Genomic DNA, 72,089 nt, shown 5'->3' with positions numbered 1-72,089 from the left:
CAAACGAGTGTTTGAGATAATACCATCCACAACAGGGACAAGGCACTGCAGCGTGTTCAAAAACCTCAGCCAAGGCTTGGATCCAGAAGCTATTCTTGTAGGGTCAATATGTTTGTTACATCTGCAGGTTGGTGTAGGGGTAAAGAGAATAACACAGTACTAGATGGGGAAAACCAGGAGACTGTTTGGGTCAGTTTGAAATAGTTTATTGCCAGGATATTGAAAAAGGAAGAATAAATTAGCTTCAGGGAGAGCTAAGGCCAACATTACAAAAAAAAACCCAGCTGCGACTTAAAACAAAAACCCTTCAGCTGACTAACTTACTCAAAAGAAAAGTTATAATTTTACACATCAACTCACAAACCACGGAAAACAAGTGGAGGAAAAAAATGGCAGCTCATCTACAAGCTTCCTCTCGAAATGTAATAGGTGATTAAAACTATGGTGTAGGCACGCAAACACCTACATCATAACCTGATACGCGCGTCCCTGCAGCTGTAACTGCACATAGCATCGACTGTTGTGATCGACCTGTTCAGTGCGGTCGATTTCTCCGGCGTATTTTAAGCTTCTTTTTCGCTGTAGTTTTTTCATTTATCGGTAAGAGAATAGTAACTATAGTAACCATTACAACAAAGTTAGGAATAATAATCTTAGTCTCAGTATAAAGACTCACAAATGTCAGGGAATTCTTGGAATTCTTGTGAGATTGCCGAAGCTACCAAGTGTTATTTTAATTATTCTAGTCATACCTGAGAAGATAATTTATTAAATAAATGTATTTTTGTGCCTCTTAGTTTATTTTTACATAAATTATCAGACTCTTCCTGGCTTCAAATGGTAGGTAGGTAGGGTAGGCCTTGAAAATGAAAATTTTTTTAACAAGATGACTGCTTCATTTCCATCTGAAAAATCCAGATTTTTTTCCAGAAATCTCCTGTTATTTATGTTTTTGTAGTGTTGTCAAATTAGCTCTATTCAGCATGAAAGCTAAACTTTTGCAACTAAGAGTTTTAGGTTAAAAGGATTCTACATGCTTTATTTTACAGTTTTACAGCAGTTCACCTACATGCTATCCAAAAATCATCACTAGTTGTCTTTGGCAGTTTGCCGTTTTGGTTAATATGCGCTCAAAATTTTCAGGAGCATTGGACTATTATTTATATTTTTTAACCAGCCAATACTTAATGAATGCGTCCCAAATTACAGACACTGAATCATTTTGATGGTAAAAAAGATCAGTTTAACTTTCAAACTTTTATCTTTGATAGTTTCTGAGATACAGTATTGAAATATTGCCAGATTTTAAAAAAAGAAAAAAGAAAAAGACCTGAAAGTGGGTCACTGGTCCATTTTTCAAAAACATATCTTGAAAAGTATTTGATATGTGAAGTAGGGCTGCCACAAACGATTATTTTGATAGTCGACTAGTCACCGATTATTTTTGCGATTAGTCGACTAATCAGATCATCATCCATTGGAGGTACAGCGTACAGCTTATTGCACCTGCAGCATCTGGTCTTATATAACTATCATTAGCTTACAGCTTGAAGTGTTTGTGCTAACTAAAAATAAAGACAAGATGGTAGTTTATAAATTTTTAATGAAATTTGCAGATTGTTTCGGTGAAGTTTAATAAACTCCTTGCTTTCTAAAATATAACAGGACACCGGAGTATATTCTCCAGCGTCTCACACTTCTGATAATCAGCTGTCTGCTTGACAGTTTTAGCTGTGCAAAAACTATAACTTTAATCTCAGCCAAACCGATTTACTCAGGAACAAATAAAATACTAAAGAAAGCCAAACAATAACATTTTTAAGTTATCTAAGTGACTTATATATATGTTTAACCTGACTAGCGAAAGACGGCGGTGGGTTTGAAAACGATTTGCCGGGAGTCCGGTGTTCTCACGGCTCTAGTTAGCCTTGCCCCCGCCTAGCTATCGAGCTAGTGGGTAACAGACGTCTCCGAAAACGTCGGAGCGCTTTTGAAAATATGTGGTGTCTTGATAAACTGAGCAGATATTTGAGGTTTACACAGCTACATTCTCACCTGAAAATATGTTAAATGTTTATTTTGTGACCCAGAAAGAATAATAAGAGTAAAGTTAAAACTAACTAGCTGCCGCCATTGTTGACAACTGCGCTGGGCTGCGCTATGAATTCTGGGACACAGCTTCTTCTTCTTCGGGGTTTAACGGCAGCTGGCATCCTTGTACATGCAGTGCTGCCATCTTCTGTTTCAGTCCGTTATTACACTCTTAAATCCTACTACTCATTCCTGCGTCCTTTGTGATCTTACAAAGCTTCAAACGATGCGTCGACTATTAAATTAGTCGTCGACGATTTTAATAGTCGACATAATCGTGACTAGTCGACTAATCGTGGCAGCCCTAATGTGAAGCAAAAGTAATCATTTTGGATGTTCACATTTTTTGCGGTCGAGGAGAACGCTTGGTTGATTTGAGACTGCAAGGTGAATATTAACTCTTTATATACAGTTTACAGTCTTTTACAGGATTGTAAGTCTTATATTTTGACAAGCACATGATAACATAATCTTAGTTTTAGCATATTTGCATGTTGATTAGCACTACAAAGATGATTGGACAAGATGATTGGTCATAAGTCCGCTGAGCAAATTAAAAGTAGGCTTCTTGTAGAGAGTTAATAAACCACCAAAGACATTAGAATTCATCCTGCAAGGAAGAACAACAGTAAATGTTATGCCTATATGTCCAAAATTTGTGGAGACATTTCTCTATAAACCAAAAAAATGTCAGTGAAGGAAAATCCTGTGATAGCACAAATCAAATTTATTGTCCAGGGACAATGAATGTGTACAAAATGTCATGGCAATTCACCCAATAGTTGTATTCAGATTTTTTTGACCTGGACCAAAATAATGGACCAACCAGCCAATATTGCCTCTCAGTGGAGCCACTCTGCTAAACACAACATTAAATTGAAGAGATAAGATGTTCCAAAGCAGCTCATCTACTGGCACTGGTACGTGGAGTAGTTTAAGGCAAGCAAGGCAAGGCAAGTTTATTTATATAGCACAATTCAACAACAAGGTGATTCAAAGTGCTTTACAGAGACATTAAAAAACAAAAAACAAATAAAAAGCATGATTTAAAATTGATAAAAAATAAATAAATAAAAAACAGTAGATAAAATCAGTAGTTAAAATATAAGTTTGGAAATTTAAGCTTAAAAGTGTGGATTTGGTGTTTTATTCAAATGCAGCTGAAAACAGGTGAGTCTTCAACCTGGATTTTAAATAAATCAGAATCAGAATCAGAATGGGTTTATTGCCAGATGTTGAGGTTTACAACATTAGGAAATTGCTGCGGTGCTTCAGTGCAGACAATAAGAATTAAAGTGCTATGTAGAAAGAAAGATATGTGCATGAGATATACATGAGATATATACATGAGAATAAGAATTATGAGTGCTACGTAGAAAGATATATACATGAGTGCAGGTGGTGATCAGTGCCAGACATGAAATGATGCAGTGACACAGCGTAGGGTCATGTGTTAGTGGCGGAGACAGTCATGTGGTTATTGTTCATGTGTCCAACAGCAGAGGGGAAGAAACTGTTCTTGTGGCGAGAGGTTCTGGTGCGAATGGACCGGAGCCTCCTGCCTGAGGGGAGCAGGTCAAACAGACTGTGTCCAGGGTGAGAAGGGTCAGCTGAGATCCGGGCTGCACGCCGCAGTGTCCTGGAGGTGTACAGGTCCTGCAGAGATGGGAGTCTGCAGCCAATCACCTTCTCAGCAGAGCGCACAACACGCTGCAGTCTCTGTTTGTCCCTGATAGTGGCTCCAGCGTACCACACGGTGATGGAGGAGGTGAGGATGGACTCGATGATTGCAGTGTAGAATTGCATCATCGTCCGTGTTGGCAGGTTGAATTTCTTCAGCTGCCTCAGGAAGTACATCCTCTGCTGGGCTTTCTTAATGACGGAGGTGATGGTGGGCTCCCACTTCAGGTCCTGGGTGATGGTGGTACCCAGGAAGCGGAATGAGTCCACAGAGGTGATGGGGGTGTCAGTCAGGATGATGGGGGGGAGTGGGGCTGTGTGCTTCCTGAAGTCCACAATAATCTCCACTGTCTTCTGGGCATTCAGCACCAGGTTGTTGTGGCTGCACCAAGACACCAGACGTTCAACCTCCCTCCTGTAGGCAGACTCGTCCCCGTCCGAGATGAGCCCAATGACGGTGGTGTCATCTGCGAACTTGATTAGCTTGACAGACTGGTGGGTGGAGGTGCAGCAGTTGGTGTACAGGGAGAAGAGCAGAGGAGAAAGAACACAGCCCTGAGGGGAGCCGGTGCTGATGGTCCGGGAGTCCGAGACATTCTTTCCCAGCCTCACGTGCTGCTTCCTGTCCGTCAGGAAGTCAGTGATCCACCGGCAGATGGGATCAGGCACATTCATCTGGGAAAGCTTGCCTCGGAGATGGTCTGGAAGGATGGTGTTGAAGGCAGAGCTGAAGTCCACAAACAGGATCCTGGCGTAGGTTCCTGGGGAGTCCAGATGCTGCAGGATGAAGTGTAGGGCCATGTTGATGGCGTCGTCTACAGACCTGTTGGCTCTATATGCAAACTGCAGGGGGTCCAGGAGGGGGGCCGTGAGGGTCTTGAGATGGGAGAGAACTAGGCGCTCAAATGACTTCATGACCACAGATGTCAGAGCCACGGGTCTGTAGTCATTTAGTCCAGTGATCCTAGGTTTCTTGGGGACAGGGATTATGGTAGAGGACTTGAAGCAGGCAGGCACATGACATGCCTGCAGTGAGGAGTTGAAGATGCCAGAAAACACTGGGGCCAGCTCGTTTGCACAGTGTCTGAGGGTGGCAGGAGACACACCGTCTGGGCCGGGAGCTTTCTGAGCATTCAGACTCCTAAACTCCTAACTCCTAAACTGAGTGTTTCAGCTGATCTGAGGCTTTCTGGGAGTTTGTTCCAGATATAAGGAGCATAAAAGCTGAATGCAGCTTCTCCGTGTCTGGTTCTGACTCTGGGAACTGATAAAAGACCAGATCCAGATGACCTGAGGGATCTGGAAGGTTCATACTGGGTCAGGAGGTCACTGATGTATTTTGGTCCTAAACCATTCAGAGCTTTATAGATCAGCATCAGAACTTTAAAGTCTATCCTCTGACGGACAGGCAGCCAGTGTAAGGACCTCAGAGCTGGACTGATGTGGTCCACTTTTTTGGTCTTAGTGAGGACTCGAGCAGCAGAGTTCTGAATGAGCTGTAGTTGTCTGACTTAACCAAAAGAGTTCATGCTGGGGAGGAGACACACACACACAGTATAAACAGTTGTTTGATTTATTGTTCTATTATATTGACATTAAAATCGAAGCTAATAGCATTTTGCACAAAGCAATGGTGAAAAGACTGCACGACCCTGTAAAAACAAAACCAGCTGACAATCATCTGTGACTTGGCCCATTTTTATTCGTTATTTTATTTATATTTAGTCGTTGCTGCTGTGTGTAGTAACGAAACAACTTACATGCTTTCTCTACATGTTTTATGAATCAGTGCTCTTTTTTAACACAAATACAATAGAAGGGAAAAAAAGAGGGTTTACGCTGTGATTTAGGCATTGCAACACCTACTGTAGGATTGCAATGCAACGTTCACACTGAACAGAACCAGAAAAGGCCGCCCACATCTGCTAAAAAAGCTTCCTTTGTAATTGTTTAAAGGAGCAGCAAACAAGGACTCGTGTATTTACTCATTTTGATTGCAGAGGGACCCACGCTGAAGCCAGTAAACTATACAGGAAGTTAGCTGGAACATTTTTAGAGGTACAAAATGCAACAAAGGCCCATAGAATGACAATCCACTGATAATTCAAATGTTTAATGCTGGAAAAATGTAGTTTTGGGAACAATTTTCAATTATTAGGTGAAATAATGAGGTCAAGTAACTTGTGCAACCATGAATGATGCACATGCAAATTCCCAGAAAACTCCCCACTTGCCTCATCTGTCTTGACAAACACACACACACTTTCACACAAAATAAATTGAGCACTAGAGTGTTTTAATGAGCATAATCCTCCATGTTTGAATCTAACAGCCTAGTAAAAGGTTTGGCCACCCAGTTTCTCTGTTTTCCAGCTGATTCCAATTAGATGCTCCCATTAAATAATATTGTAATGCAGTGGTTTACTGAAAAGAGACCAGGAGCGAGAGGAACAGAGCGCATTAAGAAAGCTTCTCATCTCCAGAGGTTAATCTTCCATTTTCAGCCTAATTTACAGAGCACCGGGAAACATGCATGCAGCGAGAATGCGAAAGAGGGGGAGAAAAACCTAGAGGTAGTGCGATCTCAGAGGGGAAAGCAACAATACAGCAAAAGAGAAGACGAAGAGCAAGAAACTATACAGATATTCGCTGTATTTACAGAGGAAAATAAGGGAAGGGCCTCTGTGCCTACTGGATCCTAACCATGCACAGCACTGCATGTAGCAGAGACATTTCATTTGCTCTCTATTTGAGTGGAAAATGATTGGTTGTGATCCAATCAGACTGCCTGTCACTGCAACGTCTGAGTGAGCGAGGGAATATGAGAAAACATACACGGACCAGCCTACCCTGCTGCAAGCATCAATCTCCACTCTCAGATTAAACACACTGAAATGAATCCAGACCAACTGGTCGATATGCAGATCACACTGCTGTATGTAAATGATGGAGCGGCTGCCTCAAAGGTGGATGGGAAATCTGGCATTTGCTTATGACCTAAACGGCTATCGATAACTGGTACCGTTTGGATATATATGCCTCGGTTGTTATGTCACGGGATCAGATGTTTATTTCTTGTAAGACAAAGAGGATTTGCAGGGTGAAGGCATCATAGAAATGTAAAACGAGTCAACAGTAACATTGTGAATATGCTGAAATGGGTCAAGCTGAATGCGGCTGATCTGAGGTCTTCACGCAGCGTGTTGAATCGCAGCCATGAGGAGACATCGTCTGCTTCAGACACACCAACCAGGATGAGGCTTTGTTTCTGGATACACAGCACCCCCTAGAGGATAATCCAACCAAGGCCCACCCCTTCCCAATCCTCCAACCCCCCTTTTGTGTATGCAAGCGTGTGTGAGACAGATTGAAAAAGGGAAAGCAAGAGTGAGGAGATTTGTGTGTCTGTGTGTGGACGCTAAGCGTTAGACTAGGCTGAGCTGAGAGGGAGACTCGGTGACTTTATACTCCTGATAATCTGGATTAAAACCCTCTGGGACAGCATTAAACACTGCCGGCTGGGCATTACATGCACACAGACACACAGTTACACACACATGCTATATCCCTGTGTGTGTTTTAAGTCCACACTATTTCTCTCCTGCATTTATGTGAATTAAAATGAAACATATTGTGACTCTACATATGCCGTTTGATCTGAGTCTTGTAGTATTGAACCTTCACTCCCATTTCATCCAAACACCTCAAATAAAAAGATGTTATTTTACAGAGCAAAACATTTCCTCAAAAGCTTTTTGACATGGGCGCTACACCCTCCAGTGCCAAACACGTAAATCCTTTCATACACTTACACCGCTTTGACGAGGAGATTCCACCTCTCAGAAGTGCCGAGCGATGTTGGTGTTTGATGAAGCTGATGGGGGGGATGGCGGGTGGGTGGCTCTTGCTTGGCCCAGTGGGAGTATTAGGTTTGATTGGATTGGGGTTGGGGATTTGTGTATTAGACTGAGATTACCATGTGATCCAGTATTTCGCAGGGAAATTCACACAACAGCGGGAGACAGAGCTTGCGGCGGGAGTCGGCTGACCTCCTCTAGGCCGCCTGATTCCATTTCTTCTGCCCTGCCCTGCCGGGCTCTGGCTTTGTATAGTGTTTACTTATTCTTAACATTTATTTATTCTGTCCTTGGCTTTCTGTTTTCTTCTGTGGCATCCCTGTTTGTATATTTCAGTCCATTTCGCTTTGCTCCGTTTTAATCCGCTGTATGGCGATCTGTTCTGCTCGACAACATACTGTTTTGGTCCTTCCCTTTTGATTCTGCTCTCCTGCCTCTATCCACTCCAGTCTGTTCCATTTCATTATGCTCAGTTTAGTTCAGTTCTGGTCACTTCTCTTCTGTTATATTACATTTTCATTCCATTAATCAGAAAACCAAACGCAATTCAGCCTGATCCAGTTGGTTCGGAAAGTCATGGCCTTTAAAGCCTTCAAAATGATTACAAATCAGCGCTGCAGAAAAAGAGGGAAATGCATTTATTTGCTTTGTGGCAGTGAGTTATTTGATAAGAATGATACCCTCCCGCTCACTTAACTTAGCACAAAGACTGGAAAGTGGCATGTAAGCCCTGCAAAGATGGCAAACAGCAGTCCAGACCTTTATGCTCAGATATGAAAGCGTATAATGAGTTTCTCATGTGACGCCTTACAAGAATGCCAAAATCCATGGGTTTTTTTTTTGGTTTTTTTTTTTTAAATAGCTCGGACATGTCCTTTGAGGTTTAGTGAGAGCATCATAGTTACAGGAAAAACTTCAGGGAGGAAAAATCCAACAAGCATCACAATCTCCGATGTCAGTGCGACATTTGTTCACCCGTCCGGCCACCATGAAGTGTTTCTCTGTGAACTGTCTTGGCTCTGCAACAAAGCCACTACTCTGCCTGTCCTTACTGCAGATAAGCCTTATCATTTCAGGCTTTGTGAACTGCATGTAAAAATGTGATAATTTTAAGAGGCCTTTCTTAAAACAAGTAACGATGTTTCGACCAGTTTCAAACACAGCAGGGAATTCTTATTACAGCTGAGATTCAGAGACATTTCATCTCACATATGCATACTGTATTCAGCACATATTAGCAATGCGATGTACACTCACTAGCCACTTCATTACCAGTACCTGGCTGGACTTCCTTTTGCCTTCTGAACTGCTTCAGCTGGGGAGAGTGCCACCTGCTATGGTCTTCTGCTGCTATAACCCATCTGCTTCAGAGTACTTGTATTAAGAGATGCACTTCTGCATACTTTATTTGTAATGATTGGTCAGCTGGGTTACCAATGCCTTCTTGAGCTCAAAGCAGTTTGGCTATTCTCCTCAGAAACTGTCATCAACACAGCTTTCTCACTCAGAGAACTGTCGTTTGGATCTGGATATTTTCTCTTTTTCAGTCCGTCCCCTAAAAGTGTAGAGATGGTTGTGTGAGAAAGCCACAGCAGGTTCTGAAGTACTCACACCAGCAGCAACAACCATGCCACATTCAAAGTCACATAACTCATCTTTCTTCCCCATGCTGATGCTCTGTTTGAGCTTGTTTTGTCTCCATACCTAAATGCATTGTGTTGCTGCTGTGATTGACTGATTAGATATTTAATAAAGTGTCCAGTGATTGTGAGTCAATACATGTACAGAGGCTCTCCCCACTCGGGTTAAGATATCCCCTATTGTGTGTTTTTTTTCCTTTTCCCCTTTGTTCTGTATAGCCAATTTTGCTGTCGAATCATATTACTTTTGCTGCTGTACCCAACTAATTCCCCCATAGGGATCATTAAAATTTCATTTTATCTTATCTTAAAATTCTAATTTAACTTTGAGTCCTCACACCTTCACTGCAGATTTTCACACAGCTCCCACGTGCCTTGTCTCAGACTCGGCAAGAACCACAGTTGACTGCCAGAATGCAGACAAGACAGTACACAATCTGCACTTTTACTGTTTAACTCCGTGGAACTCTTCTTTCCATTTTCTTTTATTGTTTCTCATCTGTTCTGTTGCCCAAGAAGCGTCTTTAATGACTAAAGTTGTGGGTAATCTGATTAACCTGACCCCAGTGGGGGAACGTTAGACTGCAAGTCTCTAGCTTAATGCTTTTTTAGTAGTGCAAATGGTGTTGTGCATCTGGTGTACTAATTTGTGTGCTCTCAAGGTTGCGTGCAAGCATGAAAGCCCAGGAAGATTAGAGTCCACAATGGAAATCAAGATTCAGAGACAGGAGATGTGTGACAACTCTGTCATAAGCCCTGGACATGAATCCATAGTGTTTACTGTGGGTCAACCTCGCTCTCTCCTCCTCTCTCTCTCACTACATAGAGGTGGAAGTATTGGGCCTACAGAGTGGGTCATTGATTTTCTGTCAGCAACGTGTGGGCTGAGCCCCTATTAGGCCAGGACCAGACAGACGGACAGATGTGCGCACACACGCTCGCACACATTTGATGTGCCACCGCATGCATCCCAATCACGTCTGGGATACAGTTTAAGATTTTCCACCATGCATTTCTCGTGTTGCAGACTTCTGAAGTTTAAAGACTGCCACACCAATTTATTGTAACAGCTTGAGTTCAGGTTGGGTACTTGAAAAGTAACTTCATATCAGACTATATTTCTCATTACGATCTCAAGCTGCAGTTGTTTTTCACCCGGTAAAACACAGATAATGTGCACCTGTAATCTCACCAAACAGTGACCTCACTGGCACTGACACTGTGAGGTGGGCTACTTTTACTCCACACTTCAGATTTGTAACATGGTTTGAGCTAAAATGAAGACTTTTATTGAGGACCAATCTAGGTCACCCATGGGTTGACCCTTAAATCATTTTCTTAGACCTGAAAAAGCCCAATTCAGGATCACAAAAGACCTTTTTGATAGGATGTCTGCAACTAGTAATTTTATGTCACCGGTTGCTAAGTGATAGCATATGAACCCTGCTTATGGGTCCAAACTACTCTGCATTCATTAACTCTGTTGTCTTGTGTTAGTGTTTTAATGCTTTATATCTTGATATATTAAAGCTGAACAAGCCCCTACAAAATACTCAGTGATCACTGTTGGCTTCTCTGGGTTTTTAGTAGCACAATTCATCTGTAGCATGTTTTAAAGTTCAGTTTTTAAAACCTTACGATGTAACTACTGCCTAACAGCTCATGGTTTGATGGTTTGCCTGACACCAAATACTTGATCACATCAGGAAAGAATCACTCTGAGGCTAAAAGAGATTTCAGGAATTTTTCATAATGAGTAATCCAAACCATGCAGCAGTATAATAATGACTAACCTCATATTGTGGATAGATTATCTCAGTTGATCTCCTAACTGAAGTCTGGTCTGTTTAAAGCATCTTTTTCCTGTAATGCGATTGCATTTGTCTCTCTAACCATCGAGAACCCTCATGTTACCTTTTATTGAATGGAAAATAGTAAGCTAACCATGTATCATACGCTAGCTGCTGCAACTTCAGTAACCCTACAAACATCACTGATATTTCGTTTTCTGTCTTCATTTATGTCCGAAGTGATAGCAGAGCTGTACGTTTTTATTTTTTAGAAATCCCTCAGTCAGAACATGGTATATCATCTTTGGATGGGAACTAGCGAGCTAACTTCCTGCTAACTTCTAACTCTGTTCATCTTCACAAGTCCTGTTTTCATGGATGCTTGGATGTTAAATATTATTGTTACACCTGGAAGAGCAGCCAGATCATTTTATTAAAGATGAAAGAATTTAGACAGTTTTTAACTCTCAGTGATGCCACACTGTTTGTTTGACATTGGGAACAGAGGAGTTTGGATCTGATAACAGCGGGCAGACTTAAAGAGCAGATTGATGGAGAGCCCTTTGAAAATGATTGTAAATATGAGCAAAACCCCCCAAAAAGTTGCATGTATTTCCATCCTCAAATGTTTGACACAGTAATGCCATTTGATACATTGAGTTTTTGCGATTTCTAAATCGCCACTGTGATTCAAATATAAATGCAAATTACATATATTATGATCTAATTTATTGTTAAAACATTTTCAGAATGTTAAAAACACTTGTTTTTTTTAAATAGAATTTTGTGGCATTTATTTCATGGTTTAGGCTTTAAAAGGTTAAATTGATAGTCCTGCACTGCATCACGTCATTCTTAATCTCTAAACTTCAAACACTTTCAGTCTCTCTCTCTCTCTCTCTGAAGGACATTTGGTTGATTGATGGTGGTCCAGGCGTTTGTTAAGAGGCTCCAGGTGGAAAGCTGTTATCAGCTGTAGGCCACAAGATTACCTCCAGCAGCTTTCTGCTCAAACTTCTCCCCTTTAAATCCTCCCATTCACAAGCTGCTCCCAAGATGGCACACAAACATGCGCACGCACACGGCCACAAGGCTCGGCGGACTTTCACTAACTCATACACATAGAGACGCAGATGGCGACATACACCCACAGAACAGATTTTGTCTTTGATATTTTTCCATTATATTTAATACTCTTTTTTTCCCATCATCTTTTTCTGTTCTCCTCCATTACTTTTCCATCCCTTAAGTCAACAGCTTTAAGTCAACACTGCAATGTCGAATGTTGACTTAAAAAAAAAGAAAAGAAAGAAATCCTGAGAGTAGACTACTTTGGCTCAGCTCTCTTCTATGTATTGACCATTGGATTCAATCTGCTTTACCTGTTCCTGTCACTCTGTCTGATCTCTAACCATTAGGGCCGTTAAAATATTAACAAAGGGTATTTTCTATCTTGCTCTTTGAGCACCGCTCTGTGACAGGTCTGACACTAGAATATGAGAAGAGGCTTACGCCTTTAAAGAATTTGGCAGCAGCCGCAGCGAGACCCAGCGTAGTCGCACCTTTCACCTCCAGCCTGCTTTTGGCAGGATTATTCAATGCAGTGGAGGAGAAGGGAAGACTGAATGGCATTTTATAATCTATCTATAAAAGCAAAACTGGCATCTTTTTGTCAATTAAGGTCAGATTTCTATTGTCAAATAAGAGCAAGGTTCATTTTTTAAATGTTGTCACTTTGCTTGGGTTGTTGGCGTCACTCAGATTCGTTATTGTCTTGTCTGTGTGCAGGCAGGCAGGGAAAAGGACCCAAAATGCGGACTCACGGAGGCAAGGGTGAAACTGAAAACAAACAGCTTTATTGCCAGTTGCAGATTAAACAGGAGACAACTATACTGGGAAAACATAAACTAACGGGCAGGCAAACAGGTTAACGGATCACATGATGAAGGTTGATTTTACGACGCGACAACGAGCAGGGAAAGACGCGAATACAAGAGGTGAACAGAGCTAAGAGGAAACAGCTGGGAGACACGGCTGACACTGATTACACTGACGAGACAGGGAGAGCACAAACAGAACACACTGACAAAAGACACAGACCTTCAAAATAAAACAGGAAATGCACAGACTGGACTCTGAGATGCGGTACAGACAGAACAGAGGGAACACATGAGCAGACACAAAACAGAGGGAGCGCAAAACCAAACCTCTTAAGAACCAAAGGGTGTAAACCCAAACACATAAACAAATCAACATAAACTAGAACAAAGGATCATAATAACAACAACAAAATAATTTAAAAAATAAATAAACACAAAACACTGGGTCAAATGACCCATGACCATGACAGTTATAAGTATGTCTTATTTGGGACTTATTCTAAGCTCTTCACATAATGTCACTTCCAGCATTGAGGAGTTTCTGTTAGTCAACGCAGTCTGCAAGAGCTGAGTCTGAGAAAGTGAGTCTGACAGCCTGGCGGAGACACAGAGAGACCTTGCAGGCTGCTAAAGGGCAAAATAGAGGGGGCTGCAGAGATTGGCAGCAAGATGGATACACGAGCTATTATGCAGGCAAGGGAGATAAAAGCAGCCAGGTTGAAAGACAAAAGTGCTATGAAGTCAGAGGTACAACTGTATGAAGGTGACTGGCAGGTTATAGACAAAAAAAGACATAAGACGTGTGAATAGCCAAAAAAAAAAAAAAAGAAAGAAAGAAAAGAAAGGGCTATTTGTTCAGTGTGAAATGGTATTTTTATGAGTATGGGGTTTGGGATTCAAAAAGATTAAAAAAAGATTAGGAACAAAGAGGGCAGAGGAGATGAGAAAGTGAGCATTAAATGGCTTCATGCACCTGTTTTGGAAAATGGAAAAAGTTTGACAGGCATGCATTGTATTTCATATTGAAAAGATGTCAATAGGTAAAGTGCAAAGATCTCAAGGACACAGCTAACCCATTCTTAGTCCACGGTCTGCCGATATCCTTTTAGATAATCACCAGTTTTCTTGTTGTTTTGCACCTCTAAACAGCAGCGCTTGGACAAAATAGTTCCAGGGGACTGTCTCAGAGTAAGTACCCACTAGCGAGGGTTCCTCTGGGAACAATATACTGTCTTTTTTTTCTCTTTCTTTTCCATTTCCATTTGCATTGCTAATAGGGACTCAGGAGTTATGTAATAGCCAGCCAGCAGCTGTTAATGCAAGATCACCCCTTGTTGTGGTCTTTTGCGTTCTTGTAATCCTGTTTCAGCATATAGTGTGCACTGGATGCTTATAGTAGTATTTACATTTTGCTCTGAGAGAGTCAAAATCAAGGTCAGTCTCTGAAAGAGATGCACTTTTCCAGTATAAAACACAGTCGCTTCAGTGGTCAACCATAGAAGTCACAAGGACATTTTTCCCAACCAGTTTTCCCTAGCGACAAGTAGTTGCCAAGGGGGTCACTGGCCAGTCTGGGCCTCTGATTGATGCTTTAGAGCTCATTTACCCAGCAATTGCCATAAACCTCTAACAACTACTCGCAACGAGTTTGGAGTACTGATTTTTCCCTCATGCCTGAAAGTTGTCTAAATTGTTGGAGACTGCTCTCTAGGCCTGTGTCACTGAGGCCTTATTCATTTGATCCTTCATCATCACCATGATTATCACTCGTTCCAAATAGCGGACGAGTCAGTGCTGTTAGGTGGTAAGTGGTCACTCGTCTGTGAAACGTCAGTAGTGCAAATTATCTTTGTACAGAGTTGACCTTTTTCTTTATCATGTGCTCATTGAATCAGCCTCAACCCCAGCTGTTAGCTATCCTAGTGGCGTGTCTGTAACAGGAAATGTAGGATGGACTGTCATCCTAAATAGGTATTTGTGGTCAGGTAGGCTACCAGCAAGAGTATTTCTAATAACTGCGACAAAACCTGCAAAAGTCTTTGCAGCAGAAACTCACAATGATTCTATTTTAAATCTTCTACAGCCAGACTTATTTTAGGACGCTAGACCTCAGTAGGCCACATCTCTCAAAGGAGGTGATCCCTAAAATTGGACACAGCATCTGCGTCCGTCCTGCTCTCTCTAATTTGCATGCTCTTCACTGCTCTAACCTTGATTCGGCTTCAGCAGTGACTCAAACCTGGAGGAAGGTTGAGCACGAGTAGGTAACAGACAGGAACAAGAGGGGGAAAAAAACAAAAGGCGAGAAAAGGGAGACAGAGAGAGGGGGAACTGATGACGAGAGGAGAGGAGACATACGGACAGACACAGTCCAACAGATGGAGAGCTATGGGGATATTTGGAGGATACATGAGGCAGTTATCAACCTATTTGGTTTCTTCTACAGGAGCGCCCAAGTGTCACTAATGGCAAAGTAGGGGCTGGTAAACACATTTCTGTGACAGCACGACACTGCCGAAAAACAAATCAAACTCTCTTCTCGCATTTCACACCCTCTCAACCCTTTTCTCTCTATCTCCCTCAATTACTCATTTCTTGCCGCTCTGCCTTTCTTCCTCTCTCTTTCTCTTTTTCTTCCAGTCTGTCTTTGTCTGGTCATCTCTATCTCCTTCCTTTCTGTTGCTTTCTCCTCTTTACTAGCTTCACCATCTCCTCTCCGCTGTGTACACCCAAAAAAATGAAAAACAAGGCCATATGTGTGGGGACAGCAAGCAGAACTGCACTCCTGATGTTCCTGTGGAGGCAGTAAAGCGTCTCTCTGCAGGCCGCGCCCACTTCAGCCGTGCTCAGGACATGTGGACGGTTGGCAGGCTCGGCAGCGCCGACCGGCACGGTGGCTGCTTTCTGGCTGGGTGTACTGTGATGAGACTGGGAGTATAATGAAGCTGCTGGGTCCTTGTGTAGACTCGCTACCCCGTGTACAATGGCTGTCTGAGCTGCTGGTGCAGAACAGGATGGAAAGTTTGTACGGTTTCACTTGCAAGAGACTAGGATAATTTGAAATTCTAATTGTCAGAGAGTTTTTATGAAGGCCAAATTAAAATGGCCTGACTCGCGACTGATTATTACATGCACAATATGTAGTAATAACATTGTGCTTTTAAGCAGCCCAAAGGTAGCTCTAACTTAGCCCTCAGTAGCCTCAAATATTTTTTAATACCCTATATGTCCGATGGCCTCAAAGTAGTATATCAACATCAGTTGGAAGCATCAAAGCCAGTGTTAGCCGCTCCTGAGACTTCTCCTTTCCTCAAAGCCTTAGCTTGGGTTAAAATCATTTAAAAACAGGGCTCACCTCTTTCTGACCTCTCCTTCAGGAGATCTTTACACACGTGTGTGTACGTGTCACTTCTTTTCACACTCATTCCCTGTTGTCCTTCAACTTATCGATCTAGGAGCTACATTTTCTTTCTTTTTTTTTCTTTGTGAGGGGTCAGAGCACAAGGGCTAACTTACTCGACGGTCTAAAGAGAGCACTGGTATTAGATTAGGAGGACTTTAGATTAGGTATTAGAGACTTATTAAGGGTGTCACATGACATTGCTTGCATTTTAGATTTCTGTTTTCACAGAGCAGACTGTTTTAGTAGACTGTGCCCTAGTGGCAACACATACAAACAATATTTTTCTATAAAGAAACCACTGGAGCAGCAGATTAATTGGATTCATTCATTAACTGGCCAGAGGTATGTGATATGACTGTATATACAAATTCTGGAACATTCTCAGAATAATGTTGGTTAACGTAAAATTATGAAGACTTCCCACATAATAAATAATATCATCAAAATGTTTAGAGAATCTGGAGAAATCTTCACGCTCAAGGGAGAAGGTAGAAAATCAGTAGTGGATGCCTGAGATCTTCAGGCCCTCAGATGGCACTGCATTAAAAACCGGTATTAATATCTCATGAAATCACTGCATCGGTTCAGGAATCAGTGGGAACACAGTTCACCATGCTATCCACAAATCCACATTAAAGTCCCATCGTGCAAAGAAGGAGTCATATGTGAACATGATCCAGAAACACTGCTATCCAAAGTTTTAAAATAGACTGATGGTGTGGGGCACATTAGTGCCTATGGACTGGCAGCTTCCAGATTTGGAATCACTACATCAGTGCTGAAAGGTATAGGACAACATATGCTCCCATGCAGGCAGCGTCTTTTTCATCGAAGGCCTTGCATATTTCAGCAAGATAATGATATCGTGCATACTGCATCCAGTAGAAAAGCACGGCTCCATAGTGGAAGGTGCTGAACTGGCTTGCCCGCAGGTCAGACCTTTCACCAGATGAAAACATTTGGCACATTATTAAATAAAACATGACAAAGAAGACCCAGCTAGAATTTTATATCAGGCCAGAATGGGACAATATTCGTCTCCCAAAAGTTGAACAGCTGGTCTCCTCAGTTCCCAGATGTTTGCAGACTATTGTTAAAGAAGAGGGCTGCTACACATGGCCCTGTCCCAACTGTCAGACACATTGCTATTCAAAATGAGCAAATATTTTTCTTAAAATTGTGCACTGGAAATAATTGATGGGATTCTGAGATTTGAAAAGCGTTCTTTTCTGAACATTTTTTGGGAATTCAGGTTGCATGTGTAATCTATTTAGTTTTATTCACATGGTGCTGCAGACATGACTTTACTGTCAGTTCAAGGTTTTTACTTTTGAATGTAGTCACATTAATAGTATTAGTAGCAGTCCTGGTAATTTGTGCAATTATTACTGGGTTGCCAACAAGGCAAAGAAAGAAACTGCCCGTGGTTCCATCTGGGATCCATGCAGTTTATTCTGTCAGTTCAATATCTTCATATATATTGCACATTTGAAATCATGTTGTTCAGATCCATGAGGTGTGCTAGGGTGTCTCAGCATTCACTGCAGTCTGTGGGAATTTGTATGCGATAGGGCACATCCACATAGAACAAAGGTTGGGAGGTCACAGGTGTGTCAGGTATGGTTTCTCTTTATGATTGGGTGCCTCTAAGTAAGTTATTTTTGCTGTGAGCACCACAGGAGACAAAGTGGTCTCTATTTAGTTGAGTTCTGATGTTTAGTTATGACATTAAAAACATCTTAGAAATTCATCCGCTGTCTCCATCTTCTTTCTTTCTTCTTTAACAATTATCTTTATCTCATACAAACTTTGATGCTGAACTATATTTGTCAAACACCTTCAGTCAAACACACTTTGGGATTTAAGCCCAGAACTGAGCAGTGAACAGAAGGAAGACTCTCAGGCTGGACGTTTCACTAAATATTCAAATCTAATGTACAATTTTGATGCCGTGCTTACCAGAAGAGGCTTAAAAACAGTTGTGAGTTTCATAAAGTATTTAGTCACAGAAAATCTATATTATTGCAGTGGAAATGGAGTTCCAAAGCCACAAGAATGCCAATTTATGGCACACGTTAAAACACAGCTCAAATGCTCAGCTGAGGCCTTGTGCTGGCACTACTTTACTCTAATTCTGACGGCGAGGCACAGTTGCTATTAGCTCCAATCTCTCACATCACACCCTGCATGCATTCTGTTATCAGGAAAGGTGTCAGAGGAATGCGCTTAACACTTCCACCGAGCGGTGTGTATATATGTGCGTGCCCATATTTAGCGAGGTGACACTTTGGATCGACCGTGCGTTACTACTGGGACCGACGCCGGTGTGTGAGGGGTTACATGGGTCACTAAGTCACTAAATACTGCCGAGGGAAAGTCGGTAGGTGGTTGCTGATGTTTACAGGGGCCCTCGGTAACACCTACTCAGCTGACAGCGCGATTGTGCGTATATGAGCTAGTGTGATTGTCCTAACCTCTTCCTGGACTTCCATTCTTCCGAGGAACATTAGTAACAGACCAAAACACTCCCATCTGCCACTGCGCAGTCCTCGGATCTGCCTCCCATCCTTTCTTCTCCCCTTGTTTAATCATCTCAGCTTCTCCTTCTTGTATCGCTTTCCAGTCATCGACTCTTGTTTTCATTTCGCTTTCAAGGTTTCTTTTCTGTCTTTTGAAAAAGGTCCAGTCATGCTTTTTGTTTCTTTTTAATGTCCCCTTTTTACATTTCCTGCTCTCCTCATTCTGTCACTGGCACCACCTGTTCTTGTTGAGTTGTCCCTTTGTAGGCTACTGCCATCCACTCTTGCCTCTCTCATGCACACACTGCTGGCGCTTTCATTTCCTCGCACATTTTAAACTTCCATATCGGATTATAAAACGCCGCCACTTGTGAGTGCTCCCCTCGCTTCTGCCTCTGTCTTCACGTCTGAACATCTGTCTCTCTCCCTGTTTCTTTCCCTCTCACCCTCTCGTTCGCATACACAGCAGCGCTGCCAGCGTGGGGAATGGCAAAACCGAAAACAATAAACGTTATCACAACAGCCAATGAATTCAGAGAGATAAGAAATTCATTAGGCGCCAGCTTGCTAATGACGTGCAAAGGGATGAAATTATGGCAAGGACAAAAAGGGTGTAAGGGATGGGGGCTGGAGGAGGAAGGAGGAGAGGAGGTGAAATGAGGAGGAGCGCGGGGTAGAAAATGTTCCTGAGGATGGTACACCATATCGTAATGCGCCAGCTCGATTGGCTTGTGACCTCTGCGAGTCAAACAATGAAACAAGGCTTCACTTGTATGACAACAAGCTTTCTCTTTGTGTTAGTCTCCGTCCATCTTCTTCCCTGCCTCACTGTGCTCATGCTCACATTTACTTACTCTGCTTATGCCTGCTACTCAAGGTCGAGCTAATTGAAGGCCTTCGTTTACCAATAAGAGAAGTTCACAACCCTTTGCCTTGGTTCAGCACGGACAGGGAGACAATGAAAGAGAATCTGGGTGTTTCATTTGAGCACTACTATCCACCTGCGTTTTGTGCTGAGGACAATAAAGTAGAGGTCCATCTGTGGCACATCAAACACAGAAAACCATAATCCCAATGTCAGAACCTCAGCTTGCTTAACATTCCCTCTAAAATGCACACACACACACACACATCATGCACACACATCCACCATCTGGTGCCAGTCCTGCCCCATGTTCAGACCCCCCTCTGTCCTGTGCTGGATTACCCTCCCAGTATTTACATCTTCCAAATCCAGCCAGCAGCCTCTGATAGGGGCCATCTGTAATCTGAAGGTTGTATTTGCTGCATGTGTGTGTGTGTGTGCGCGTGCGTGTGCGTGTGTGTGTGTGTGTGTGTGTGTGTGTGTGTGTGTGTGTGTGTGTGTGTGTGTGTGTCGGCCTGTAATTTGTTCCTGCTCAGCATGGGGACAGTATCAGCGTCCGTGACATCTGTTCAACACAGGGCCTACACGGCAGAACTGAGCATATCATCTATACTGTGCAGCACAGGGATAATGCAGTCTCACACACACACACTTACCCAACATGTGCAGAACTCAACAAAAACTGGAGTGTTTCACAGGTGTTGCATGACCTTTTTAACGTTTTTCCCCCTCTTTGCTTTGCTCGATTCTCCTTGTGTGAATTAGTGTCTACTAGGATATTTACTGGAACTTGATCTGTCCTCTCTTTTCTTCCTTATTCCAATTAAGGATGAAAAAGAAAAGCCAAAATAGATAAAAAGGGATTATTATACTTGTGATTCTAGGAAACATCAAGAAGAAAACTGAATAAATGTGATTTGGTTATGGAAAGATAATTAGACTGCCATTTGCTCTCCTCTTTAAAAAATATATATACATATATATTTTTTGTTGGTTGGTTGGTTTTTGGGGTTTTTTAAAACTCAAGACCCTTCTGGCTAAATGAAGGTCAAATGACATTACACAGATTAGATTTGAGCATAAATTTAGTCATCCATCCGCTTATCCTTCTCAGGGTCGCGGGGAGCAATGGAGCCCGGAGGGAACCCACACGAACACAGGAAGAACATGAAAACCACACAGAAAGCCCCCGGCTTAATGGTGGAATTGAACTCAGGACCTTCTTGCTGTGCAGCAACATTTAATTTACTATTACACTTACAGATGTCTACAGACTAGAAGAGATTCAAAAGAGAATGTTGATGTGCAAAAGATACTTCAGTAAAAGGCTCAAAATAAAATCAGCAGAGGCCAGACTTTTATTTTTTAAACCTACTGAATCCTATATTTCCCAAAATACAGCTAAAAAACATCCTTCATCCTAACCTTTCTGCCTGCATGAAGCTACTTTCGGCTGCAGGTATCTTTCTGACTCAACCCCCAAAGGGATCTATATCTCCTCCCAGAATCAAACCGGGGATCTTTCACTTGTTTGGCAACCATTAAAGTCCCTAATCTTTAAAACTCCATGCCTAAACAAGATATTATACCTCTGCACCATTTTTAGCCTCTACCTATTTGGTAAATTATAATACAGTAGCTTCATATATGCATCTGCCTTGAAAGGCAGGGATTGCAAAAAGATAAGCAAAGGCAGGATAGTCAGGAGTTAAAACGGTGAGGACAAACATGCAAAAATTGTTTTTAAAAATGAATCAGATTTTCTAAATAAAGCTGAAAGAAAAAGCGTTTGAAGAAGTGATTTTTAAAAGAAATCACTTTTTGGACTTCTGCCTGATGGGGGCCCTTTAAAACAGCCAGAAGGGCCTTGTCTGAAGATCAAAGTTCATCATTTCATTTTTCATATTTAACCCCCCCAGAAGTACTTTAAAAGTAATCATCCATCTATCCATCCTGATGCTTGTCTAATTCAGGATCACAGGTGAGCTGGAGCCTATTTCACCTGTCACAGGGTAAGAGGCGGGGTAAACCTTGGACAAAGCCAAAAACTGATCAGTAAATTATTCAAATCAATTCTTAAACAATCAGGAAGCCATGGAAAGTGGTCAGACTGAGGTGATGTTGCTGTCTGCTAAAACCAGCAAGAAGCCTGTCTGAAGCAGGGGGAGACGAGAGAGTGACTTCACCTGTTTTACATCTTTTATTTTCCTGTTAAAGCTCGAGCTGACAGTACTTGCTAACATAAAGAGCTCCTCTGCACCTGCAGAAAACATTTCTTTAGGCATAAAAATAGTGAACTGCTTAAATTACATGTTTACTTGAAATCGTTTTCTTTTTCCTTTTTTAAATATTATTATATTTGCAAGAATGTTTGCAGATCATTCATGTTGCATCCATGTGTATGCAGATGAGTGTGTTTGCATGATAGCCCTGCCACTGTGCACATCTGTGTGTGCTCTGACGGTAAACTCCGTTCAGAGAGAAGCTGCAACAGGCAGGGGAAAGGTTCCGAGACTAAATATTCACGTTTGAAAGTCCGCCGCTCCTCGCTGATGTTGACAACAACTTGAGCAGAATCCATGCAGAGAAGGAGAACAAAAAAACTGGAATAAATTTACAGCTCAGCCATCGGATGTTTCGGAGATGAAGTGATGTTCTCTGCTGAGATGAAATATGACGGTGAGGGTGCCTAGTTGCATTTCCTGCCTGGCACAGGAAGAGCCCCTCTGGAGTTGAGCGCTAGATGTACTCTGTTGTTGTGTTGCATGTTGCTGTAATGGCTCTTCTCACTTCTGCTGGTGTTTTTAATACTGTTTATTATTATTATTAATGAAGCAACATGCAGGCCAGCTTACAAAGACACGTGAGAGGATATCGTTCTCATGATTTAAGATGCTCTGCCAAAGATTAGATGGAGAAATGGAGAAAAGGTAGGGTGTTTATCATGTGTACCGGGGGGCTGAAGAGCAGTGAGATGCTGGCTGGCAGCTGCCCCATATGACTGTCACATCCCACCCACCACCCGCCAGAAAAGCAGAAGGAAGCAACTCGTCATCACTGTGACAACCAACGCGTGACGAGAGGAGGGAGGAAACTTATCCATCAAAGAATGATGCAGGGATGAGTGCACTGATCGAGCTTTCTGCGCGTACACGCACACATGAACACACACATAATGCTTTCATATTTCATTTGGGTCATCAAGAGCAACTGTCTCCGAGAGGAAATCTCTGACTGAATCTCGTGCTTTCTCCACTCAACAATACAGTAATGTATTTCCCTCCTAATAAAGTGACTGTAACCCCCCCATCGGGCAAATGTTCAGAACACAAAGACAAGCGGGGGGAAGCATTAATTCAAGTGCAAGCTAAAAACACCCAAAGCCAGAGACAATTTGAAGGCAAGCGCATGAATTCATCTGAAGAAAATTAACCTAGAAGCTTAAAAACAGCTGTTTTATACATTTGGATTTTTTTTTACTGATAAAACTGCATGGTTACAATTTGATTACTGCCACACTGCCATACAAAAAGATTCTTGTGTTGTTGCAGTCTTCTTCATAGTTGGAAAACCTGCCTGCCAGTATGTAAAAGATAAAAAAAATCAAATGAGGAGGTTTTTTGCTGAGGCTTTAATACATGTAAAAACAAGGTGTATAAACCCTGAGCATTGAGCACCATCCAGTGGAAGCATGTGTGTTTAGCACTCACTGAGAGACTTGAGCTGCACAAGGAAACTGGAAAACATAATGCATGAAGGCACTTAATTATAAAAGGGTCTCAAGGGTTTAGTGTTTTGTAGCCGTAAACTCTGCTTTACTCTTAAAGCTGCTCTAATCCATTATTTTGTAGCACGCAAAACTGTATTTACATAGCACATTTCATTCCACAGAGTGCAGCATAACATATAATGCACGGCTAAATCCACTAACAGACAAGTCGGTGAATTAACAGAACAATTAAGAAACAGTAATCTCTCATAAAAAGCAAACAAAAAAACAAAATAAAGAAATAACACAATTTTTAATCCATCCAATACAAGTTTAACCCATAAAAGAAGTGCGAATTAAATAAGACTCATTAACCTCCTAGGACCTGGCGTCCACATATGTGGACATCACATTTTGGCTTATTTAGACCAAAATACTGAATTTTGCTCAACAAGGGCCTGATATCCACTTACGAGGATGTTATCCTGCTACTGTTCTATCAAAAGTTTAAACGAATATCCTCATATTTGGCTCTTATTTTTCTTAAAAACAAAAATAAGGTTAAAAAAAATCTGGTAATTCTTTGTTTTTACATTCATCGGGCCCCAATATGACCAAATATCAAAGAGAAATTAAAAATGCAGGCCGTGGAAGAGTTCGGGTCTTAGGAGGTTATAACCAACAAAATCTTTTACAAATAAAAATGAAGAAAATTATAATTTTATATCTCTCGGCTGGCCTGGGAACGCCTTGGTGTTTCCCCGGATAAGCTGGAGGAGGTGGCGGGGGAGAGGGAGGTCTGGGCTTCTCTGCTTGGGCTGCGGCCCCGGATAAGAAAATGGATGGATGGATAATTTAAACTAATTAAAAGACCTGTAACATAAACATAAATAAGGTGAAATAATAATAGGTGAGAAATTCATCACTTTAATTTTGTTACTACTCGACTCTGCCGGCGCCAAGTGGCCAAAGATTATTATACCCACATGTTACAGGTATAAGTTCAGACTGTGTGACGTCTGCCATTAATCTGAATATGAAAAAGTGAAAATCAGTTTACTTATATAGCGCCAAATCACAACAACAGTCTCCTCAAGGTGATTTATACTGTATGGTAAAAACTCCACAGTAATATTCTAGGAAATATTTAATCATGCTGTGAGTAAGCACTTTGCAATGGTTTGTTGGGAAAAAAAAACTCCCTTTTAATAAAAAGATATCTTCAACAGGTTCAGGGAGCGGCAGCCATCTGCTGTGAGCGGTTGGTGGGTGAAGGGAAAGAGAAAAGAAACAAGAGCACAGCAAGAAAGACAAAATTTAATGACATGCTATTGTAGAGTGATATATGAACAGAAAGTGCTAAGTGCATCACAGTGTATTACAATAAATCTCACAGCAGTTTGAGCCTATAGCAGTATAAGGGTTCGGGGTAACTTGATCCAGCCCTAAATGTAAGCTTTAGCAACAGGGAACATTTTAACCCAATTTCAAAAAAGTAGAGAGGGCGTTGCCTCCCAAGTCCAAAATTGGAGTTGGTTCCACAGTAGAGCGGCCTGAAAGCTGAAGGCTGTGCCTCCCATTTTACTTTTAGATACTCTAAAAGCATAAGTAAGTGCTCCTTTGAGGTGATGTGGTACTATGAGGTCTTTAAGATAAGATGGGGTCTTGTTATTCAAGATTTTGAATGTGTGGAGAAGAATTTTAAATTAAATTCTGGAGTTAACGGGGAGACAATCAAAAGAAGCCAATGTGGGAGCAATATGTTCTCTTTTTCTCTACCCTTTTGGCACTGTCGCTGCAGCGTTGTAGACTATCTAGAGACTTTTTAGGAACAATTTGGAACAAGCTGAATAAATAATTACAATAGTTCTGCCGAGAGGTAGTGAACGGGTGAACTAGCTTTTCACCTACACTCTGAGACGGGATAAATAGAGCTCACTGGAGACTTTGGTTTGACTTCCAAAGTGCTTCATGTCCCGATCCCTGGGACTGGGCTGGTTCTGGCCATGGCACAGAGGTGTCAAACTGTTTTGTGTTTGTAGAATGATTAGCGGGGCTAAAACACCTTCTTTAAAGTAGAGTCTCAGGGTCTTCTATTATTCCAGTTTTAGTTTTGATGAGCTTGTGTAAATTGTAGCTTCAGTTTCGCGTTCTTCTGTTGCTTTAGTTCATCTATTGAAGGTTGACCTAGGTTGAACTTGAGCAGGTTGTCTTAATCTTGTCAACATGCCTAAATTACTTGCTGCCATGTGACTAACTGTACAGATGCAAGCAGGTGAATCAGTGTACCTAACAAAGTGGCCATAGTGTACATGGACTGGCTTTAAAATTCTGCTTTTCTTAATGGATCTCTCAATTTTTGTTTTCTGTACACCCAAAGTAGAGAGATGTAAATGCTTTTCCTATTCAGAGAAGATGACTCATTCAGTCTTCCAGAGATTCACGTGACACACAGCAACCAGCTTCGTCAACCACTGGGCAGATGCTGCCCTCTGCAGATCAGTGAAATCAGCATAATGAAGTGTTTAAATCTTAGTTTTTTTTATGTCCACGAAGATAAAAGAAAACAAACTATGGTTTGCATTAGCGCAAATCACACATGCTTCACTACAATATTTTATCGCTATCCTGTGACAAGAAGACTACAATTATGGATGAAGTGAGAACCAAAAGGTAACGAATGCAGCCAGAATAATGAATGTGTGATGAATAATAGAAGAATAATGAAGATAATGGCTTTGAGGAAAAAAAACAAACACAAACTAATAGGCGCACACATGAGGACAGATCATTTCAGTATCACCATTTGCCTTTTTTCAGAGAGAGACAGCAGTTCAGCTTCATTAAGAGGAAGTTGTAGCTGGCCAAAGGGCACGAGTGGATCGCAATCACACATCCGGTCTTTTGTTACATTAGAAACAGAAAAATAGTGTTTAAGTCAGCAAGAACTTGGTTTAACCTCTATTAAAAATAGCACTGCATTGGACTCCTCCATTGGCATGGCATTTGAGCATGGGGGGCTGTTAAGTAATGCACAGTTTAAAAATCACTCAGAATTAAGTGAATGCATACTCACAGTTATAACAGTTTAAGCTATGAGTCTTCTCTTGAAACATGAAGCTTGACTCAAAGGAGTGGCATAACAATAAATTAGAAAGCACATCTAATCAGCATCGACTTCTATTTTCTTTGAGTCTGTACTTCTTCAGTAGAATTCAGGGGGAAGTATTGTGCACCGGATAATTTATGTGACAACTTGCAGCTTATCAAAGACTGCTTTTTTATCTGTTACCTAACATCTATCAATTATTTCTAGTAATCCGCTTTTCTTGAACCTTATAGAAAGGAATACTAACGCACCACAAAGTGAGTTTATTAAGTTTGGCTCCTGTTCCTGTTTGAGGTTTGTTTGTTTTTCTTGTGCTTTTAGTTCCCTCTTTATGTTCCCATTTAGCCTCCCTCTGTTCTGTCTACCCTTTAATGCTCCAGTCCCCTCGTGTTCCCTCCATGTTTAGTGTGGTCTCTGTGTCTTAATCTTATTTATATTATGGTTACTTCCTGTTTCACTAATGGATTGTTTTCCTCTTTCTAGTTTTACTTCTTGTTCTTTTTTCACTTTGTACCCTAATTGTCTCAATTCTTGTGCTATTCTTCTCATAATTAGTGTACTTGCATTACATTCACTCTGTCTATCCAGTGTTCCTCATATTGCTTAAGATTTGTGTATTTTTGCATTTTCTCCTATTCAGTTTGTAGACTCTTTGCCTGTTCTTGGAAGTTTCAGTTTCTAAATTGTTTCACTTTACTGAATGCCTTTCTGTGCCCAGGCCCCTGCCAGTATTAAAGATTTGATTTTGGATGTTACTTTTTTCACATTTTTTCTGATCCAAGTAGTGGACTCCATCCATAATTAATAGCCTTAAAAGGTTTGTTTACAGAAAGCTCAGTGACAGACAGTTAGGACAAGGGGCGGGTTTCAGTCACAACTCAAGTATTCTGCGCATTGGAGCAGAGCTTGGGAGGGGGTGTGGTTTAGGAGGTGGCGATTTAAGATGAGCAGTGTCATTACCCCATGGTCCTCCTGTGTGGTCCTTCCCCTGCTCTTGCTCTCTTTTTTTCTGTGTTCTTGTTTACCTGTTTTCTGCATGGTTCTCATTTGTGCCCTCTATCGACCCTTGCTCTGCCAGCTGACCACTCCTCACTCCCAGCTTCCTTCCAAGTTAAGTGGTTTTGTAAATAACTAGTGTCCTGCTCAAGTCAAGACTCTTGGTGGAACCATGACAAGTGGAAGAACGCTGATGGGGAGTTGGCAGGCAGGTGAGGAGCAGGTACGTCTGTGAATCCACAGAGAGTGTCTGGCTGAGACTTGTGAGCTCCTGACTCTTTAAAGAAACATGGAGTGGTTTGGACAACCACTCCATGTCCCCCCCCCCTTGAGGCTATCAACCCAAATTGCTGCTGCAATGTTTGAGTTTGGTTTCTACCCTGTCTCTGTCTGTCCTAATCCTCCTACTTTGAAATTGTTCCATTCTCACATATAAACCATGATAGGCTGTGTGGCAGGCAAACAAGCAGGAGTGGTGGACCCAAAATGCAGGACTCAGACACAGAAGTGAAACTTAAAGCACACTAAACACTAGAAACATGGAGGCAGAACACACAGCTAGCTAGGAAAACACAGGGCTTATATACACAGGGAATGGAAAACACGGGGGAGACACAGCTGGGAGGGTTTGGGCTAACGAGACACAGGGAGCAAAGCTAGACACACTGAGATGAGCCACAACCTTTCACAATAAAACGAGAAACAAGAAACAGACAGACTTGACACTGAACTGAACTTATACTAAACGAGAGACACAACCTAAGAACTAATCCCTCACAAAAAATAACTGAAACATAGAATAATACTAATAAACAAAGCATGACAAAAGGATCAGAATACAAACCATAATACAAAGGAATATAAGAACTGAAAATGCTCGGTCAAAATGAACCAGGACCGTGACAGATACACTAATGTAATTTGTATATGCATCAGTCAAACTTTTGGACACACCTCCTAAGTTTATAGGTGTTTCTTTTAAAAATGTAACTGTGGGAAATTTCAAAATTTCAACAACTTCAAAAGTTTCTTCGTGTGCAAAATATTTGAATTCCATTATAAAACTTTAATAAGTCACTTTTACCACAGAGCATACATTTATTAAAGTTACCAGTAACTGGCATATTAAAGGTACTTAAAGGCATCAATGCTTGGGAGAGTTTAATAAGAAGACACATGTTAGCATTAGCAGTTCAGGCTAAATCGACCTTCAAAGTAATCTCTATTGACAGAGACTAATATGAAGAAGAGTTTAAAAGCAGCAACTACTTTGGCAAGAAACATCAAAGGAGTGGACTTTTTCTTTCCTGTGTCTGTCTGAGGTGCAGAGAAGAAGAACTGATAATCTACATGTGGTTTCCCCTCTGACGTTAGTGGGAGGTGGTGGGGTGGCGTGAGGTGAGAAAATATTTTAGTTAGCAGAAATGAAAATAAAACTTACACTTTTATAAAAACAAAAAATCAGTATCAAGGAAAATATCTGCGTTTCTACTGTAATGTAATGTAATTTCCTAGAGGACAGGTTTCAGTCTTTATCACTGCGCTTGCACAACCCACGTCAGTATACTTGATTAGTGAGAATTGAGTCAGCTGCTTTCAAAAGTGCTCGGTTTTATTGCAAAGCTCACTATGAACTTCTGAGAAATACACCTCTGATAAAATTCACAATTTAACCGCAAATGATTTCCATATTGTAATAATGAAGAACCCCCTCCACGTTCTTGCAACAATGCAAAGCTTTACTCAGAGAACAAAACGCACTTGATCCATCAACATTCACAACATTTAGCAGTTACACACCACCCAAGCTGTTTTGTGCTTAGTGGGGCCATTATTTGTCTTACAGCAGATTAGGCACCCTAAACGCATCTCCAGATTAGGGCTGGGCCATATTATACCGTTCACGGTAATACCGGTATAATGTTAGGCAACGATAGGAAAATGAAATATCGCGATAGAATGGGAGTAAAACGCGCATGCGCAGTGCCTTTGTTTTCATACACACATGGCCGATTGTTGGTTTGTAAAAATGGTGCAACTTCCGTGATGTGGAACTGGTTTGGTGTTTGTCCGTCAGATACACAACAAAGCACATTTTTTTGCAGAACATGCAAGCGGCCGTTGTTATTGTCGTATTTGTCGGACTAAGATGCTCTTAAATCTGGGAGTAATCTGGGTCCCAAACTCCGTATATTTGACTTCAGGTCAAACAACACTGCAGCATCACTAAGAGTTGAAAACTGTCTAAATTCTTTGATCTTTAATAAAACGATCAGCATTGCTGCTTTACCAGGTGTAACTATAAAGTTTAACTTCCAGGCATCCATGAAAACAAAAGTTATTACATTTAACGGAGTTAGAAGTTAGCAGGAAGCTAGCGGAAGTTAGCTCGCTAGTTTCGCTAGTTACCTAAGCATGATATAGCATGTTCTGACTGAGAGATTTCTGAAAAAAATCAAACGTACAGCTCTGCTATCACTTCCAACATAAATGAAGACAGGAAACTAAACAGCAGTGACGTTTGTAGGGTTACTGAAGTTGGGCTAGCTGGTATATAATGATGTGCTACGTGATCGCTAGCGACACAGCTATGTTAGCATAACATAAACAGTGAAGCTGGAGGAGGAACACTAACACTTTTCCACTTATAAAAGTTAACGTGAAGGTTCCTCATGGTTAGAGACAAATGCAATCGCATGGCAGAATGCTGTAAACGGACCAAACTTCAGTCAGGAGAACAACTGAGATAATCCGTCCACAATACGAGGTTAGTCATTAATATACTGCAACAACATGGGAATAGAGCAGCTGCCAGAGAATTCAACATTAATGAATCAATGGTACAGAAGTGGAGGAAGCAAGAAGAATGAGTTTGATTTATCTGACTGCTTTGTTTCGCTTAATGTGCCTTATAATCCTGTGCACCTTATGGTCCGAAAAATGCGTACTACACACTGCAGTTTAATGTTGCAAAGCACCTCTTTTTAACTTCAGTGGATATAATACATGGTTATGCTCAGGATATGTCAGCCCATTTCTACTGGAAATGCCTTTGGGTTAAACTTTCAGCAAGGAATTTGCATTTGCACTGTTACATTTTTATAAAGCTTTAATGTACATAAAAACCAGCTTCTTGTTTACGTGAAAATAAATGGAAGGTTGTCTTTTTGCGCTAGTAATGTTGTGGAGTTGTATTTTGTCTCGCATCAATTATATCGTCAGTTATATCGTTATCGCAAATTTTCAAATATATTGTGATAAATATTTTTGGCCATATCGCCCTGCTCTACTCCAGATGATCACATGGTTCTGGTCAGCTCATCAGATCACCCATCAGATTAACATGAGATGACTTGAACAAACTACAGCTGGGGGGGTTTTTTTGTTTTGTTTTAGCAACACTTTTAATTTGCAACTGAAGCCACTTCCTCCCACTTAAAACTGCAGGAAAACCTCTGACACCAGAGCTAACCAAAACAATGGCAACGATTACGCACACAAAAAAAAGTTTTAAGTAAAAGTTGTCTATTTTGAATAAAGTAACGTTTCAGGCACATTTCCTCTCTCTTTATTTACCACATACCTCCCAATATGTCCTATTCATGTATTTATTTTCATTTAAACTTTTTCATTCATTTTCTGGGTGACACGGTGGTTAGCACTGTTGCCTCACAGCAAGGCAGTCCCGAGTTCAATTCCACCATCAGGCCAGGTCTTTTGCATGCTTTTGCATCCTCCCAAAGTCCAAAGACATGCAGTTAGTGGGGTTAGGTTAATTGGAAACACTAAATTGCCCATAGGTGTGAATGTGAGTGCGAATGGTTGTCTCTAGCTCTTTCGATGTTTTTGTTGTGCAGAAATGATCTGAAGCTCTTGCTTTGTTTTAGCAACAGATAAGTTATGCAAGAGTAACCACTTCCTATTTCAGAAGCTTCACTTTGCAAAAACAATGCATATACATGAACCTGACAGTCAGCTAATTTCTATAGCACTTTGTGTGTAGAACTACACTACCAGTAGGGACAAAGATCAACAACCAGTGATGAGATAATGGATGTGGGCCATTGAAGGTACAAAAACAGCAGTACCCAGATTGAAACGCTTCAAAATACATTTAGAAAATAGCTCATGTGACTCATTATTATGGTATTATAAGTCATGGATTAAAATAAAAGCAACATTTTTGAAGGTGTAAGTCATAAGTAAGTACTATTGATGTCTTTGGTCATCTCTTGTTGTATTTTGCAAGGAACTAGGTGTGATTTATTGAAACAGGTGCAAGCATACAAATAAATACAGTATATGAGGCAAAAACAGCATTTGTTATGACCGCTTTTGCTCTTCATTTCTGTATTCTCTTTCTTCATATTTTATATTATTCTTCATTTCGTCTGAGGTCTCTTAGGCAAGCTTCTTGTAATATATTTCCTTCAGACTTCATGAACAAGCTCTTCTTCAAGAGAGTTAGAGTGGGGCCTCATCTTTCCTCAGCCCTCAGCCTTAACACCGGCTCTCCACAAGGCTGTGTACTGAGTCCCCTACTGTACACTCTGTACACACATGACTGTGTTAGTTCCCACCCAGACAACGCAGTCATCAAGTTTGCAGATGATACCACCGTGGTGGGGCTCATCCCTGGGGGAGATGAGACGGCGTACAGAGCTGAAGTTCCGAGGCTGTCAGATTGGTGTGTAGATAACAACCTGGACCTCAATACCACCAAGACAAAAGAACTGGTAGTTGATTTCAGAAGGAGGAAGTCTGAGCTGCAGCCTGTCAGCATCAACGGGGAGTGTGTGGAAAGAGTCTCCAGTTTCAAGTTTCTGGGTGTGCACATAGACACAGACCTCCAATGGAGCTCTAACACCTCTGTGGTTTTAGAAGGCCCAACAGCATCTCCACTTTCTGAGAATCCTCAGAAAACCTGAAGAACGAGCTGCTGACCGTCTTCTACACTGCAAAAACAGCTATACTTGAAACAAGCCAAATATTCTTAAATCTGACAAATTTTTCTTGTTTTGAGCAAAAAAATCTGCCAATGGGGTAAGCAAAAGTTGCTTGACTAGAATTCTTAAAACTAGCAAATTAATCTAACTGCCATATGCCTTTTAACTAGACAAAATTGTCTAAAATGTATGCTTATTTGAAGAAAATGTGACTTATTATAAGTAAAAGACACTTTGATATTTAGAAAATCTGCACCTAAAATGAGTATTATGCTTTCTTGAACAAGCTGTTTTCAAGAATTATTTGCTTACTTTAAGATTCTACACCTTAATTTAGATTTTTCACATTAAAAAAAACACCTTACTATAGGACAAATTTTCTTAAAACTGAATTGTTTCTTTCTTGATTGAGCTAACTATAAGAATTATGTTTCGACTCTGAGAACAATAATCAGCAAAAATTCCTGAGAATAAGACACCATCTCTTCAAAAAGCTACTAAAAATAAGGGAATTCATCTTAAATTAAGACAGCAAAAGCACTCTTAGATTTTGCGCTTTTATTGACACAGCAATGGGTCAGTAACTCACTGAGGTGGGCTGTACCAACTCAGGAGTATGGGGTTGTGTACGGAAATCGTTTAGTTCGCTCTTTTATACCTATAAAATGATATATATTTAAATATTTGACTATTTAGTTAGATTATGTTCTGTAAATACTGACGTGTGGGTGCTGTTACTTACTACAGCTGTTAAGGCACTGAATTAGGATAGCCATTCCTACCCCATAATGGAATAATCCTGGTTATCTTGACTTTATGGGAAAAGTAGTTCACAGACCAGTAAAACAAAATGATTTGGCGCTGTGTTATCTACATCGTTTTTGTGGGTCTGACCCTCAAATCCCTACTGAGTCATATTAATTCTGCACATAGCCATAGTCCAGATTTCCGTGAAGATTGTGGCATAGATGGATGTGTCAAAGAATATCGTGTTTACAGCTAATTTTGGTATCACATTCTTCGAACACACTCCGACCACCTTGCCAATGGACGATGCAGCGGATCGATTAGGACACAAAAATCTGTAAGGTGAGACTGACTATATACTTTAATATCTTTGAAAATAATCATATAAAATATTCATGTTAGATGTCTACTTGTTTTTACAGCTTAACAGTAGATATGTTAATGCTTATTCCTTATAATCCACAACAATGCTATCTATTTATAAAGAATATTCTGATAGTGTTTAATTTCTTCTACTAGAGAAAACAACATTTTGTATTTTTTTAAACTTTTGTTTTAAATAAACCGATTGTCATGGTCCGCAGTCTCCTTGGTTGTTTGTGTTTATTAATATTCATTGTGTCAGTTAGTTTCCTAGTTATTTGTTAATTATTTCCAGTGTTTAGGTGTTCTCTGTACCTCCCTTGTCTTCAGTGTATTGTCCCTGGTTCGATATTCGTGTTTATTCCTGTTTTACTTTGATAGTCCCTGCCCTGCATCGGTGTATTCTGTTTTGCTTCCTCCTGGTCTCTTCTCATCTGATTAGTGTCAGCTGTGTTTCGTGCCTGTCTGCCAATTCCTCGTTTCCTTTTGTGTGTGTATATTTAGTGTGGTCTTTGTCGGATCGTCTGTATTCTCTCCTGTGTTATCATCTGTGTTCCCTCCCTGATGTTTTCATGTCTTATGTTCCTTGTTCAAGGTTGTAAGGTTTTTGCAACATTTTCCATGTTTCCTGTGTTCTTTAGTTTAGCTTTCCCATTTTAGGTTTTTGAGGATTTTTCAAGGCTTTTAAACTACAGTTAAGCTGCCAAATAGCAATGAGCATTAAATGAATATCCATTTATTAAACTCAGCTTGAAAACATGCATATTTTAGAGTAAATTATAAAATGCAGTATATTTCTGACATTAAAATTTTTTAGAAATTATCAGTGTACCTTGTATTTAATTTCCTTATCCGCAACTAGTCAATTAATCAACCAATCTCAATTGCAGTTCTAGGAGGGAACCCTCATCAGCAGTGAACAGAAATCTGAGTAACATGTGGGCATACAGGACTGATTCAGTGGTGGAAAGCCAGCCAACAATGATATGATATGAGATTCCATTCCATATTACAGTTTCACACACAAAGATATGACATGTGCGGTCATGAAATATTACCTGGGTGATGTAATTGGACTACACGTGAGCTCAACATATGTTTTATAAAAGGTACACTGCTTTACATGCATGAACTGTATTTTCAGGTTATTGTTTTGGACAGTTTTGTGACAATTTTTAAAATGAAGTTGTTGTTTTCCTATAAATTCTGACAGTTGAATGCGATTTTAGCATTGCCATAGTATAGATATACTGATGCTGATCTATTATTCTGTTTGACATGGCCTAAAGTGAATGCGTTGTGCTGTTTCTGTTTTTCAAATGGGCCTGTATTTCATGTTTACCATGTGCTTTTAGTTCCTGCCTTTGTTCATATACTGCATATTGTGTCAAACTTGACAGCAATTATATTAAACTTTAGTGTCAATAAATACATTTCTTAAACTGAGCATCTGTTTAAATGCCCTTACTCTTGAAATGAGAAAAATAATCTTATTTTTATTCTGGAAATTCAACCAAACCATTGTCATGCCTTGTAACTGGTAAATAAAGCTCAAGATGAGCTGAAATATCCTTTTAAGGAAAAGTTAGACATATTTTCCTAGAATAAGCTTTATTTTCTTGTCCAAAACTTGCTTGTTAAGAATATATTTTCTTTTTAGGCAAAAAATAAGAAAAAATGTCCATAAACAAGGTTTTTTTTACTTTCTTGAAAATCGTTTTTTGCAGTGTACCGCTGCTCCATTGAAAGTGTGCTGACATATTGCATCGGTGTGTGGTTCTCCAGCTGCACCACAGCACACAGAAAGGCACTCCAGAGGGTCATCAATATGGCCCAAAAAATCATTGGACATCCTCTTCCCTCCCTGAAGGACCTGTACAGCACTCGCTGTCTCAAGAGGGCACGCAGCATCCTACGGGACTGCACACACCCAGGACACGGGGTGTTTAAGCTGCTGCCGTCTGGCAGGAGGTTCAGGCTGCTGAGGTCCCGAACATAATAGACTCAAGGACAGCTTTTACGACAGGGCAATAGCCCTGATCAATGCAAATAGCTGATCTGACTGGCTACGTACCTGGACTTTTTTTGGGGGGGTTAACAACGGTAAAAACAGTAATAATAATAATATTTATATTTATAACAAGGTGCAATAATAATTAATGTGCAATAATAATGGCGTGCAATACAAATACACTTATTAATCTTTTTTATTACTAAGTTATTATACTGTGTTGTGTTGTTTGTGTTGCGTTGTGATGTGTCGTATCGTGTCGTGTTATGTCGCAAAATCGATCAATGTAGAGCAGTGTCACAAACCACGGAGGCCCCAGAAAAGTGCAATCAAACGTTGAGTTTATTAACAGCCCGGAGATAACATCAAGATATGCCTTCTGACCAAAATACATGTTGTGGATACTTATAAAGCAGTGGGGTACACGCCCCCCCCCCCCCCCCCCCCCCCCCCAATGGCGTATTAAAATAGGTTCCAGGCATTAGTCACAGTTTATCGTACATCTTTACAGTTTTTACCGAATGCCTAAACACTAACTGTGAATCCTGTAGCACAATTTCTAAAACTAGTCAGACTTATAGCAAAACCACTCACTGAGTGTGCAAAACTAAAAGCACAAAAACTGCTTTGCACTCAGTTTGCAATTTTGTAACACACACTTTGCAAGACTGTAGGCACAATTCACTGCACAACACTCAATTTCCAAATTTCCAACACACTCCTAGCAAAAGTATACACATGTATGGCTATCATTAACACTAATTTTCCAACTGTCTGGCACACTTTCACATGTGAAAACTTTCTTAGATAATTCGTTCACTTTGCAATCAGCCTAAGCACTACAATACAGGTAAGCTGTGTGTGCGGAGTACAATGGAGGGAGCAGAAAGCGTGAGAAGTAGAGGAGGCCGAGGAAGAGGACGTGGAGGTGAAGAAGTAGGATGAAGAGGACGACAAGGACAAGGAGGAGCAAGAGGAAGACGAGGAGGGGGCAGAGGAAGCATGTTCACTGCAGACCACGTAACCCATATAGTCATTATGGCGATTGCAAATAATCCTATACTTGGAAATAAACACTTGTGTTTGTTTTGATGTGTTTGACTAAACACCAGTACTTGAAGTTTGGATCCCTCCATGCTTATGGATCTATGACAGAAGTATGAGCTCAAACTGACATAGCCTACCTTGTGCACAGGGAAGGCAAACGCCAGATGTGTTTTGTATTCATACCATCGGTGTGCAGTTGGCGCATTGTGTGCTTAGTAGATGATGGCTTGTGTGTACTGTTTGATACGGAAACACCATTTTTACGAAGGTGTGAAGAGTTAATCTAGCTGTGTTTGCTTTTGCAAGAGAACTACAATGTTTTGATGATTGGGTGACAGGTTTTCTTATTTGTGTGAAGAGTTTTGCAAAATTAGCCAATAGTTACAAAAAATGTGCTTAAGCAATCAGAAAAAACTGTAATAGCTATAAACAGACATAGAACTTCTCTTTTCTATAACACCTTCCATACAAGGCAATAAACTTCAAGCCCTCAGGGTCTCTGAGGCTAATTATTGACTCTGATCATCTGTTACCAAGTAGAATAAAATATAGTAAGACACCAAATGAGTTAAGGCCTCAGGCCGGACACATTCCTAGATTATATGTATTATATGTACTGTAAGCATGCATTGCAGTTATCCTTCTATGTTCTAGTTTCCCTCAGCATGTATCACCTGGACAGTCACGCCAGTGAAGCTTAAGACCCTTAATGAACCGAACATCAACTCAAAATAAGCACAGATATGCAATGTGTATAAAATATTTCAAATTTTTACTTGTAATAAAAGTTAACATAATGGTAGGATCCTCAAATGGACATCTTCAATAAACAACTGTAATGCAGTATCAATACTGTGAGAAATATTATTAGATGAAATAATGCTGTAAAGAATGTTATTAATGCAATTATAATGATGCAGATTATATGGCAGTGTCACGTCTGACACTGTGGTCAGCAGCACAGGAGCACCACAGGGAACTGTGCTGTCCCCTCTTCTCTTCACCCTGTACACCTCTGACTTCTGCTACAACTCTGAATTATGCCATATTCAGAAGTTTGCAGATGACACGGCCATCATGGGGTGTATCTGGGATGATCAGGAAGAGGAGTACAGAAGTCTGGTGAGGAACTTTGTCGCATGGAGTCACTCAAACCACCTGCAACTCAACACCTCAAAGACTAAGGAACTGGTTGTGGACTTCGGGAGGTCCAGAGAAGGTCCACTGCCGGTTCAGATAGAGGGGGAGGAGGTGGAGGTGGTCAACAAGTACAAGTACCTCGGGCTGTGGGTGGACAATAAACTGGACTGGTCATGCAACACAGAGCACCTGTATAAAAAAGCCCAAAGCCGACTGTACTTCCTCAGGAGGCTGAGGTCTTTTAACATCTGCAGGAAGCTCCTGAGGATGTTTTACCAGTCGGTGGTTGCTGGAGTACTTTTCTATGCTGTGGTGTGCTGGGGGAGCAGCACAGCAAAGAAGGACTCATCCAGGCTGGAGAAACTGATCAGGAAGGCTAGCTCTGTGGTCGGCATGAAGCTGGACACTCTGGTGACAGTGGCAGAGAAAAGGACATTAAAGAAACTGATGGACATTATGAACAATGCTGGGCATCCTCTGCACACGGCCATAAACAATCAGAAGAGTCTGTTCAGTGACAGGTTGCTTCTCCCCAAGACAAGAACTAACAGACTTAAAAACTCCTTTGTCCCACACGCCATCAAACTGTTTAACTCCTCTCTGGAGGGGAGAGGGAGCGGAAACAGGAAACAGGAGGACAAAGGAGGGGGGAACAACTAAGCTGTAGTGCCTCTTCACCTCACTGTACAATACCTTTTGTGCAATACTTTTTGTAAATAGTCAACAGTGCAATAGACTCAATACTTGAAATGTGCAATTCACTTGTATTTTTATTTTTTATTCCTATTTATTCTATTTATCCCCTTTGTATATTTTATTTATATTTGTCTCTGTATTTATATATGTGTGTGTGTGTGTGTGTGTGTGTGTGTATATATATATATATATATATATATATATATATATATATATATATATATATATATATATATAACAATTCTGTAACTGTAACTTCGGTCGTTGCTGTGCTTTTTTTTGGAAGTCGAATTTCCCAGAGGAACCCACCCGAGGGATTAATAAAGTTCTATCTTATCTCTCTTATCTTATCTTAAAAGAATTTCTGTATCTCCACAGTTACATGTAGTGCCGACGTAGGACAGTTTTCCAATTTCATTGTACTATTGTACTATGTATGACTGCGCAATGACAATAAAGAGTTATCTTATCTTATCTTCTTTCCACCGTGTGATTTTTCTGACACACTGTCACATTGTCAGTGTGTTCGGGATCGTTTTCATGCTGAAAGTGAAGATGTTGTGAATCACGCATTTTCCAGATCTTATTGCATGCTGGTTTCAAATCTTATTTACAGATATTTTGAAAATATCGCAAACACCACTGACACGGCCTACACCGTGTTTCACAGATGGCTGTAGACATTCACTGTTCAAACTCTCTTTCCTGATCTTCTCCGACAATTCGGGCCAGAAATTAAAAATTTGGATTGATCACTCCATTAGACCTCAGACTTTTCTCACTGTTTCCCTTCCTTAAGATCCTCAGCGACCCTTCCACTGAAAACATTTCACTTTCAGTTCCTGTATCAACTCTTTGCTGGATTTTTTGTTGTTTCTTAAGAACATGACTTCTAGAAAGTGTTCATCTTCTGTAAATAGGTTTTTAGGTCTGAAACTTTTTCTTTTGTCCTCCAATATTCCAGTCTCCAGGTTGACCAAGAAGTGCAATGTCTTAAAAATCATAAGTACTCAAAAAGCTGGATTAATGTAACTTGAGTTGAGATGTAACTTCACATTCAGTCAGGAAAAGATTGATGTTGCAGTCTCGGGCAGGGGGCTGCAGCTGCTCTTTATATGGATTTAAGGCTGTTGTGAGTGAGACCTGGGATTTTTTAATCAGTGGCTGCGGCTCAGGTGGTAGAGTGGGTCATCTGGCAGTCAGAAAAGCAGTGGATCAGTCCCTGAATTCTCCAGTCCACATTTCTGATTGGAAGCTCAAGCTTCAGTCCATTTTGTTTATCACTCTTCTCATTTGTGTTTATGTATATATATTTTTTTTGTTTGCTTTTTGCTCGTATTGCCAGGCAGTGGAAACACTGCACACAGTTTCCCCTGTATGGAAGATTGAAGAGTCCAATTATTATTTCTCTCTTTTTGTTGATTATTTGTATAAAGGAACTTTAAACTTCCCTTCTCTCAGTTTGCCAGTCTTTTACTTCCCCCCCCACTTTCACCTATATTTTAAAGTGCCACAGTGATTCATTTTTCTACCTGTTAGCCAGAGGTAACTGCAGTATTTGCTTCTTGTTTATCTCAAACAACATGCTGCCTGTCCTTTTTCTCCTTTTTATTTCCTTTGAGGGTACAGGTAAGCACATTTCTTCCATTTAATTTTAAAACAGAATCTAGAAAGTGGACTTCTAATGCTTTGTCATGAATAATTTTTGCCTCTTATTTTGTCTGCACTTATAGCCCAAAACCAGACTCTGAGTTCCCCGACAGCTCCAGTGACTCACAAAGGTAATACAGACTCTGAACTTTTGGAAGGATAGATCAAATCAAATGATTGAAATTAAGCTGGTGGCTCTGTGAACCTAAACATTGCTGTGTACTGCAGTATTTTGAGCTGTTCAATAACATGTTACACCCTTCTTATGATTTAACATTTGATAATTAAAACTAAACATTAAGTGGAACAGAGGATCTGAACTATCTTTGGCATTGAAGGTAATTAAACCTGACCCAAAATATTCGACAAGACAAACATTTTATGATGACAATGGAAAGTTATTAAAGATCATCCTGTTTTAGGCATGCATATCCAAACTAAATGAGCTGCTTAACAGTTTTTCACATATTCAAATATAAACAACAAAGGGAAAACCCAGGAGGATCACCTAAGTTACTGGAATAAATCCTATGTGATCGTGTGCAGTTGACTTGCCATTCATTTTACCAGATATTACTGACATATTTTACTGAGTTTGGTCAACAGCAATGCTTTACAAATGGCACCACATTAAAAGCTAGAAGATCACTAAAGCAGTTAGGACTTCGTCTTCATCACCATGGCTTGCTTTACCTCTTATGAAGAAGAAGAGTTTTTGAATATTTCACTGGGGGGGGAAAAACTGTACAGTGGCACAAAAAGGAAAAAAAACCATTCAAGTTCAATGACTTCATTCTCTGAATGAGTAAACCGAGTGACCAACAGACCAACACTGCTATTTCTAGAACTACATCGCTTTTGTGGTCAGCAAATAGTTTATATGTACGCATTCAGCATGCAACATCTATGTCCTGCTTAAAAATCTGATTGGTTACAGCTTTACCTCAACTTCCTGTTATTTCTGCACTCTCCTTCACAGAAACATTTCCTCCTCTATGGGTGGTGGCCACGCCGGACTACCCGGTTGCAGCAGGACAAAAAGTAAGCCTGTACTGCAGCAGTTCCATAATATCAGTGACTGGGACTTGGTCATGGGTACGCCTGCGAAATCAGACCTGGGAAAAAGAGGGAAACAGTAGGGAACTGATCCTGACCAAGCCAGAGCAAAGTGGGGAGTACCGCTGCTGTTCTTCAGTTGTCAACTGCGCAAACCAAACCCACACAGTTTACATCATTTCAACACAAACCACAGGTTGGTTATGTGTTTGTTCACACCCTAAACTTACTAAAATAAGGATGATCGAATCTGCTTATTTAAAAAATAAAAAATAAATATTAGAATTGCATAAATAGGACATAAATATATATTTATGTAGATAAATAAATGAAGAAAAAATAATAATTTGAATGGTACATTTAATTAAATACTCGACAATTTATTAATGTTAATAGATTTTAGGTGTATTTACTTGTGTTTTGAGCAATTTATATTTATTCCATAAAAACCTGGAAAAAATCTTTAAGGCTTTCACTTTTAAACTGAAATAGCGAACTGTAAAATGATTATCATACAATGGATAGCAATCATGACTGACTGGATTCATTAATCTTTTATTTATGCTGTGTGCATCATCTGGCTGTGAAGTTGCAAGTCTTAATGTCTCTTTTCTCTTTCCTCAACTCCCAACAGTGGGAGAGAATTTAGGAATAACAGCCTTCGTCTTTTCTCTTCTGATCTTGATCATCATCATCGCTGCTGTTATTTTTTTCTGGCTGGGCTTCCAAAGGACCAGTGGAACAGTGACCACCTCCAGCACTCCAGCAGTTAAAGGTATCTCTGAGCTCTTCTTGTATAGAGGGCTACAAGTATGGAGGGCAATGAGTGCCATAATCAGTATGAATTAAAATGTTTTGTGACTCTTTTTTTTCCTTTTTCTTTAAGATGTTCCTGGACCTGAAATCACACCAACGTAAGTCTGGAGAGAAGAATCATGCACACTTCAGTCATGCACTTTAACTCTTGCTACAAGCTATTCACAGATAATATTTCTGTTTACACTAGGGGAGATCTTCCACAGCCTGACACAGACGTGTACATAAACTACACTAGCCAAGGCTACGCCGATGTGGAACCCGCCAATGTGACCTGGGAGGGTGTGTACTCAAGTCTCTCGTGAAAGGAGATCGAGACATGCAGTGGAAAGTGGACTGATTAAAACAAGCCTGTTTTTTTTAACTCTATCTCTGGGTTAGTTATATGAAAATTGCCAGTGAGTTTACTTCCTGACTTATCAGATTTTATCTGTTGCGCAGAAGCTATCACACCATAAATGTGGTTAAAACCCAGAGAAGCTGAGTGCATCTACGCAGGCAATAGCGTTTGTACGTTTATATATTAACTGGAAGCTTCTTGTTTTTCTTCTCCTTTTAATCGTGACATTGCAAAACTGAAAAACATACAAAAGATTTTCAAATTTTAGGGAGTATTTTTGTTTTTGTTGTTTTCTACAATATATAATAACAAAAAGGTTCAAGTTAATAGAAAATACAAAATTTGCGACAACAAAAAGTCTCACATTAGAAACAATTCATTTCCACAGATACACATTAAATACACATACGTACGCTACTTCTGTCTGTTTCAGTGAATTATAAGATTTCAACACAAGACATAAATGAAGTGTCCCAACACTGAACACCAGAGAGGAAACGTACCCCAGGCATTACTGCTTTTGTTCCTTGGTGTCACAATACCTGATTTAACTTGCCTGATGAAAAAAAATTAAAGTTGTTCTCAGAGAGGACAGACAGTGCGATTACAACACATGTTGCTGACATAACATCAGACGTGTAGAGATAAGGTGTACCCACACATGTATGTTATTCTGTCATTTTCTCCTGCTTTTGTGTCCTAATGTTGTGTCAAACACCGCCACAGGATTTCTGTGAGAAGATGTCTTGTGTCATCATCGAGTGATGCTATTGTTCTTTAAAGATACATAAAGTTTTGGCTGCTTGCAAAACTTCTGCTTTTCGGTTTGTTCTTCACACAGGAAGTGCAGAAATTCTGGGGCAACTCAGAAGGCGACGTGTTCGAGATCACATGAAGTTAAACAGTTTATTGTCCCAGATGTGCATGCCTCAACGCCTTATTGTATGTAATCTTCGCCATCAGCATGAGAGAGTCACATGAGTTTGATAGTCAGATTTTAGACATGTATTGAACTTGTATGAATCACTCATCTCTGGTCAGCTAGTGCTCGCTTGGGAGTCTCTGACTTGGAATCCTGCTATCCATGGAAATCTGTGTGGTGGCCATTTGAGAGCATCCCTCTCCCTTTGCTAATTTTTTAATGTGGGCTGTGATGAACCTTCTAAACTTCCCTGTGGCAAAATAATAAACTACAGGATCCAAAATGCAGTTGAGGCCCATAAGAACCAGTGTGATCTGATGAGCGTCGTTCAGCAACTGACGAGTGGTCTTGCTGTACTTCACGTGGCCGAAGCCGTCTTCGATCTCCAGCACTGCCAGAGCCCAGGGGCCTTGAACTATATGGTGTGGCAGGAAACACAGGACAAACACTCCTACCACTGCCCACAACATCTGGAGAGCCCTCCGTTTCACCCCTCTGGGCCTTTTTAAAGTCGAGGATGCAGTGGACTTTTTAGAAAGAGCTGCTGAGGACCGAATTTCTGATTCTGGAGGCCTTTGAGAAATTAACACTCGAGCAATAAGGATATTGCATATCACAACGAGCAAAAAGATACCAAAGAACAATCCAATTATTAAAAAATGAGTGACAGCCACTTTTTTCTTCTCATAATTAGTTTCACCCTGGTATCCCTCAAAGCAGCGAAGGATCTTCGTGTTGTTTTTAAAGTGCTCGTTGGTCCCTGGACTCACCAGATAAGGGACAGACATCGCCAGAACAAATGCCCAGATAAAAACACAGACGATGATTCCACGAATTCTGTGGTCCGAAGAGGCTGCGTCTAGAGGCCGAGTCACCGCCCAGTATCTGTTGATGCTGATGGCTGAAAGGAAGAGGATGGTGCCGTAAGTGTTGATGAAAAAGAAGGTGCCTGTCACCCGGCACATGACGTCTCCATAAACCCAGTCTCCCTCACGGATATAGTAATCAATCCAAAAGGGAAGAGCACACACAAACAGAAGATCAGCGATGGTCAAGTTGGTCATGTAGATACGGATTTCTCCCATGGCCTTGGCTTGACGAAGGCAGCGCAGGACAAACAGTATGTAGAGGTTAGAGATGAAGCCCAGGATGAAGAAGACGATGTAGAAAACCGGGATGAACACATAACGAAACTGAGAGTCCAGGAAAGTGGATTCATCGGTATTCCCTATAGTTTCATTCATCTTTGCCTGTGGGAGACAACATATATTATCATCAGTACAATGGTTTACTCAGACTTTTGATGCAGATGACAAAGGTAGGGTATATTAGAAAGTAGAATCTTTGAGAACAACTACTTTTTGTGATATTTCAATTTCAGTATAGAGAAAAAACAAAAAAAGTAAATGAGTAAGAAAGATTTAAAATAAAGAAAGAGGGCACTTTCCTTGCTGCAAGGACTAAGTTATCTATCACCTTTTATTGGCACAAATGTATTTACCAGATAAATTATTAGCCATTCCATACATTTATTGTATTAATTAATTTCTTGTTATCTGAGCACATCTTCTGAAATTGTCAGGTAATTCTAAACAGTCTGAGAAGTCTTAACATTTCTTTGTGCTATGAATCATATGTCCCAAATTGATGTAATGGCACAGAAGCATGATAAGTTTTAAACTGGAGACCATCTTGCCAGGAAACAACAGAAGCATGAAATCACTGAGTTGCTGGACCGCACCCATATTTGAACATACGCTTCATGTGAAGTTTTGTGGCCGTGTTTTGCACAGCTGTAGTTTTATCATAGTAATATAATCTGTGTCCAAACAAATACCTCAACACTCTGTATAAAAGGGCCTGTTGGGACTTTATCTGCCATAGACTTCTTATTACTCATCTAAGATCTAACTCTCAGTCAAAGTCTTTATAGGTAGAGTCATTAATCGGCATCTTGCAGTAACACTATACATCATGAAGCCTTTAAAAACTCAGTTGCAGACCACGAGGGAAAGATTGAGGTTGGATTTGTGACTGTTTTATGTTCATTTTATCTTTGGTTTTGCCACTAAGACTAAAATGGTTATAGAACTTGAAGCTGCTGATAGTGATCACTCTGGCATGACTTGAATTCATTCAAAGACAAGCATCAGAATTAAAACTGAAAGTAGTGCAAAAGGTCAAAGATTGAAAAAAGATGTGGTTCTCAGACTTTAATCTGCTGTAAAGGAGCTGACACTGATTGGAGGTGCAAACTCTAAACACCTAAAGATGTTCGAGGAGAATCTGTCACTGAACAATGGGATTTCACTCGGTGGGGCGAATGTGTGAACAACAAATTACAGACAACAAGCTTGACACCCACTTACAATAAAGAACAGTAGTCCAACAGTAAATGAGCTGTGACGCTGTTTGATAAACTGACACACCCTTGTTACTGGGAAATAACTGACACTGCTAAATACTATCAGCTTGTGAACAAATTTAACTGAGTACCATTTTTACAGCACTTTTTTCTGAATAAGTGCCATAGGTGTTTATTTTATAACCTGTTTGGATCTGTCTTATGCAGATCTGTTCAGAGAAACCTGTTTAATGGTTTCCTCTGAACAACCAATAACCTCATAACCAGTCAAGGAGTGTGAAATACAAACATTTCCTTTTGTCAACTATTAATCATCAATTTAATATTGATTTAATTAATCACAGCATTGTAAAGACTGTGGACCCCCCCCCCCCCCCAAAAAAAAATAAATAAACAAATAAATAAATAAATCCATTTATAGATTTGAGTAGAGCAGCAGTTAATTCACAAACAAATTTTTTCCAAGCAAAATAAAAACTGAACGATTTGTGAAAATAAGGATGCTTTTACCTTTGCTGTCTTCTCTTCTTGACTAAAACATATTATTAGACCGATGATTAATATCCTCACTCACTTTGTCACGTAAAACGAGAAATAACAAGGAAAACTGTACACTTACACAACTGCTTCTTCTGTTTTCAGTCTCCTGATGCGCGTAAACACTTTGAATGGATTTACAGCTTCAGTTCAGCAACAGTGCGACTTCTCTGAGAGAGAGGGGGTTTGTGCGTCTTGTGAGCGTGTGAGTGGGAGTGTTCTCTCTGGGCAGAGCGGAGGAGGTGTCGTTTCAGTCTTCTTAGGAAAGACCCGAGTTGCGCAATACAAGGAACATTAAGCTATACGATTTCACGATTCCCGTGAAAAGGAATAGGAACCCCCGCTTTAATGCAACGCTGGAGTTTTAACATTTTTTTCCATAGAAACATCACGTGTGCGATATGAGTAAAGGAATCAGGAAACTATGTCCTAGGGGCTAATTAAAATCAGCAGAGAAAGAAAAGATTTTTCTGAGTTATAGAAATGAACTGCAGAGGAATTTCGTCATGACTGCGACATGCTGATGAGACATGAAGTGATATACAGTTATTATGTTATTATAAGTCTGCGTATGAAAACTTATATTTTACTCATGTATCCGTTCAAACAATGCAACAATTCCAATTTCAAGAATCACGAACTGGGAAGTCGCGTAGGCTGATGCTGCATTCAATGGATAGTTTATCTTGTTGTGGTTTTTAAATGCTTTAAATGTGCCCCCAATCTGATGTGAACAAGTGAGCAGACAAAAGAAGTTGCCTTTTTGTGTATTTATTTAGAATATTAAAAATGCAAAGTGAACTGATAATACTAGAATCTTGTTCCACATTTTCAACACACACTAGATTCCTCCATCTACATCCATCCATTTTGTCTTGAACATTTTGTACATAGCTACTAACGTTTTTCAATTAGTTTGGGTCGCAAAATGTGGTTGAAACATTATTTATTTTGTTAAAAAGGTTTTGCATTTGCTTTCATTTATCAAAATCACTGGCATCCCCAAACGTGGACATGAGATGTCCTTCAGCAGTGTTCAGTGTGAAAACCACAGCAAGACTAGACCTGTCCAGTAGTTTTGGTGCCTAAGCATGTCCCACCAGCTAGTGTGAAACAACGAAATACTGAGTGGAAGCCTGATTTCTCCATGTTTAGTTCAGCATCACTTTACTAAGAATAGTTATTCCCCTGCAAATCCTGTGAATGTCTTTTTTTGGTGGTGTTTGAGAAATTTGCAGCCTTCTCCTCTATTTGGCATTGTTTCTTTTACGAATTTCTTTAGAAAAGAGAATCTAATAGTTCTCACATTCACAGCCACAAGCCTCACTCTGCTGTACAAGGGCAAACAATGTTATACACTGGTGATTGTGATTGTTTCGTACTCAGAGTGCTCAGAGCTGGAAATATCAAAGTTCAAATACTGTTAGTAGAATTTTAGTAGAATTTTCAGGTATCAATATTGTACTTGAGTATTTATTTTTCTGACAGTTTTTTATATTTATTCCCCACATTTTACCACAAATATCTGTATTTTCTACTCCTTACATCTTCAAAATAGGCTCATTACATAAGTTTAACACGTTTGAGGAAAGTTTTTATTTAACAGAATGATACAGACACAACAGTGCAATATAATGTGCAAAAGACTGAGTATTGTGCAAAAAGTAACTAGTTGTATGAATGTGTGTGTGTATAAGATTCTGCAGATGAGTGCTTGGTAGTGACGTGTATGAAGGTATGCGTGTGTTTTTGTCATTCCCGTCACTGAGTGTTCAGCAGTCTGACGGCCTGGGGGAAGAAGCTGTTTCACAGTCTGGCAGTGAGGGCCCGAATACTCCGGTACCTCTTGCCAGAAGCCAGCAGGGTGAAGAGTGTGTGAGAGGGGTGTGTGGGATCCTCCACAATGCTGATGGCTTTGCGGATGCAGCGAGTCTGATAGGTGTCTGTGATGGCTTCAATAATCTTCTCCGCTGATCTCACCATTTGTTGTGGGGTATTGTGGTTTGATACGCTGCAGTTACCATATCAGACAGTTATGCAGCTGCTTAGAATGCTCTCGATAGTCGCTTTGTAGAAGGGGGTGAGAATGGGTAGTGGGAGATGGGCTTTTCTCAGCTTCCGCAGGAAGTAGAGACGCTGTTGGGCCTTCATTTACCATTACCATTCTTAATTATGCAGCTGGTGCTGAGGGACCGGGAGAGGTTCTCCGCCAAGTGAACATCAAGGAATTTGGTGCTCTTGACGACTTCCACAGAGCACCAAATTCCTTGATGTTCACTTGGCGGAGAACCTCTCCCGGTCCCTCAGCACCAGCTGCATAATTAAGAATGGTAATGGTAAATGAAGGCCCAACAGCGTCTCTACTTCCTGCGGAAGCTGAGAAAAGCCCATCTCCCACTACCCATTCTCACCCCCTTCTACAAAGCGACTATCGAGAGCATTCTAAGCAGCTGCATAACTGTCTGATATGGTAACTGCAGCGTATCAAACCACAATACCCCACAACAAATGGTGAGATCAGCGGAGAAGATTATTGAAGCCATCACAGACACCTATCAGACTCGCTGCATCCGCAAAGCCATCAGCATTGTGGAGGATCCCACACACCCCTCTCACACACTCTTCACCCTGCTGGCTTCTGGCAAGAGGTACCGGAGTATTCGGGCCCTCACTGCCAGACTGTGAAACAGCTTCTTCCCCCAGGCCGTCAGACTGCTGAACACTCAGTGACGGGAATGACAAAAACACACGCATACCTTCATACACGTCACTACCAAGCACTCATCTGCAGAATCTTATACACACACACATTCATACAACTAGTTACTTTTTGCACAATACTCAGTCTTTTGCACATTATATTGCACTGTTGTGTCTGTATCATTCTGTTAAATAAAAACTTTCCTCAAACGTGTTAAACTTATGTAATGAGCCTATTTTGAAGATGTAAGGAGTAGAAAATACAGATATTTGTGGTAAAATGTGGGGAATAAATATAAAAAACTGTCAGAAAAATAAATACTCAAGTACAATATTGATACCTGAAAATTCTACTAAAATTCTACTAACAGTATTTGAACTTTGATATTTCCAGCTCTGAGCACTCTGAGTACGAAACAATCACAATCACCAGTGTATAACATTGTTTGCCCTTGTACAGCAGAGTGAGGCTTGTGGCTGTGAATGTGAGAACTATTAGATTCTCTTTTCTAAAGAAATTCGTAAAAGAAACAATGCCAAATAGAGGAGAAGGCTGCAAATTTCTCAAACACCACCAAAAAAAGACATTCACAGGATTTGCAGGGGAATAACTATTCTTAGTAAAGTGATGCTGAACTAAACATGGAGAAATCAGGCTTCCACTCAGTATTTCGTTGTTTCACACTAGCTGGTGGGACATGCTTAGGCACCAAAACTACTGGACAGGTCTAGTCTTGCTGTGGTTTTCACACTGAACACTGCTGAAGGACATCTCATGTCCACGTTTGGGGATGCCAGTGATTTTGATAAATGAAAGCAAATGCAAAACCTTTTTAACAAAATAAATAATGTTTCAACCACATTTTGCGACCCAAACTAATTGAAAAACGTTAGTAGCTATGTACAAAATGTTCAAGACAAAATGGATGGATGTAGATGGAGGAATCTAGTGTGTGTTGATTGATGTTAAGTGGACAGTGATCTCTCCATTCTCTCCTGAAGCCAACAACCATCTATTTTGTTTTGTCCATGTTCAGAGACAGGTTGTTGACTCTACACAGGGGCGATCGTGGCTCAAGAGTTGGGAGTTCGCCTTGTAATCGGAAGGTTGCTGGTTCAAGCCCCAGCTTGGACAGTCTCAATCGTTGTGTCCTTGGGCAAGACACTTCACCCGTTGCCTACTGGTGGTGGTCAGAGGGCCCGGTGGCGCCAGTGTCCGGCAGCCTCGCCTCTGTCAGTGCGCCCCAGGGTGGCTACAATCTAGTTTGCCATCACCAGTGTGTGAATGTGTGTGTGGATGACTGGATATGTAAAGCGCTTTGGGGTCCTTAGGGACTAGTAAAGCGCTATATAAATACAGGCCATTTACCATTTACAGGTCCGTTAGCTGTTGCACCTCCTCTCTGTATGCTGACTCATCGTCCTTACTGATGAGACCCACCACAGTCGTGTCATCGGCGAACTTGATAATGTGGTTTTAACTGTGCATTGCTGCGCAGTCGTGAGTCAGCAGAGTGAACAGCAGTAGGCTGAGCACACAGCCCTGAGGGGCTCCAGTGCTCAGTGTGGTGGTGTTGGAGATGCTGTTACCGATCTGGGCTCTCTGAGGTTTCTCTGTCAGAAAGTCCAGGATACAGTTTCACAGGGAGGTGTTCAAGCCCAGCAAGCTCAGTTTTCCAATCAGGTGCTGAGGAATGATTGTGCTGAATGCTGAACTGAAGTCTATGAATAGCATTCGTATATATGTGTCTTTATTGTCCAGGTGGGTGACAGCAAGATGTAGGGTGGTGGCGATGGCATCATCTGTTGACTGGTTTGGGCGATATGCAAACTGCTGTGGGTCCAGCGTGGGTGGCAACCTGGTCTTAATGTGAGTCATGACGAGCCTCTCAAAGCACTACATCATGATGGGAATCAGAAAAATAAGACGGCAGTCATTGAGGCAGGACACTGGGGACTTCTTTGGCATAGGAAAGAGGGTGGTGGCCTTGAAGCAAGTTGGGACAGCAGCAGTGCTCAATGAAGCTCTCACCCAGGGATGTTATCTGGACCAGCAGCTTTCTGAGAGTTAACTCTGCAAAGAGACACAGAACCTGACACACCAACACGCCATTCTGAGTGTCAAACCGTTCATAGAAGTTGTTCAGCGCATCTGGTAGGGAGGCGTCACCCTCGTAGGCAGTTGTTGTCTTCCTGTAGTTGGTGATGGCCTTGATGCTGTGCCACATGATGGAGTTACAGTCATGTAAACAGCGCTGTAAAATGGGCCTGCCGGCGGGTCCATGGTAAATGAAGAGTTAAACGGACAATTAAAACACATTTGCATGTATATACATATTAGCCACCTAGCTTAATCGTTTCTGGCTATTAAGGACCCTGGAATGTACTTCATAAATTTATCCGTAAGTTTGATCGTGCTACTTCTATAGCTAGCTAGCTCTACAGAAGAGGAGCAGGAATAAAGGGAGTATAGCTTTTTAAGTAGGAGCCCATTTTAGATGCAATGTTTCTTGAGATTAACAAATAAGAGCAAACACACAAACTGGTTCAATGCAGTTAATCTCCTAGTTTGTCTGATAGCTAAAAGTAGAGCTGCTGTAATTCAAAGTGAGAAAAGAGTGAGCAATAACCTCACTCAGAGATGGAGAGAGATGTAAGTCAGGAGAGGAAGAAGAGAGGTTATATTTAAAAGTAAGGACTGCTCAGTAGCATTTGATAAACTGGAAATTTAAAGCTGTGTTTTGTAAAACAAACTGAGGTATGCTAAATTTGTGTTGTTCAACAGTTGCATGAAAATACAAGGCAGTGTTGTGAAGGATAAACAGGTTAGTTTGCTGTTCTGTGGTGAATATGCAATGATGCATTGTGTTTTGTGACTGTTGCACAGCCATGGTCAGAGTTGATTAACAGATATCTCCCTGTTGATGTTGTACTTGTATCATCAAAATAATGTTGCTCCAGGATCAACACTGAAACTGACCAATCAAGTTGTTGTGATGTAATAGGGGGAAAAAGGACAAAATGCTCTTGTTTCTGAAACAAATGGTAAGCATCTAAAGTGTTTTCTTTATATACTTACGCAATATAACAAACATATTGTGATTCTTTCCCCCATGCTGAGCCACTGCAACCAATCTTAGAGTTGCCAAACTTTGCGTAGATATAGATGTAACACTGTCTGTGAGGCCGGATTTAAGAAATAAGTGCTTAAAATTAACATTTTTAGAACGTGTTTAGCACCATCTTGTGCTAGTACAGAACATCACATCACCGAGTGAAGGTTGGTTGAGGTTACTGAACTTACATAAACTTTGCTAACTAGTGATAGAACCAATAACTCAGTGGAAAACAAGGGGACTAAAACGAACAAGCACTCTGTACCGGCCCTGACTCCATTAGTTTTACGTTAAGAAACTGAGGATATACTGTCTCTTACTAAGTCTCTTACTTTCTTTCAAGATAAAGCAGGTCTTTAATTTGCCCAAATTAAAACCAGAGTCGCTTTAAGTTTCTGGGATGGGTTTTTTTTTGGCTGTTTTTTTTTTAATCTTCTGCATCATACATTTCATTAATGTCTGTGATTAATTTACAAGCTGCCAGGCATCTAATTTCACACGTTTCTGTCTCATCAGTGAGTCATAATTGAAGCTATTAGTCATAATGATGACAGTTAATCAGCTAGTTTAAATAAAGATCCGATTGATGTTTTGTTTGATTTCATTAGCATATTTTCATCACTCCAAATATAACACATCAAAGATGTCCACAGGCATTTTGTGGGACAGTTTTTGTTTCTTTGCCTTCATTTAATGTTGACAAAACATAAAAATGATATAGCAACATATACAAATTCACCCTGTACCTGTACATCTTTTTTACTGAGAGAAGTTTAGGAGGCAATTTATCAGTTCACATTATTTTAGGTAACAATTTAGAGATTCAGGATGCACAACTGTGGAGCTCTCAGTGTCAGGACACAGAGAACTGGAGAACAATTCGTAATTCAAAGCACATATTAGACACATTGAAACAGAAAACATTTGTGGGGAGAGGCCCTGGTTTAGACTTAGCGCTCCCTGATTTGTTCTCCTCGTAGTCCTTCCTCATGGCAATGGTCTTTGACCTCCAGTCAGGGATCCTGTCCTGTGTGACTCCTCCCTACTCTACAGTTGTTATTGTTACTGTAGTTTCATTTCCATGCAGTTGTCAGCTTTACCAACAACTATCATCACTACTGGAACAGGATGTTATCATACACCCACACACGGCTTGTAAGCGTTTAACAGTTTCACTTTCAACACTTCACACTCCTGTGTCTTAGTCAACCCTTCACACTGTGAGGGTAATGCTTTATCCTTCTAACAAGGAGTGTTTCCACAGGTTACCACAAGCATTCAGTTCCATCAAGTAACTCTTTTACACGGGTTGGGAACTCCAGGCCTCAAGGTCCGGTGTCCTGCAGGTTTTAGATATCACCCTGGGTCAACACACCTGAATCAAATGATTAGTTCATTACCAGGCGTCTGCACAAGTTCTCCACCCCTCCTCTATTAAGTGAAGAAAAGGTTAACCCTCATTGTAGGCATTCAATCAGAATGGAAGAAATTAATAAAGGCCGAGGTCATCTGATCAAATTAGATTTCATGTTTTTATTTACAAAAACTTTCAGAGAGAACAACTTCCACAAGATGATGTGTCATAAATGACATATTTCTTGTATTTATATTAAAACCAGTTATTGGTACAGGTCCGTTAGAGGTATAGGTCAATATGTACAACACTGTGAAAAAGTCTTGAGCTACAGCTTGTTTCCTTATATTTTGAAAAAGAAGATGGACAAGGGCAGAGGTTAATTGAAGTATGTGCAAATATGCATGAAAATACAGTATAAAAGGCAAAACACGAGTGTCCATAATTCTAACAACAGCAAAAGTTAATATTTTACAATACCACAATTATTCTTTAATGCACCTTGAATACTCTTTAAGTAATCTTCAGGAATAGTTTCCATGTTTCTTCAAAACTTTGGATGTTGACTCTCAGAATGATCCCACATCTTTACGGGATGTTAGTGCAGTTTGAAGATCACACTGCTTTCTTTACAGCCACTGAGATAAGTGAGCAATACTGCATTTAAACCACGTGATGGAGGCAGAGACTAATAAAAGCACAGTAGGGGAGTCTTTCAAGAAGGCTCTATACAGTGGATTGTGAACTGCGTGAACCACCGCTCTGACTCACTGTAGATTTAAGCAGCACCAGCCTCCCTCTGTGGTAAATGGTTAACTCCACGTGTACAAGCACACAACACCATATATCCTCCTCTCCCTGATTCCAGAGTATAATTCCTAGAATAAGGCTAACAAGCCTCTCCAACCTTTAATGTGGACATGCTCTCCATTTCATCTCTGTCATGAAATGGAGAGAATCTTATCTGAGATGTGGTTTGGTTCAAAATCCTGGATCAGTGAGATTTTTGAAAATACTTTATAAAATAACCAATGAGTTCCTCCTACCATGTTGACTTTGGTCCTCCACCCCAGCCGTTGTGGGTTTCCTATGAGGCCTCTGATTTGCTACCAGAGTGCAAACAGGTGATGCAGGCTGGTTTAAGTGGTAGCTCCGAGTTTGGGTGAATGTGATTAATTTTGTAATGTGGGCCTTGATTTGTCCTCTAAACTTCCCTGTGGCAAAATAATAAACTACAGGATCCAAAATGCAGTTGAGGCCCATAAGAACCAGGGTGATCTGATGAGCGTCGCTCAGCAACTGACGAGTGGTCTCGCTGTACTTCACGTGGCCGAAGCCGTCTTCGATCTCCAGCACTGCCAGAGCCCAGGGGCCTTGAACTATGTGGTGTGGCAGGAAACACAGAACAAACACTCCCACCACTGCCAGCAACATCTGGAGAGCCCTCCGTTTCACCCCTGTGGGCCATTTAAATATGGATGTCACAGTGAGCTTTTTAGACTGTGTTCCTGAAGACTGACTTTCTGACTGAGGAGAATTTTTACAAACTAAAATTCGAGCAATAAGGACATTGCATATCACAATGAGTAAAAAGACAACAAAAAACAATCCAATTATTAGAAAATGAGTGACAGCCACTTTTTTCTTCTTGTCATTAGTTCCACCCTGGTATCCCTCAAAACAGCGACGTATGTCGGTGTTGTTTTTACGGTGCACGTTGATCCCTGGACTCACCAGAAAAGGAACAGAAATCGTCAGAACAAACACCCAGATACAAATACAAACAATAATTCCACGAATTCTGCGGTTTGACGAGGCTGCGTCTAGAGGCCGAGTCACCGCCCAGCATCTGTTGATGCTGATGGCTGAAAGGAAGAGGATGGTGCCGTAGGTGTTGATGAAAAAGAAGGTGCCTGTCACCCGGCACATGACGTCTCCATAAACCCAGTCTCCCTCACGGATATAATAGTCAATCCAAAAGGGAAGAGCACACACAAACAGAAGATCAGCGATGGTCAAGTTGGTCATATAGATGTGAATTTCTCCCATGGCCTTGAATTGACGAAGGCAGCGCAGGACAAACAGCACATAGAGGTTAGAGATGAAGCCCAGGATGAAGAAGATGATGTAGAAAACCGGGATGAACACATAACGAAACTGAGAGTCCAGGAACGGACTCTCAGTGGAATTAATGGTTGTGGACTCCACACTACTCATCGTTGTCATAGTAACTGATTGAGTCATCCTTGTCTGTGGGAAACAAAATACATTACCATAAATACAGTGTCCTGTGACAGATGAGCAGAGTTTTGATGCAGATGACAAAGGTAAAGCGTACAATGGAGGGAAAAGCCTTTGAGAATAACTTATTTTTGTTGTCCTTCCATTGAAGGCAGGTATAATAAATAAAAGCAACAAATAAATAAAAACAACAGTAAATGACTACAATAGGTTTAAAATAATGAAAGTAACAAGCAACAACATTTCTCCTGCTTCAAGGACTAAGTTGTGTATCAGTATTTATTTGTAAAAATGTATTTACCAGTCAAATATTGTGTCCCTTTCATCACCTTTTTAGCCATTAAATTAATTTAAGATGTATTAATGTATACACCAATCAGGCATAACATTATGCCACCTGCCTAATGTTGTGTTCCTCCCCCTTTTGCTTCTAAAACAGCCATGAACCATCCAGGCATGGAATCCACTAGACCCCCAGAGGTGTGTATCTGGCACCAAGACAGTAACAGATCTTTGAAGTCCTGGATGAAGTCATGGATCTGACTTGTTTGTCCTGGAGAACTCACAAGATGCATGACTGGATTGAGATCTGGTTAATTTTGAAGCCAAGCCAATACTTCAAACTTGTTGTTGTGCCTCTCAAACCACTGCTGAACCATTTTTGTGTTGTGGCAGGGCGCTTTATCCTGTGTTGGGATGGAATTATTTGAAGTGCCTCAGTTCTATGCTTTATATTAACTAAAATGCCATATAACCATATAGCGTGGTATTAAGTGGACACGGCCCTGAAAATAAAGGCAATAGACTATACATCATGAAGCCTCAGTTGTAGACCATGAGGGAAAGACTGGGGTTGGATTTCTGACTTGTTTATGTTCATTTTATTGCTTACGCTAAAGTGATTACAGAACTAGAGATCTCTCTCACGTGGCCTGAATTCAGTCAAAGATAAGCGTCAGAATTAAAACAGAAAGTAGTGCAAAAAGGGTCAAAGGTTGAACCAGGACGTGGTTCTCAGACTATGAACTGCTGTAAAACAGCTGACACTGAATCACAGTGCAAACTCTTACAACCTAAATACATACAAGGAGAATCTGTCACTGAACAAGCTTGAAACCCACTTACGATAAAGAACAACAGTCCAACAGTAAATAAGTAGATAACAATCTCTGTTTGTTGTTAGTTTTACTGTATTTTTTTCTGAATATGTGCCACACTGAAATTACTGTAATTGCTTTATCAATGGTTAGTTGATGTTACATGACCTGCTGTGATAATATATCCTCTGTGTCATTTTAAAAGAAAAATTACAGAAAGAACCGTACACTTACCGTCTGCTTCTTCTGTTGTTTAATGAATTTACAGCTGCAGTTCAGCAACAGCATGACTTCTCTGACAGAGAGGGAATTTATGCATCAGACTGTGTGAGTGGGAGTGTTCTCTCGGGGCAAGACGGAGGAGGTGTCGCTTCAGTCTTCTTAGGAAAGCCCCAAATGGTCCAAAATACGTAAAGTTCACCTCCACAGTTTCATACACCTGACAATAACAAGCACCAAGAAGAACAACAACAAAGAAATAATGTTACCAAGTAAAGAAATGAGCTGCTTACACAGGAAAACTGGCCCTTAAAAAGGAGAATGTCTGGCACATGCTGATACGAGACATAAAAATGTGGGGGTTATAGTTGTTAGTTTGTGTATGAAAAGTCACTGCCACTATTCACAGATCTTGGTTACATGTAATTTTCTTTAAAAAAAAAAATGCTGCAAAATGTGTTACCGATTATTTTAAATCACCCTAAAATAAAACAGGAACCAGAGTAGGAGCAGGCCCTGTGTCGCTGTGCCATCTTCTTCCATCATATACATAAGCATAAACTTACAGAAAGAAGGAGGAATATATTATTTAGAAATAGTGTAAAAACTTTACCGTGAACAGGTGTATCTGCCAAACACTGAGCTTCTCTTGTCTATCAGGCCGTCACCTGCCGAGGGAATTCCCGCAGATCAACGTCACCGTTAATTACGTCCATCCGAAAGCAAATTCGAAGATTGCGACTGACACCCCCGTGTACTCGCTCCAATCCCTCTGTCCCGAGGCCCCTAATGTTATTCTGTTGGACTTTAATTACTGTAATTTGAAGAAAACACTGGGCACTTTCTATAAATATGTCAATTCTCCTACACGCTTCTGGATCTTTGTTATGGTTCCATTAAAGGTGCGTATACATCTGTGGCAGGCCCCGCACTCAGATCCTCTGACCAAAACACGGTGCATCTCCTGCCTGTTTATAGGACTGTGCTACGGAGAGAGAAGGCGAGGAAACACCCCACAAAAGTATGATAACGACGTCTCTTTAGACCTGCAGGGCTGCTTTGCCTGCACTGACTGGTCGGTGTTTACAGAGTCATCCGAAAACATTAATGAACTGATCAACGTTATCTGCAGCTTTTGTAGAGATATGATTATTCCTTTAAAAGTTGTGCATAGTTTTCCCAAATAACAAACCATGGTCTTCGAGGCTGATTCATGAAAGGAAGACAGCTTTTATTGAAGGGAATATCTCTAAGGTAAAAAAAAAAATTACAAAGGAGATATGAGTTTGTTTCTTGGTGTTATCAGTCGTTTTTAAATTTCAACACCTTGAAAACTAAGGACATGGTAATTGAATTCAGGAAGCCATCCCCTCATCGTGCAATGAATGGTGCAGCCATTGAACTGGTGGATAGCTATAAGTATTTGTGGGTTATTCTTGTTATTGCTCTGTCCTTTGAGTCACATTTTGCTGCTACATTGAAAAAAAATGTCCAACAACGACTGTATTTTTTTAAGGAGATTGAGAGTTTTTAATGTTTCATCTGCAATGATGACCCTTTTTTATGAAAGTTTTATTGATTTAATATTTTGTATCATTGCTTGGTACCGATATTTGTCTTTAGACCAGACTTGGTCTGGACTCCAGAGCACTGAGATTAAGCTAACTGGTAGCAAGAGCCACCTTTCAAACTGACTCAACAGTGGACATCTAGGCATGGTGTGAGTTGTGTGCGTCGCTAAAGAACTGTAAGATTGATTCCTGCCTGGAAAGGACAGTCTTGAGCCTTTTATGTCATTTAGGAAATCAGCTTATGTAGAAGACATCTGTACTTGTGAATAAGCGAGCAGTGAAAAGAAGTTCTCCATGTGTGCGTCTTAGAATATTAAAAATGAGAAGGAATCTGATAATACTAGAATATGAATCATGTCAGCATAAAAAATGTTAAAAGTGGGAAAGCACAAAGGATACAGAACATCTTCTCATTTGTCAACACCAACCACATTCCTCCATTCATTTTATCTTTCAGAATATTACTATACTTACTCAACTGGCCCTCAGTTATCATCATGTGCTTTCACTGTAGGCATTCAATCAGAATGCAAGGAATTAATAAAGGCAGAGATCCTCTGATCAAATTTGATTTCATGTTTTTATTTACAAAAACTCATATACATTTCAGAGGGAACCCTGCAAATGTTTAAAGGTAAGAAAAAGAAGTCCTTTCTTTAAAAAAAAAGGTTTCACCAGTGGGTGACCATGACAATAAGATCCTCAGTGATGAGGAAATATTACAAAAAAAACAACATGTGATGCAGGTGAAAGGGAAGAAATGGCAAAGAAGAATGACAGAAAAAGCATGTGCAAATATGCGTGAAAATACATTATAAAAGGCAAAAATAGAGTGCCATAATTCTAACAGTAAAAGTTAATATTTTACAATGCCACATTTATTCTTCAATACACCTTGAATTCCAGGTTTCTTGTAGGCCATTCAAAACATATTTGGATGTTGACTCTCAGAATGATCCCACATCTTTACAGGATGTTAGTGCAGTCTGAAGATCACACTGCTTTCTTTACAGCCACTGAGATAAGTGAGCAATACTGCATTTACAGTTTTTTTCTGAATGCTTAAACCCTAACTGTGATTCCTGTAGCACAATCTCTAAAACTATTCAGACTTATAGCAAAACCACTCACTGAGTTTGCAAAACTAAAAGCACAAAAACTGCTTTGCACTCAGTTTGCAATTTTGTAACACACACTTTGCAAAACTGTAGGCACAATTCACTGCACAACACTCAATTACCAAATTTCCAACACACTCCTAGCAAAAGTATACACATGTATGGCTATCATTAACACTAATTTGCCAACTGTCTGGCACACTTTCACATGTGAAAACTTTTTTAGATAATTAGTTCACTTTGCAATCAGCCTAAGCACTATAATACAGGTAAGCTGTGTGTGCGGAGTACAATGGAGGGAGCAGAAAGAGTGAGAAGTAGAGGAGGCCGAGGAAGAGGACGTGGAGGTGAAGAAGTAGGATGAAGAGGACGACAAGGACAAGGAGGAGCAAGAGGAAGACGAGGAGGGGGGAGAGGAAGATGAGGAGGGGGGAGAGGAAGGGTAGGAAGAGTAAGAAATAGAATTGCTGATGACATCAGAGCTACAATAGTGGACCATGTAATCAACCGTGGAATGACCCTGAGGGTAGCTGGCCAACGGGTCCAGCCTAACTCGAGCCGCTACACTGTAGCAAGTATCATAAGGACATCTTGAAATGAGAATCGGTTAGTACAGTCACTTTGCACAAAGATTTGTAGCACTGCCATATGCCAATGAGAAACACACCAATACCATTGATGTAAAAATACTGAAATTGTTACTTTACAGAATTGCTAGATGACCAGATGCTGGGGGTAGAGGAAGCATGTTCACTGCAGACCAAGTAACCCATATAGTCATTATGGCGATTGCAAATAATCCTATACTTGGAAATGAACACTTGTGTTTGTTTTGATGTGTTTGAATAAACACCAGTACTTGAAGTTTGGATCCCTCTATGCTTATGGATCTATGACAGAAGTATGAGCTCAAACTGACATAGCCTACCTTGTGCACAGAGAAAGCAAAAGCCAGATGTGTTTTGTATTCATACCATCAGTGTGCAGTTGGCGCATTGTGTGCTTAGTAGATGATGGCTTGTGTGTACTGTTTGATACGGAAACACCATTTTTACGAAGGTGTGAAGAGTTAATCTAGCTGTGTTTGCTTTTGCAAGAGAACTACAATGTTTTGATTATTGGGTGACAGGTTTTCTTATTTGTGTGAAGAGTTTTGCAAAATTAGCCAATAGTTACAAAAAATGTGCTTAAGCAATCAGAAAAAACTGTAAATGGCATTCGCCATCAGAAAGGTTGCCTACCCCTGGTGTATTGTGATGCACACTCAAGATGCACTGTGTACAGCTCTCCACGGACACCCTTTATTGTGCTCAGAGTTGGAAGTATCAAGGTCCAAATTGTCACGGACCCAGCTCCGGGGACTCAGGGTCCGTGGGCAGTGTGGACTACTGTTATAATTATTGCTGTGATTATGTGATGTGTGTGTTGTCTGCACTGCTGCTGTTCTTGTGATTCCCCGTCCTGGTATGTATAGGCAAGTGGGTGTCTCTGTGAGTGTGGCTGAGTACTGGGTTTCAGGTAGGCCTGGTGGGTGTGTCCTATCTAGAGGATGGCCACACCTGAAGCAGATGATGACTCACACACCTGCAGCTAATGAAGCGTTGTCGGGGAGCTTCTTAAAACGGTGGCCGAGCGCTCCTCGGCGTGGGATCGTTGCGTGAGACTCCACGTTAGTGTTATTAATACCAAGTCCAGCGAGTGCATGCCCGCGGTAGTCGAGTGTCCTGACAAGTTGCTTCTTTGTTATTTTTCTCCAGGAAGGAGCAGGGAAGACAAGAGCAGCGAGCACGGGGTGCGGGGACACACAGGAGCGGAAGAGCACGGAGCACGGACTTGTGGGTGAAGACACGACACGGAAGTCAAGGGGAGAACACGGGATTGATTCTGTGAACTATTTCCACTACTGTAAATAAACGCACTGCCTTCATCACAAAGTCCTGCATCTTGGGTCCTCATTCCCCTCATCCGCACGGTCTGCCACACAGACCGTGACACAAATACTTTGTTACAGTGTTTAAGTAGAAGTTTCAGATATCTATATTATACCTGAGTATTTATTTTTCTGACGATTTTTTATATTTACTCGTTACATTTAACCACAAATATCTGTATTTTCTACTCCTTACGTCTTCAAAATAGACTCATTACTTTAAGTTTAACACATTTAAAGGAAAGTTTTTATTTCCCAACACTGTGTTTGCGGCTAATTAAAATCAGCAGAGAAAGAAACGAATGTTATCAGTTATAGAAATGAACTGCAGAGGAATTTCGTTCAAAAAGGAGCGTGACTGCGACACGGAGATAAGACCTAAAGTGTTGTACAGTTATTATACACAGTTATTACATTTGACTTATATATCTCTTCAAACAATGCAAAAGATTCGAGCCTAAGCTGATGCTGCACTCTATGGATAGTTTATCTAGTTGTGGTTTTTAAAATGCTTTAAATTCCGATTCACAAAGAAGCGAGATACCAGAATCGTGACAGACACAGTACATTTTGTTCCTTATTTTCAACACACACTAGATTCCTCCATCTACATCCATCCATTTTATCTTGAACATGTTAGATAAACTGAGCCAATTAACCTTTACTAAATAGCTACTACCGTTTTTCAATTAGTTTGGGTCACAAAATGTGGTTGGAACATTATTTATTTTGTTAAAAAGGTTTTGCAGTTGCTTTCATCTATCTCAAAATCACTGGCTTCCCCAGAGATGGACACGAGATGTCCTTCAGCATTGTTGTGTGTGAATACCACAGCACGACAAGAACTGTCTAGTCGTTTTGATGCTAATGAAACAATGAAATATTGAGTGGAAGAAGAAGCCACAGCCTGAGTTCTCCAAATGTTTACTAATGTTTACTAACTGTAGTTATTCCACTGCAAACCCTGCTAATCTGCAGTTCTGCGTGACTTTATTTGGTAGTGTTTGACAAATATGCAGCCCTCTTCTTTATTTGGCATTGTTTCTTTCATGAATTTCTTTAGAAAAGAGAATCTAATAGTTCTCACATTCACAGCATTACTTTGCTGTACAAGAGCAAAGAATGTTACACACTATTGATTGAGACTGTTTAGTATTGTGATGCACACTCAAGACGCACTGTGTACAGCTCTCCACGGACACCCTTTATTGTGCTCAGAGTTGGAAGTATCAAGGTCCAAATACTTTGTTACAGTGTTTAAGTAGAAGTTTCAGATATCTATATTGTACCTGAGTATTTATTTTTCTGACGATTTTTTATATATTTACTCGTTACATTTAACCACAAATATCTGTATTTTCTACTCCTTTCATCTTCAAAATAGACTCATTACTTTAAGTTTAACACATTTGAGGGAAGTTTGTATTTCCCAACACTGTGTGCCTTCAAACATCAAATCGATTTGGGCCTAAATTGAGGGAATAAGAATGCATAAATAGCAATGTTACTGATGTAGCCTCAATCACTGGGGTTTATCCAACCTAATATCATGTCAAATCGTGAAATCAAGCCAGTTCACTGTGTCTATTTCATGTTTCAGAGAGGCAAAGTTTTGATATTTTGTTTCAAGCCAACATGAAAATAATCACAGGAAAGTGTCAAGCATCATACCGCCTGAACTCATTTGGTAGTTTGGTACTCATTTTGGTAAGTGAATACCCTTGCCCTTTTTTCAGAATAACCTCAGCTTTCAATATCTGGCAATCATTTTAGATTATTATGATAAACTGGAAATTTAAAGCTTTGAAGCTGTGTTTTTCTATACTATATTTTGTATTGTGAAAGGTCCTGTAAAACAAATGGAGGTACGCTAAATTTGTGTTATTCATTGGTTGCATGAAAATACAAGGCAGTGTTGTGAAGGATAAACAGGTTAGCTTGCTGTTCTGTGTGGCCGTTACACATCCATGGTCAGAGGTGATTTATCAGATATCTCCGTGTTGATGTTTTAGTTGCATCATCAAAATACTGTTGCTCCATGATCAACACTGCAACTGACCAATCAGTTAGTTTAAATAAAGATCCGATTGATGTTTTGTTTGATTTCATTAGCATATTTTCATCACTCCTAATATAACACGTCAATGATGTCCACAGGCATTTTGTGGGACAGTTTTTGTTTCTTTTCTTTCATTTAATGTTGACAAAACATAAAAATGTAAATGGGTAAAAATTCACCCTGTACCACCATCGTTCTGTAGTCTAAGGAGCTTGGAAAGAAAAGTGTCTGGACTTCTTCAAGTTGCTTGAAGATGTTTCACCTCTCATTCGAGAAGCTTCTTCAGTTCTAGTGAGCTCAGCTCACAGCTTCAGTTCAGTAGCAGAGTGACTTCTCTGACAGAGAGGGAATTTACGTGTCTGTGTGAGTGGGAGTGTTCTCCCAGGTCTAGACGGAGGAGGTGTTGCTTCAGTTTTGTTAGGAAAGCCCCGAATGGTCCAAAATATGTAATGTTGACCTCCACGATTTCATGCACCTGATAATAACATGAAACAACAAAGAAATGATGTTACGAAGTAAAGAAAGAACTGCTTACACAGGAAAACAGTTCCTTAAAGGAGAATGACTGGGACATGCTGATATGAGACATAAAATTTGGGGGTTAATTATCCTAAAATAAAACAGGAACCAGAGTAAATGCAAGTCCTGTATCACTGTGCCATCCTCTCTGCATCATGTACATAGCACAAACCGAAAGGAGTGCAACAGTCACTTGGTTTTCTTGTTGCAGTATATAACTGTCAGAAATGGTGTAAAAACTTTACCGTGAACAGGTGTGTCTGCCAAACATTGAGTTTCTCTCCGTCCAACAACATCTGTAGTTTTTCACGAGAATGAGAGTTTATAATGTTTCATCTGAAATGATGACCCATTTTTATAAATGTAACTGAGCACTGTCGAATAAAATGTGAAAGAAATACATTTAGAGAATCCACTTACATAGAAGTGCAATGTTTATTAATCTGTTCACTATGTGGTTGGTTCATGCTGGTAAGGCTAGCTGTTATGTTATACACTTCTGAGATATAAGCTAAAATGATTTTGGTGTCCTCTGATGTAACATTATTGGGTTAACCCTTTCATTGCTCCTAATAAAACACATCAAAGATCTACACAGGCATGTGTGGCAGAGTTGCACATCTGTAACACTCCTGCACCTGATTTTTAGAAGAGTATCTTTGTATTGCTACTGCCACCACAGTTGACATCATCATATTTAAAATTGCTATACTTACTTAACTGGCCCTCAGTTATCATCATGTGCTATCATTGTAGGCATTCAATCAGAATGCAAGGAATTAATAAAGGCAGAGATCCTCTGATCAAATTTGATTTCATGTTTTTATTTACAAAAATGCATATACATTTCAGAGGGAACCCTGCAAATGTGGAAAGGTGAGAAAAAAGATGTCCTTTCATTAAAAAAAAAAAGGTTTGACCAGTGGGTTCCCATAACAATGAGATCCTCACAGATGAGGAAATAAGAATAAAAACATGTGAGGTAGGTGAGAGGGGAAAAATGGTAAAGAAGAATGACAGATAAAGAGTTTTCAGTACATAAAAATTGGGTTTTGCATATTGTTTAACAATTTATCTTCCATGAATCAACTTCCATTAAACAATCCATCATGTCTATGAGAATGTTCTAATAATGTCACAAGATAACAAAAACAGAGATTAACTTCCACAAGGTGATGTGTCATAAATCACAAATCTCTTGTATTTATATTAAAACCAGTTATAGGTACAGGTCAGTTAGAGGTATAGGCCAAAGGTACAACACTGTGGAAGTCTTGAGCTACCCCTCATGTCCTTATATTTTGAAGAAAAAGATGACTTACTGCTAAATTGACAGAGTGAAAGTAGACAGTACCTCCTTGTTTTATTATCATCAGACTCACTGCTGCAGCCAGGGGCAGTACAAATGTGATTCCCTTAGACTGCTTTTTAATTTTAGTCTCTTTGTTTTCCTCTGAGTTGTTGGTTCTGTCACTAGTTAACTAACATAACCTAATGTAAGTCTATCAGCAGAAACCAACCAAACCATAGACTTGCTCTAAAAACTCTAACCTAAAACAATTATTTCCTAAATCCATATTACCTCAATTACAGTTTGTTTTTTTTGTTTTTTTACAACAGGGCTCCACTGAGCTAATTAACCTTCAAATGTGTGGTGTTTCATGTCCTCTTTAATAATGTAATTGAAGATTCAGAATTATTCCACAGTTAGTCACTGAGATTCATCTAAGTCATAAAATAGAGAGAATCTTATCTGAGATGTGGTTTGGTTCAAAATGCTGGATAAGTTAGATTTTTGAAAATACTTTATAAAATAACCACAGAGCTCCTTTCAGTGTAATAAGTTTCATCCTGCCCCCCGGGCTTTGTGGGTTTCCTATGAGGCCTCTGATTTCCTCCCAGAGTCCAAACAGGTGATGCAGGCTGGTTTAAGTGGTAGCTCCGAGTTTGCGTGCATGGGATTAATTTTGTAATGTGGGCCTTGATTTGTCCTCTAAACTTCCCTGTGGCAAAATAATAAACTACAGGATCCAAAATGCAGTTGAGGCCCATAAGAACCAGGGTGATCTGATGAGCGTCGTTCAGCAACTGACGAGTGGTCTCGCTGTACTTCACATGGCCGAAGCCGTCTTCGATCTCCAGCACTGCCAGAGCCCAGGGGCCTTGAACTATGTGGTGTGGCAGGAAACACAGAACAAACACTCCCACCACTGCCAGCAACATCTGGAGAGCCCTCCGTTTCACCCCTGTGGGCCATTTAAATATGGATGTCACAGTGAGCTTTTTAGACTGTGTTCCTGAAGACTGACTTTCCGACTGAGGAGAATTTTTAGAAATTAAACTTTGAGCAATAAGGACATTGCATATCACAATGAGTAAAAAGACAACAAAAAACAATCCAATTATTAGAAAATGAGTGACAGCCACTTTTTTCTTCTTGTCATTAGTTCCACCCTGGTATCCCTCAAAACAGCGACGTATGTCGGTGTTGTTTTTACGGTGCACGTTGATCCCTGGACTCACCAGAAAAGGAACAGAAATCGTCAGAACAAACACCCAGATACAAATACAAACAATAATTCCACGAATTCTGCGGTTTGACGAGGCTGCGTCTAGAGGCCGAGTAACCGCCCAGTATCTGTTGATGCTGATGGCTGAAAGGAAGAGGATGGTGCCGTAGGTGTTGATGAAAAAGAAGGTGCCTGTCACCCGGCACATGATGTCTCCATAAACCCAGTCTCCCTCACGGATATAATAGTCAATCCAAAAGGGAAGAGCACACACAAACAGAAGATCAGCAATGGTCAAGTTGGTCATATAGATGTGAATTTCTCCCATGGCCTTGGCTTGATGGATGCAGCGCAGGACAAACAGCACGTAGAGGTTAGAGATGAAGCCCAGGATGAAGAAGACGATGTAGGAAACCGGGATGAGCACATAACGAAACTGAGAGTCCAGGAACGGATTAATGGTTGTGGACACCATACTACTCATTGTTGTCATAGTAACTGATTGAGTCATCTTTGTCTGTGGGAGACAAAATATATTATCATCAGTACAATGTCCTATGACAGAGTTTTACTCCGTTTTGATGCAGATGACAAAGGTAGTGTACAATGGAGGGAAAAGAAAGAAAGGGAAAGAATACATGTATGAATGACTAAATGTATATTTTTGAATGTTACTCTGACTGTATTATACAGGTCAGGGTGTTGTCAGGGTTCATTGATGATCCAGTCCAAAGATGGCGAGCGCTCCGTCCAGGAGTCCTTGATATGATTGTTCTGAGAAGAAAGTTAAATTCTTTGGACGAGCCTTGAACTGTTCAAATTCTACTTAAGTGGTAGAACAGAATTGAACCTCATAGCTCCTTTGCACATTCTGCAAAGAGAACCCTTATTGGACTCACACTTAAGGGTGTGGGCTGACACGAGAGAGACTGAGTCAAATTCCCACAGGGCGTGTTTTGTTTATTATTTTTCATGATTGAGCCCCATTTTTCTTTCATGTAAGTAAAAGTAAAGTTAAATTTTATTTATATAGCACATTTTAAGATGAAAATCACAAAGTGCTTCACAGAAGCTGAAACAAAGATAAAAATCAACCAAAAGCAAGTTTAAAAAGATCAGTTTTTAGCTGTTTTTTAAAAGTGACCACTGAGTCCACAGATCTCAGGCTCAAAGGGAGAGAGTTCTACAGTCTAGGGGCCACAGTTACAAAGCTCTGTCACCTTTTGTTTTCAGCCTCGTGTGTTGGACAACTAGCAAGCCCTTGATCAGATGACCTCAGGGACCTGCTGGGAATGTATGGATGTAAAAATTCACTGATATATGTTGGTGCTTGTCCTTGTAAAAACCAGTGGTATAATAGTGCTTAACATACAAAAGTGTCAGAAGTAAGTAATAGAGAAAGATGAAAGATGAAACATGCTAGCAGGTTAATGGCATTAAAAACACAGAAACAAAAGAAATACATATAAAAGCATAATAGAACAATATGTGTAAAAGATAAAGGAGTCAAGAAAAATTTTAAAATAGTTAAGAATAGAACAATAATTGCAACAAGCATTAAACTAACTTAACAAACAAGCATTAACTGGTAGAAAAGGTGAGGCTAAATAAACAGGTTTTTAACTGCGATTTGAAGGATTGAATGGATCAGACTCACGGGTGCAGCCAAGGCAAACACACGGTCACCTCTAGTCTTCAGCCGGGATCTCGGTGGTACCAAAAGTGACTGGGAAGATGATCTTAGTACTCTATCAGGGGTGTATAATCTAAGTAGTTCAATGAGGTAACTTGGCTCTTAATTGTTAATAGTTCTAAAGGTGAGCAGCAGGATTTTGAATTGAATACGGTACTTAACGGGAAGCCAATGCAGGTCGGCAAGGACAGGGGTAATAGAGACACGCCGCCCGGTATCAGTAAGGAAATGAGCCGCCACATTCTGAACAATTTGCAGTCTATGGAGAAAAGTAGAGTTAAGACCAAAATAAAGGGAATTGCAGTAATCCAACCTAGATGTCATGAAGGCGTGGAGAAGCTTTTCCAGGTCCCTGTGCGGGTCATAGTGTCTGGCCTTGCAAATAAGACGCAATAGAAGCAAGATTTGACAACAGAAGACACTTGTTTGCCGAATTTAAAAGAGCTGTCCAAAAACACACCCTCAGTGCAGCAGGGCTGTGACATGGGAGTACTTGGAGGACTTGGTCAGAAGCTTTGCAGCAGCATTCTGAACAACTTGCAGATGCTCCAAAGAGGCATTATATAAACTAGTAAACAAAGAATAACAATAAACAATGAATGAAAGATGAAACAAATGCATGAATGACTATTTCTAATTCGGAGCGCGATACAGTGGGACTCAGCTTAGCAATGTTTCTCAAGTGATAAAAACAGGAGCGGACCAGATATTTAACATGACCAAAGTCAGAGCTGAGTCAAAAGTTACACCAAGGTTCCTGATAGAAGTTTTGGTAAAAGTAGCAAGTGGACCCAAGTTTTCCATAACCCAAACAAACGAGGAGTTCAGTCTTCAACTCATTTAGTAGAAGAAAGTTTAGAGCCAATCAACCTCTAACGGAGTCTATGCATCTATGCAAAATCTGTAGCTTGGAAACATCTTGAGGCTTAAAGGAGATATATCTGAATATCATCTGCATAGCAGTGATAAGAAATGCCCTTAAAAGTGCTCAATAAGTGCTGGAGAGGTAAATACAACTTCCGCTCTACAATGCTATTTTTTCATTGTATATATATGTGATTATTCATTTGTGAATACAAGTTTATCAAACCAAGTTCTCTGAGCGTTTCATTAGTCATCCACTTTGCTCTAGCAGTCGAACCTTAGCTATTGGCCCAGCACACAGGTAAACATTCAAATCTCTATTCCAAGGATTGAAAGGGGTGTTACAAAGGTCTTAGTAAAAGCAAGCAATACAATAAAGTGATTATAAATCACAATTTGCAACTGTGTTTCGCAGAACTGTAGTTCTAATGTGTTAACAGAAACTGTCTTCAAACAAACATTTCAATATTCTGTATAAAAGGCATATAAGCCTTCCTATTACCTATTCTCTAATCTAATTCTCAGAGGAAATTGCTTCTGATAAGAGGACACATGAGTCTGCATCTTACTGTAGCACTACACAACATAAGGGTATTAAAAAGAAGTCACAGTCAGTTACAGAGCAAAAGAGACTGACTGGGGTGGCCTTTGTGACTGTAAAGGTTGCCACTGAAGACAAAATGGTTACGTAAGAGACGTTATTGAAACTAAAGTTGGTTAAGTACTGATAGTGATCTTTAGCACATGACCTAAATTCATCAAAAAGATTGAACTACAAAAGTATGCAAGTGGTTTAACCAGCATGTGGTTCTTAGACTATAACCTGCTATAAACAACCTGCTACCGAATGTTGGTGCAAATTGACTTTTTTGAACGAGCAATGACCAAACAGCCTGCTGCAGTTTGCAAGAGGTTTGCAACATGTTTCCAGTTTTGAGCACGCAATGAATGGTTTTAATTAGATCAGCAGCTACACCACAAACAGTTCTAAGAAACCAAGTTAGCAATTTTACAATTTTGATTTCAACTACTGATAATATCAAATCTAATCGCTTTATTACAAGTTAGTCAAAATGTAATAATCCTGTTATGCTATAATTAATAATAATAATTTGGAGTTCAAATTTAGTTTAACATTATGAGAAAGACATTACCTTCCCCAAAATATTCATTTTATACAAATATCATACTAAGAAATTGATAAAGGAATTTTATTTGAAATAAAGGTTTTGTTGATTTTATTTATTTATTTTAAAAATATTTTTGAAGGGGGAGGGGGGAGATGTCCTCGTCTAATATCAGTCCTGACACTAAGTAATTATTCTAATTATTATTAGTGAGTGGAAGACACTGCAGCCACTACATACAGCTTCACACTTTACATTAGACTTAGTTTTATCTGCATCTCTTAATAACCTCTATTTGACATATAAAAAAACAAATGACAGAGTTACTGCTTACCCGACTGCTCCTTCTGTTGTTTAATCGTCTTCTGTATGTAATAACACTTTGAATGAATTCACAGCTTCAGTTCAGCAGCAGCACGACTTCTCTGACAGAGAGGACAGTTATGTGTTTGACTGTGTGAGTGGGAGTGCTCTCTCAGGTCTAGACGGAGGAGGTGTCGCTTCAGTCTTCATAGGAAAAACCTGAAAGGTCCAAGACACGGAAGATTCGCCTACACAATTTCATGCACCTGAGAATAACATGAAGAGAAACGTCTACTTTGCTGCAACATTTTACTAACTTTTTGGCGATTCATAGAATTGTTTTCAAAACACCACCACGAAAAATGATGTTACCAAGTAAAGAAATTAGCTGCTTACCTAGGAAAACTAGTCCTGAAAAGGAGACAGACTGGCACATGTTAATATGAGACATAAAATTGGGGAGTTATAAATGTTAGTCTGTGTATGAAAAGTCACTGCCACTATTCACAGATTTAAGTTGAATTTCATTTCCTAAAAATGCAGCAAAATGTGCTACCGATGATTTTAATCACCCTAAAATAAAACGGGAACCAGAGTAGGTGCAGGCCCTGTGTCGCTGTGCCATCCTTTCGGCATCATATGCATAAGCATAAACCTACAGAAGGAGTGCAACAGTTACTTGGTTTTCACTACTCATTGTTGTCATAGTAACTGATTGTGTCATCTTTGTCTGTGGGAAACAAAATACATTACCATCAATACAGTGTCCTATGACAGATGAGCAGAGTTTTGATGCAGATGACAAAGGTAGTGTACAATGGAGGGAAAAGCCTTTGAGAATAACTTTTTGTTGTCCTTCCATTGAAGGTAGGTAAGATAAATAAAAGTAATAAATAAAACTGTCTTCTGTGAAAGGTGTACATGGTCTGCAACAGGTGGTGCATGTCAAAGTAACATCCACATGGGCTCCTCAGACCAGGCCACCTTCTTCCATTGCTTTGTGGTCCAGCTCTGATGCATGAGCAATCAGCTGATACACAACAATCTGACACTTTTATGCTAGAACCAGCACTAACTTTTTTTTGGTAATTCAAACTATCATAGCTCACCACTGTTTAATTTTGTATTTTCTAATTATTTTTTATTTTTATTTCATTTTGACTTTTTGTTTTTAATTCAGTTTAGTTTCTGTTAGTATCCAGAGTGGATTTTGTTGTTTCAGTTTAGTTTTAGTTCTTAGTATGTTCAGAAAACCTTTATTTGTCACACAAAGGTTACCCTCCGGTGAAATACTCGTAGTATTATGGAAAAACACAGAAAGTACAGTACAATGGGCAAGTGGAGGAGGGAAAAAAAGAGACCTCTACTCCTGCTGGACTCTGAGGAGAGCACAGAAATTATCACATTACAACACCATGAAGCACATGACAAGCAACAGGGGTGGGTAAGGGGCGAGAAGTAGGCCTATGTAGACACAGCTATCCGCATCTGCT

General features: G+C 40.2%; 4 protein-coding genes across 4 annotated transcripts; 1 reads left to right on the top strand and 3 right to left on the bottom strand.

Moving 5' to 3' along the window:
• Window positions 1–39,893: 39,893 nt before the first annotated feature.
• LOC146686398 (uncharacterized) lies at window positions 39,894–43,162 on the top strand. Its single transcript, XM_085442032.1, has 6 exons — window positions 39,894–40,118; window positions 40,223–40,270; window positions 41,119–41,391; window positions 41,830–41,970; window positions 42,082–42,109; window positions 42,202–43,162. The coding sequence occupies exons 1-6, from the start codon at window positions 40,073–40,075 to the stop codon at window positions 42,314–42,316; spliced, it is 651 nt and encodes a 216-aa protein (XP_085298158.1). The 5' UTR covers window positions 39,894–40,072; the 3' UTR covers window positions 42,317–43,162.
• Window positions 42,565–46,375, bottom strand: LOC146686397 (platelet-activating factor receptor-like). Its single transcript, XM_085442031.1, has 2 exons — window positions 46,258–46,375; window positions 42,565–44,523 (listed from the first exon to the last, which is right to left on the bottom strand). Exon 2 carries the CDS (start codon window positions 44,515–44,517, stop codon window positions 43,393–43,395), a length of 1,125 nt encoding a protein of 374 aa, XP_085298157.1. The 5' UTR covers window positions 44,518–44,523; window positions 46,258–46,375; the 3' UTR covers window positions 42,565–43,392.
• Window positions 46,376–53,515: 7,140 nt separating this feature from the next.
• LOC146686396 (platelet-activating factor receptor-like) lies at window positions 53,516–56,971 on the bottom strand. The gene is made up of 2 exons (XM_085441426.1): window positions 56,918–56,971; window positions 53,516–55,595 (listed from the first exon to the last, which is right to left on the bottom strand). The coding sequence occupies exons 1-2, from the start codon at window positions 56,969–56,971 to the stop codon at window positions 54,363–54,365; spliced, it is 1,287 nt and encodes a 428-aa protein (XP_085297552.1). The 3' UTR covers window positions 53,516–54,362.
• A 7,931-nt stretch (window positions 56,972–64,902) lies between these two features.
• On the bottom strand, window positions 64,903–70,726 carry LOC146686395 (platelet-activating factor receptor-like). Its single transcript, XM_085441372.1, has 2 exons — window positions 70,628–70,726; window positions 64,903–67,126 (listed from the first exon to the last, which is right to left on the bottom strand). Exon 2 carries the CDS (start codon window positions 67,118–67,120, stop codon window positions 65,906–65,908), a length of 1,215 nt encoding a protein of 404 aa, XP_085297498.1. The 5' UTR covers window positions 67,121–67,126; window positions 70,628–70,726; the 3' UTR covers window positions 64,903–65,905.
• Window positions 70,727–72,089: the final 1,363 nt, after the last annotated feature.

This window comes from Copadichromis virginalis, linkage group LG19 (genome assembly GCF_057382275.1).
Source record: "Copadichromis virginalis isolate Kocher_CV1m ecotype Utaka linkage group LG19, C_Virginalis_male_GT1.1, whole genome shotgun sequence".
NCBI lineage: Eukaryota > Metazoa > Chordata > Actinopteri > Cichliformes > Cichlidae > Copadichromis > Copadichromis virginalis.
The sequence above is the reverse complement of the archived record's forward strand: the minus strand, read 5'-3'. Positions and strand labels throughout refer to the sequence as shown.

Excerpts from the sequence above, each read along its gene's own strand:
- LOC146686396 (XM_085441426.1), bottom strand. The coding sequence starts at position 56,971 with ATGCTGTTGCTGAACTGCAGCTGTAAATTCATTAAACAACAGAAGAAG. Across the intron at positions 55,596-56,917 it reads AACAACAGAAGAAGCAGACG|ACAAGGATGACTCAATCAGT; the intron begins GTAAGTGTACGG and ends TGTTTCCCACAG.
- LOC146686397 (XM_085442031.1), bottom strand. The coding sequence starts at position 44,517 with ATGAATGAAACTATAGGGAATACCGATGAATCCACTTTCCTGGACTCT.
- LOC146686395 (XM_085441372.1), bottom strand. The coding sequence starts at position 67,120 with ATGACTCAATCAGTTACTATGACAACAATGAGTAGTATGGTGTCCACA.
- LOC146686398 (XM_085442032.1), top strand. The coding sequence starts at position 40,073 with ATGCTGCCTGTCCTTTTTCTCCTTTTTATTTCCTTTGAGGGTACAG. Across the intron at positions 40,271-41,118 it reads AGCTCCAGTGACTCACAAAG|AAACATTTCCTCCTCTATGG; the intron begins GTAATACAGACT and ends TCTCCTTCACAG. Across the intron at positions 42,110-42,201 it reads GGACCTGAAATCACACCAAC|GGGAGATCTTCCACAGCCTG; the intron begins GTAAGTCTGGAG and ends TGTTTACACTAG.